The sequence below is a fragment of the Ictidomys tridecemlineatus genome, chromosome 9 (assembly GCF_052094955.1).
Source record: "Ictidomys tridecemlineatus isolate mIctTri1 chromosome 9, mIctTri1.hap1, whole genome shotgun sequence".
Classification (NCBI taxonomy): domain Eukaryota; kingdom Metazoa; phylum Chordata; class Mammalia; order Rodentia; family Sciuridae; genus Ictidomys; species Ictidomys tridecemlineatus.
In genome coordinates, this window is record NC_135485.1 from 147089219 (window position 1) to 147150166 (window position 60948).

At 51.9% G+C, this 60948-nt stretch overlaps 1 protein-coding gene across 5 annotated transcripts; it reads left to right on the forward strand.

Annotated features, from left to right (window-relative positions):
- Window positions 1-28181: 28181 nt before the first annotated feature.
- Ndnf (neuron derived neurotrophic factor) lies at window positions 28182-60419 on the forward strand. 5 transcript variants are annotated; one of them, XM_021734036.2, is made up of 5 exons: window positions 28182-28641; window positions 41971-42039; window positions 51458-51646; window positions 57213-57337; window positions 58406-60419. In XM_021734036.2, exons 3-5 carry the CDS (start codon window positions 51459-51461, stop codon window positions 59797-59799), a joined length of 1707 nt encoding a protein of 568 aa, XP_021589711.2. In that variant the 5' UTR covers window positions 28182-28641; window positions 41971-42039; window position 51458; the 3' UTR covers window positions 59800-60419. The 5 variants fall into 5 exon arrangements, with proteins under 5 accessions (XP_021589711.2, XP_040149286.2, XP_005336564.2 ...); XM_078022173.1 differs by lacking the exon at window positions 28182-28641 and adding an exon at window positions 40892-40908; XM_040293352.2 differs by lacking the exon at window positions 41971-42039 and having other exon boundaries at window positions 51401-51646.
- Window positions 60420-60948: the final 529 nt, after the last annotated feature.

Sequence of the window (60948 nt, forward strand, 5' to 3'; positions counted from 1 at the left end):
TAGCACAGGAACACTCGCTGCCCAGCCGAGGGCCTGCAGAGAGTCCTTCCTGCTCACCATCTGGGCTCCATGACAGCCTCCTTCTCCCCCGTGCAGAGCAGACAGCGGCACCATCAGTGTGACGTCAAGGGGCGGGGGACTCTGAGCTCCCTTTGTGTGCACAGCTAATGAGCACGGTGCTTGTCTTGGTCCTTTGTGTGCACAGCTAATGAGCACGGTGCTGGTCTTGGTCCTTTGTGTGCACAGCTAACGAGCACGGTGCTGGTCTTGGTCCTTTGCATTTTCATGGGCTCACCCAAGACACAACACAGAAGCAGAGCTTGTAACCAGCAGGGGCCACACGGATTCTCTCCCGGTAGACGCACAGCACGAGGGTGCGGCAGATTGCGCCACATTGATCTGGTGAGGCTTTATTTCACCATCTGGCTGCTTTTGCAGGGATCTCCCTGACTGGCCCACCAGGCCTTCTCCACACATCCGTCCATGCAGGACTACAAAGGACGGCCATTGTGCGGCTTTCTGTTTAGCCCCCCACCAGGCTTGTTAGCAGAGGCCTCCTCCTTCACCCAGCCTGGCTGGCTCCCCTTCGCAGTCAGGAGTCCTCATTTAAGTCTCCCTTAATGAGAGGAGCGAGCGCTGACTCCATCGTCCCCACCTTCCTCTCACAGCGCTGAGCTCCTCCCTCCACCACAGCCCCTTCCAAGGGCATTCCTAATCAGGCCCACCGCTCCCTGGACACTCACCAGGGCCTGCGGGGCTGTTCTCAGAACGCACAGTGTCTTTTTCAGAGTCACAGTGCTATGAGAAGCTGGTCCCATCTGATACAGGGGCCTGTCATCGCTGCCTTCCCACGGCAGCTTGCAGATGGAGGTCACACTGGAATGTCCCCGTCCACGGGCTGACAGAGACAGCTCGGCCCTCGCAGGTGTGGCCTGGAAACCCTGCCCACCTGGGCCTGCCCTCCTGGAGCCTGGAGCCCACCCCACTTTGTCAGGTGAGACCCGTTTCCTGGAGGAGTGTGAGGGGGCCAGGGAAGCAGGTGGAGCACAGAGCTGCGTCTGTTTCCAGTTTCCTTGGAGCCTTCTGGAGGTTATATAGCGGCTAACCAGCACAGGGCTGGCTCTTCTGACCGGGAAGGCTGTGTGGGTTCCTGCCTGCGGGGCCACCCCACGAGCTCTGCTTCCTCTTCCCTTGGCCCTGGTTTCCCACTGGCCGTGTTCCTCAAAGGCAGAGAGGTGTGTTCCAGGGTAGGCAGAGAGATTTCAGCCTGATGAAGACGAGCACGCGTCTCATTATCCTGCAGCTGTCCAACAGAAAACCTACGCCAGTCCATATTTTTTCATCCTCCACTTATTGGCGCCGACCCTCAGCCTGGCCTCACATCATGACCAACGCTCTTCCATGGGGGCAAAGTTTCTGAAAAGCCGCTGTATGTTTTTGTCTCCGCCATCTTGGGTGAGCAGTCCGGGCCAACCCGGCAATGTGTCTTGGCAGCAAAGAGGACAGAGTCTAACCAGCAGCTTTGCCTCAAGGCTTGGCGTGTCCACAACCGGGCCTTACCCCTGGACCACGGATGTCCTCGTTGTAAGAAAGGGTGTTATTCACATTGACAAAGTGGGCTCCCAGACCTGCAGCAGCAAGCCAGAAACTTGTTAGAAACGCAGAGTCTTGGGCCTCACCCCAGAATTTGCACCAGACCCTCGAGGTGCGGGCGGCCATCCTGTCTGGAATCCTCCCGAGTGAACAGCTTCCTCGAGGAGGATGGGGTTCTGCCCGAGTCACGGCTGGTGACGCTGCAGCCCTTGATGGAAGGCCTGGGAGCCTCCCACAGCTGTGAGGTGGCCGAGCCACAGTCACCAGGAGACGAGCCTTACACCACCCACAGAGCTCCTGCCTGCCCTTGAGAAATACTGACATTTTAACGTGGGCTCCATCTCACGAAATCCACTTAGCACAGTCAGAGCCTTGTTCAAGACGCAGGGGACAGCGACGGGGCAGGGCGGCCTGGACGGCAGCGTTGATGCCATGGAACAGCCCTCGGGTTGAAGGTTTTAAAAGCCGGAGTCTTCGCGGCTCAGGTTTCCCACTATCCACGACCGTCGCTGAAGCTCCTTTGGAACAGTCCTGTCCAGGGACTCGTCTTCCCTTCACAGACTTGCTTCCCAAGCACAGTTTAAAATCCCGGTGCCACCGGAAATCATGGACGTGATGGGCTGGCAGTTTCTGTCCACCTTTCAGGCTGGCCCCCAAGGACCCACCTGGAGACTCGTGGCCTTCACCGTTTCCCGGGGCTTTGGGCCTCGGAGGCCTTCTTCCCTCATGGGTGGCTCCCACCGAGCCCTGGGTACGTTAGTTTTCTTCAGCCTGTACTTGGGTCCTGGCGTCTGTGTGCTATCTGACAGCATAACCTTGCTTGCAAAAACTCAACCTGAGCCGCTGTCCTCGGGACAGGGGAGGTAAGGACAGTCCACTCCCTGGCGGGGGAGACTTGCAACATGAGCATCGGAGCTCCTGAGCCATCACGCCCAGGGGCAGACACCAACTGGTCAGTGTGGGCCACAGTCAGTGTTGCTCACTGGCCCTGAGCACAGAGGTATCTCCAGCTCTGGTCAGTCCCCTCTGTGCCTATGTCTCCAGTCCCTGGCCACTCCATGCCATCGAGCAAGGTGAGAAAATGGGGCCTCTCTTGGCAGACCCCCGGGGACCACCCAGGTAGCTGGCCTTCCTTCCGCCCAGCAGCCCCCCAGGTGTGGAAGAGTAGGTGAGCCACTCCAGTGTCACACCTGTCCTGGTGCCATGGCTTCTCAACACAGGATTTGGTGCCACTTGACTGGCCCCCGCTACCTGGTGCTCCATCTGCAGCAGGGGCTCTCAAGCACCATCCGCTGGAACATGAGAGAAAGGAAAGGTCCCGACCCCCCTGCAGATGGCGCCTTGGCAAGCAGCGAGCTAGTGGATTTGGCTCTCTGTTCTGCGGGTGACTGGATGCACGCTGGAAAGGCTGGTGAAACTGAGGTTTCACGATGAAACTTGATTCTTTGCTTCACTGGCAAGTGAGTCGGGTGCTTCTCAGGTGAGACTGGAGCTTCTCAGGTGAGATTGAAGCTTCTAAGGTGAGATTGGAGCTTCTCAGGTGAGACTAAAGCTTCTCAGGTGAGGCTAGAGCTTCTCAGGTGAGGTTGGAGCTTCTCAGGTGAGACTGGAGCTTCTCAGGTGAGGCTAGAGCTTCTCAGGTGAGGTTGGAGCTTCTCAGGTGAGACTGGAGCTTCTCAGGTGAAGTTGGAGCTTCTCAGGTGAGACTGGAGCTTCTCAGGTGAGACTGGAGCTTCTCAGGTGAGGCTAGAGCTTCTCAGGTGAGGTTGGAGCTTCTCAAGTGAGACTGGAGCTTCTCAGGTGAGATTGGAGCTTTTCAGGTGAGGCTAGAGCTTCTCAGGTGAGATTGGAGCTTCTCAGGTGAGACTGGAGCTTCTCAGGTGAGGCTAGAGCTTCTCAGGTGAGGTTGGAGCTTCTCAAGTGAGACTGGAGCTTCTCAGGTGAGATTGGAGCTTTTCAAGTGAGGCTAGAGCTTCTCAGGTGAGGTTGGAGCTTCTCAGGTGAGATTGGAGCTTCTCAGGTGAGGTTGGAGCTTCTCAGGTGAGATTGGAGCTTCTCAGGTGAGACTGGAGCTTCTCAGGTGAGATTGGAGCTTCTCAGGTGAGACTAGAGCTTCTCAGGTGAGATTGGAGCTTCTCAGATGAGACTGGAGCTTCTCAGGTGAGATTGGAGCTTCTCAGGTGAGACTAGAGCTTCTCAGGTGAGGTTGGAGCTTCTCAGGTAAGATTGGAGCTTCTCAGGTGAGACTGGAGCTTCTCAGGTGAGGTTGGAGCTTCTCAGGTGAGACTGGAGCTTCTCAGGTGAGGTTGGAGCTTCTCAGGTGAGACTGGAGCTTCTCAGGTGAGACTGGAGCTTCTCAGGTGAGGTTGGAGCTTCTCAAGTGAGACTGGAGCTTCTCAGGTGAAGTTGGAGCTTCTCAGGTGAGACTGGAGCTTCTCAGGTGAGGCTGGAGCTTCTCCACTTCTGCAGGTTGGAGGGGCGCTGTGTTAACTAAGGCACCAGATGGCATCAGTGTCTTTCCTAGCCAAAAAAGAATCAAACTAGAAGCCAATGATAAGAAAATGATACAATTCACAAATACATGCTAAACAATACACTGTTGAGTAACCACTGGATCAAAGAGGAAATCAAAGCCAATTTTAAAATGTTTCATAACCATGAAAACAAAAATACAACATATCAAAGCTCATGAGAATTAGCAAAATTTATTCTACATGGCTACATTAAAAAAAGGAGCAATATCTCCAATAAATAACCAAACTTTGACTGCCAAAAGGTAGAAAAAGAAGAACAGACTGAGCCCAGCATTAGCACACAGAAAGGGAAAGATGGATCCGAGCAGAGATGGACCAAATGGGGTTAGAAAAACAAGGGGAAAGTCGAGGAGACTAAGAGGATATGACCAAATCAACACATCCTCAGCTCCGCCCATTAAGAAGAAAAGAAGTAAAACTCAAGTAAATAAATCAGAAATGACAGAGGAGACAATTCGACAAACATTTCAGGAATAAACAGGACTGTTGGGAAGCTACATAGGACAATTGTGTAGAGAAGCCTCATGTGGGTGGATTCCTGGAAACATAGAACCTATGAGAACCAAACAGGAAAGAACAGAAAGTTCCGGGGGTGTGGCCAGTGGTGGAGCACTTGCCTAGCATGTGTGAGGCCTGGGCTCCATGTCCAGCACTGGGAGGGCAGGGGGGCGAGGAGGAGGAGGAGGAGGAGGGGAAGGAGGGGAGGAGGAGGAGGAGGTGAAGAAGGGGAGGAAGAGAAGGAGGAGGAGGAGGAGGAGGAGGAGGAGGAGGAGGAGGAGGAGGAATTTAAAGCTTGAATATACCACTTTAAAAATAAGGTAATTTAATTAGTCATAAAAAACCTACCGACAGGGCTGGCTTGCAGGTCAGTGGTAGAGCACTTGCCTGGCACCCTGCCAATAAAGAACAGCCCCAAAGCAGACGGCTTCACAGGTGAATTCTATTAAACATTGAAAGAAGAGTTAGCGTCAATCCTTCAATTATTCCAAATGATAGAAAAGAGACTAGCAGCTCATTCATGAGGCTGCCACCACCTCGACACCAGAGCCATCAAAGAAAACTGCAGGCTAACACCCTGGAGGCCATGCGAGCAACGTCCTGGGCAGGTGTGGGTACAAGTGCACACTGCCAGGACCACAGGCCAGGAGGACGGAGGACAGGTTCCCCGGGGGCAGGGTGGTCAAGCCAGGCACTAGACCACACCATGTGCCACATCAACCGAACAGAAGTGAACGGCCATGGGAGCCGCTCAACAGACACAGGACCAGCCTTGGTGAGCTCAGCCTCACTTAGGACTCAGCTCACCCGAGGAGCAGCTGGAACTTGCCTTGGGACAGGAAGAGCCACCTTGCAAAGCCTCGGCAGACGACGTGACTGTGGGGAGCTGGGGTCTCCTGCGTGGCCAGCCCGAGGTGAGGAGTCCCCCGCTGCCCACCGGGTTCAACAAGACTGGACAGCCCGGAGAGCGGTGAGAGGAGGAGAAAGCAGGCATTCAGGAGAAGGGACCAGCAGGCACGTCCTGCTGGCAGCTGGTGGGTGGCCTGCGGGAAGCACTGAGCAGCAGAGGGGCTGCGGGGACAGGGCCGTTAAAGCCACTGCCTCTCTGTAGGCCAACACCAACTGGCTGACAGGCAACCAGGAAAGCAGCCCATCAACAGGAGCAACAGGAGTCTGACTCTGAGGGGACCCCCCAGAGAGTGAAGGCTCACCCCTGGAGTTGCGGAGCCCGGGCAGGGGAAGGACAGAGGAAGCAGACAGAGGGACACGGCCACACCTTGGTGGGTCGGGACGATTGATGCCGTTGGAATCCTCACAGCAGCAGCAACATGGGAGGCTGAGGCAGGAGGACCACAAGTTCAAAGCCAGCCTCGGCAACTTAGCAAGACTCTGTTGCAAAATACAGATAAAAAGGGCTGGGATGTGGCTCAGGGGTTAAGTGCTGCTGGGTCACTCCCCAGTACCCTCCCTCCCACCAAAAAATCCTCACACTACCCAGGTGAGCTCTAGATTCAACATAGCTCCTACCAAAACCCAAGAACATGTTTGACAGACACAAAAATTGTAAGTCCATATGGAACCACAATAGACCACACAATGCAGAAAACCAAACTGGGACAACTGGATATTTACATAAAGAAAAATTCAGCTGGATGCGTCTCTCACAGCATTTACAAAACACAACTCAACAAGTTTTGAGCAGCCAAGTGAAAGACCTGAATCCACAGACTCTGGAAGGAGCCAGGGGACGCTCCTTGACCTTGGCAGCAACCACAGCCTTGGGCAGGACACGGAAAGCAAGGCCTAAAGGCCACACTCGGAGCCGGCAGGCGTCGAGTAAACCCCTGTGCACGGAAAAGGAGACGTTCAGCAGGTGAGGAGCCGCCCACGGAGCCAGCAGGTGACACCGCTCCCCCAGGAGCCACAGGACGGCCCAGCCCCGGCAATTCGGCTGACAAGAGGCCAAGAACCCGCCGGGCATCTCTCAGGAGACCAAGGCCCACAGACCCAGGACCCCACCACTCCTCAGGGAGGGGAAGCCAGAGCTGGGAGGAGCTGCTGGTCCAGAAACAAGCTGCGGGAAAGCCACCCCCTGCCCACGGCAGGCAGCAAAAGGGGCTGTCGGCCCAGCCGCTGGCAGAGCAGTGTGAGGGTGAAAGGCCGCAAGGTCCAGGGTGGGACCCCCCACGATCCAGCACCCCAGCACCTGGAGAGGGGTCTGCCGGCCCTGCTGACCTGGCCAGGGAGCTAGGACTCACCCTAGGTGTCCACCGAGGCCTGGACAGACTAAGAAAACGTGGACTATGGTCCTGCCTAAAACAGAGGGACCCCTGCCCCTCCCAGCAGCTCAGAGGACGTCCAGCCTGGAGAGAGGAAGCTGGCGCACAAGGTATGAGTACCAGACAGTGGCAGATCTGCAAGCTGAGCTCTCCAGAACAGCAGCAGGGTGGCCGCTGTGGTTGTGGGTGGCAGCTGGGGGGCGTGGGGTGTTGGGGGAGAGGTACCGTTTCAGTGTGCGGGGGAGTTCTGGACACCCACGTACGGTGCAGTGACAGGTAACAGTGCCATCCGCACAGAATGGGCTAAAGGTAGTGATCTTTAGCGTTCTCACCCCCAAAAGATCCTCGCCAGGTGAGGTGGCAGACGGGTTGACAGCCTGACGGTGGTCGTCACCATCCGTAGTGTGCATTGTCAAGCCATCATGTTGGTCGAGCCCAGGAGCACACCGGAATCCCAGTGGCTTGGGAGGCGGAGGCAGAAGGATGTCCACTGCAAGGCCAGCCTGGGCAGCTCGGGGAGACCTGTCTCAAAAAGAACACACACTCATGTTGAACACCTGGAAGACATGTGGTCGGTTTGTCAAGTATATCTCACTAAAGCTGGGAGAGAAGGAAGGAAGGAAGGAACGCGTCCAGCACCAAATTTCAACTGTGGCCACTGTGAAAATCACATTCACAAATTTACTTCTGCAAATGGATGGAGGGGTTTCTTGTCCGTCCACGTAAAGTGGTTCCCCAAAGGCTCTTTGAAGCCACGTGAGGGGCCCTGCCCAGGTCTTCTGATATCATGTCGCAATGTTCTCGGACCAAGAGGACACAGTGAGATGGCGTCTCTCGTCATCGGTGGGCCACCGGTCACTGTTTCTGCACCAACGGGAAGGCGATGCGCGGGCTCGAGGGGCTTCTCATCACACAGGTGAGGGAAGTCAGGGAATGAAGTGGACAAGGAGTGAACACTGCCTTTGGAGCCTGACACACATCCTCCTGTGCACGCGCACTCCGTCTGGCCATCTGGGGAGTCGGGTCCCTCCCCCTGTGGCTGCTGTGGGCAGCTCTGCGGTGGACAGTGAGTCCTGCCCTTGAGAGGTGTGATAATATCAGCCCACCGCGAAGCACTGCTTCACCTGCTGAACACCTGAGCACCCACTGAGGGTTGAAAGGGTCTCCCTGGTGCCGCAGCCGAGCCCAGCTTTGGTTTGGGCAGGGGCCTCGTGGGCCCTGTTCTGTGTGAGCTGACCTCCTCTGGCTTCAGCTTCTCCACCCGCTAAATGGTTCAAGGACAGTCCTGCTGCGAACCTTGTTAGGCGAACTGGGCAGCGAGGATGCTGGCCCCGTGCCTGACCCAGGAGCAGGACAGCCCTGGCTGGGTTAGAGGGAGTCCCACGCGGCCACACGCTGCAGCCCTGGGTCTTTACGAGTCCGGCTGCCCTGACACACCGGGGTTCTGTTCTCACGCTTTCCTCCAGGGCCTGTTTCATCCCAACTGCCTGCATGGGCGGAAACACCCTCCCGCCACTCATGAGGTGTGCCTTCAGATCCGCGTTAGAGCGGCTGCGGTGGAGAAAAACGCTAGTATTCAACATCATGCACACCTGCGCCACTTTCTAGGCCACATGAGCGAAAGCACTTAGTGGTCATAAAGATATCTGGTCAGATTCTGTCCATTCTAAAGGACAAGAACGGTTGGATTTTGAAGCCTTAGATAGTGACATTAAGGACCATGTCACTGAAATACTGTTTTACAATGGCAAGGTGACATTTGTCAACCCAAAGTACACCTTGGAGAGACTCAGACTCAGGCAGAAACCCAGGAATATCAAAGAGCAGCCCAGCACTGCCCAGGGCATGCAGAGGTGCAGAGCATCCGCCTGGACTTGGCCTACCCTGGTGGTCAGCTGGTGAGCTCCGGTTTGAGCTAGGCGCCTCCGGGGCATGGGAAGGGCAGAAGACCCGGAAACCTCCTGCCTCGTTCAAACCTGCATCCAGCATCGCATCCCTACAGCTTCGTCCTTCTCACCTTGAGCGGAATAAAGTGAAGATCCAACAACATCGGGGACCGTGGAAATGAGGTAATCCTGAATCTGCTTTTCGGGGCTCACAGGCCTTCCATCTGCTTTCAGAAATAACGCAGTTAGAACTAACAGTCAACAAATTCAATGAAAAAACTAACCACCGTGCAAGTATTCTGGAAACATCTGGATGATTAGTATTTGAATTAAACATCTGAGTTGGTCAGCTATTTTGCTATTGTGCTGAAGCTAGAGACATGATCAGAAATGGAGTTTTTAAAATCACTCCAGTGGTTCACAGTGATTGCTCTCCATATTAATAGGAAGCCCCTTTTGAACTGTGTGAATAAAACAACCTCCATGTCATGACTACAGCCCAGTAAATACTGTTGCCAAAACGAGTAACTGGGTGAAGGATCTCGGTCACTCTGTGCTTGGGGAAGTTTTTGAACCAGATATTTTTTACCAAGTTATGGTTTGCTTCTGGTCACAGTCACTCTGGACACCTGTGCTGTCCAGGGGAGCTCTCTACCCCCATCCATCAGCCATATTCTCTCCAAAGTCCTAGCAGGCTCCTAGGCACGCGGGAGGGTGGCATTTATGCAAATCCTTTCATTCTTTCACCGTTTATTCATTGGCTTTGTTTTGTTCATTGTGAGTTTATTATTTTAAACAAATGATCTTCTCTGTTCCCTTTTTGTCTTTCATGTGGATTTTAGCAGAAGATGAAACTTGGAACATTTGGAATGAAAGCTGGATTCTAAGTAGAATGCCCACTAGATGGAACTCTTGTTTCAGAAGAACGGGAGCAGGGCCTTCGCGCTTCCCAAACTCTCCCTCTGAAAGTCACATCACAAGACCTGGAGATGTTCCTTCTGTTCTTTCCTCATTTTTCCTATTACATAAATGGCACTAGAATTCACAACGCGTGCCATTGGACAGCTTGTATTCTGAAACCATCTTGGCATCTCGGTAAAGACTTGATTTAGTGAAGACGTCTCAATGCTGAGCTCTCTTTTCCCTGAGTGTCCACAGTGCCCATGTGGCAGAGCCGGGCGGTGCACGGTCTCCACTCCCCCTGTGGCTGCACTGTGGACACCAGCTCCTCACTCACTGGAATCTGCTTGGCTTTCCAGTCATCTACAGCTCTTAAGGCCGCGAATTGAGCAACTCTTTGTTTTCTTACTAAGCTTATGACTAACACTTTGAAAGTATTTACTCAACCTCTTATGGCACTTTATGCTTTATAATTAAATATAGATTTAGAATTAATTATTAACATTATCTCTGGGAGGTACAGTTCTGAGGAAGCAGCTTAGGAGGTGACATCAAAGCATTTTAATTGGAGCCATTCTTTCCTCATCAAGTCACAAACTTCCTCTGAGCTTCCACGACACTTGTCTTCCTGAATGTCCTTATTTCCCAACTCATCTCCTAGAAGTGGACTTGGCTGGAGTTCTGTCCTCGGCCGCCTTCTGTTCCAACGCTGCTCACTTGCTCTAAATGGTCATCTATCTTCAGCTTTGGAGGCCATTACCTGAGGTATTTCTCTTATCTGCAGTCCGGATTCCCTTCTGGGATTTATCCCTACCTAGGACAGCCTGCTAGACATTCCTTCCTGGGTGGCCATAGGTACCCAAAGCACAGGACAAAGCTCATCTCATTTCCTCCCTCCACCTGAGCCCTTGCTTATTTTTTGTTCCTCCGTATGTGGAAAGGCAGTGCTGTCCACCGGGTCTCCCAGGTGAGAAGCGCAGGGCCTTCCCTGAGCTGCCCCTCTGCCTCTTCCCTGTGTCAACCAAACGCCGTGGTCTGCAAGCTTCAGACTGGGCCCGCCCTCTTCTCCTTCCCTCTCCCACTGCCCTGGCCGGGACCACCATGGCTTCTCGCCTGGGTTTCAGCCACGCACTTGTGGTCACTCTGCCAGTCGCTCTGTCTCCAGCCCTGCTTCTGGGGATCCATTTTCCACAGTGAAGGTAGAGAGGGAAGAGGGGATGGGAGGGGAGGGGGGATAGCAGGGGATAGGAAAGGTAGCAGAATACAACAGTCACTGATATGGCATTATGTAAAAATGTGGATGTGTGACCCATGTGATTCTGCAATCTGTATCGCAGAACCAAAAGTATGAAAGATGATACGTCATGAGCTTTGTAATGTTTTGAACAACCAATAAAAAAAAGAAAACAAACATGATAAATGCAAACCTGATTATCCCCCGATTACACACATCTGCTGCTCTACTGGCCAGTATGACAAAGTCCAGTGGCCTTGGATGTTTATGAGTGTGCAGGGAACCACTGGACAGGCTGCCCAGGGCTCATGCGGTCGCACCCCTAGAACTCAGCCCCTCTGAGTTCCCGCCACAGGCCACAGTCTGTCTCGCAGCTGGGCCCCTGTGTGTCTTTCCTACTCGCCATTGCTCTTCCTCCACCTCTCAAACCCTCTGCAGCCCAGCTCCTTCTCGTCTGCCAGGCCTCTGAGTTGACACCTGTCCTCCTCCGGGATCACTAACCACTGCGCCTGGGTCCAGCATCCAGCCTGTGCACCCCAGCAGCGTGTTTATGTACCTTGATGCTCACACACTAGTTTACAGGGACTGTGTCTCTCATGCCAGCCGTTGGTTACCACAGTGCCAGCCGTGCCTGCACACGGCAGAAACGTGTCGTACTGAAGATGAGAGCTGCCCGACCATGTCTACCCTACGCGGTGGATTCTGAAATGCCATCAGCCCTACATGCAGTGGTTGATTGCTTACTCTGTTGCCATGCGACTACAACAGCGTGTCATGGTGTGGATGTGAGGGGTCCACTCCCATGTGAGACAATTCGAGAAGGTTCCCAGGAGAGATGATGGGGTTATAAGAGTCTGAACCCAATCGGGGATTCAATCCCCTGAGAGGGAGAACTGATGGTAACTGAAGTGGTGGGGTGTGGTGGAGGGAATCGTGGTGTAGTTTGGGGAATATAGTTGTGTCTCACGAGTAGAGTCTCTCTCTGCTTCCGGATCACCGTGATGTGGGCTGCTTCCCTCTGCCACACTCTCCCGCCATGATGCTCAGCCTCACCGTGAGCCTTGAGGAATGTAGCTGCCTTCTATGAACTGAGGCCTCTGAAGCCGGGAGCCCTCAGATTGGCTTTTCTTCCTTTCAGTTGTTCTGGTCAGATCCTTTAGTCACAGCAGTGAAAAAGCTGACCGAGACCCAGTGGGTCGTTCGAGCTGGTCAGACCTGCAGGACCCACCCACCAAGTTCCATCTCCAGGCCCACAGAGATGCACAAGTCCCCACAGGCTGCCTATCCTGATTGAAGGGCCATCCTCCAGTGGTCAGCACTGATCTTTAAGAGGGTCAGAATAAATGGATTGGCCAGGGAGAGTCTGCATGTTCAGCCCACGCATATTGACACATGGTAACATTTACGTGCAAGTTATTTGTCCAGGATTAGATTGAAGGGCAGCTGTGCTGGATGAGGAGCCATTTACAAATGAAAGTGAGTTTTTCAGTCCAGTTTACAGCTTCACATCAAGTGGAACACTTTTTAACTGTCCAAGACAATTAATCACATGGCATAAATAAATAAATATTTCATAAACAGAGTGTGGTTTGACCTTCGAAAGTGTTCAGCACCTAACTGGCAAGGGCTGGACAGTGAGGTCATCTTTTTTCAATCCACTCATCTTACACATGAGGGAAAGCAGATTCCAAGAGACAGGGCACCAGGATCACTAACTCACTGCGCCTGGTCGCTCTGCCAGTCACATCTTAGGGTCACCGTGCACTTGGTGGCCACTCTCCCATCTTGTCAGAGGGACAGGGAGAAGCCGCCTGTCCTGCCTCCTCCACAGGGCTCTTCTCGTCACACCTGTCATGGTCGCCAAGCAACCCACTTCTCATCCCCCGTGGGGGGCACCCTCAGCCTGGCTCAGGACCTCCCCGTCTCGCCATACCAGGAATGCATTTCAATGATGTGTGTTTTCAAGCTAGAATTATAGATAGAAAAATATCAGATCTTACCAGGAACCACAACACATAAAACAGATGAAACGGATGGATGTTTTCTTTTAGGCAGTTTAAACCTTCATTGGTTGTAGGACCCCCATGCACTTTCAAAGGCCACACATCTCCAGGAGTGGAGTTTGCAGTAGGGAACCCAATTCTCTGCCACTCAACCACCCTTGGGCTCAGAGAGCACTGGCTGATGAACCAAGAGTTACCTGGCCTTCTTCTGTGTCTCGATAGTGTGGAGGGCCTTCTCACAGATAAGAAAAGCGATTTCTGTGTCCATGCTCAGCAGAGACGAAGCAGAGCCCATGGGTCCAGGGTTCCACAGGCACTTTCTTCCTCACCTTACTCATTCAGCAGGATAGTGGGCTTGTTCTTGTGCACCCCCTAGGGGGTGCAGCTTCCAGAGTCTCCACAGCACCCAAAGTACACCCAGTCCAGACCAGGAGAAGCCAACAGACAGACACTGTTTTGAAAATGTGCTTACCTTACAGATCTGGCCACCTTGAAAGCATTCAGACAGGCTGGCTCTGTACTCCAAGCTCTCGGGAGTCCCTCAGTGTCTCTCCTGTACCCTTCTGTCCTGTACCTGGCTCTGATGAAGCCGTGTCTAACTCAGCTAAAGGAGACCAAGATCTCTTTGGAGCCTCAGGGCACTTTCCTCAGCCTCTTTTAAACCACTCAGGTTCAATGGTGTTACATCTTTATGGCACTTGTCTTCCCCCTGTCCCACCACACGCTCCTCCCTGAACCTCTAGCGTGTGTCTCCGTGTTTAGGAAGGTGGCTCTCCCGCTCACCATGGGTCCACCGGAGCATTCTTGTCTTTAATAGGTTATATATTAACTTTCTATAAATTCCAACAATTGCAAATGGACACACCCAAAAAGCAAGTTTCTCCTGTGCCTGTCCCTGCCCCTCAGATCCCCTGCCTGGGGACCACAGATGCCATCAAGTCCTCCCACAGATCTTCTAATTATGAGCAAGTTATTATTTCACTTTTAAAAACCTTTGCAGCTGCCCACGTCCCTCCAGCTCAGGCTCCACTTAACACCTTTGAAGCTGCAGTACCAGGCCAGCACCCACAGCTGCACCCTTACCATGTGCACACAAGAGTCCCACAGTCACGGGGAAGAATTCCATTCCAAGTCTGGAAGAGCCATCACTCCCAGCTCAAGGTCCCCCAGGGATCAAGGGCTTTGTGCTCCAAACCACAGCAACTTCCCAGGCCCTGTTCGCATATATTGTGACTAAAGCTGCAATCCACTGAAAGCCGTCACTTCATTTTTTTTCTCCTACATGCTCTTGCTCAACTTAGTTGCATATAATATAATGCATTTGGATTTTCTTCTGTACTTGCTTGGAAAAGTGTGTACTTTAAACCATCTTAATCTCTGCTGGTTGATGTACATGCTGGTCACTACCTTCTGCATTCTCATGGGAGTGTCCAACAGATCTATCCGTCAGTATTACAGAGCTCATCCTGACTGTCTGTGAAGTTTTATGTTCAATGGGTGATTCTGACGTGAGATTCTTTCCAGCTGAAAGCACCTCAGGCAAGTAGTGCAAGCCTGGAAACATTTCTGACATTGCATTCTTTGGAACCTTCCGTAGATATACCCTGAACTTCTAAGACCACACTGAAATAGATCAAGACTAACTTCATATTACTCCTTCATCATTGTGTTACTTTCTCCTCAGGCCTCCTCCCAGTTTGATTGGGGTATTAATTGCACATATCTGCATGAAGTCTGAAAATGTGTATGCATGGCACAACCCTCAAATGGAACTGAATGATGCACTGCTCACCTCCCACGTGCATGGTTTGTGGTGAGGACTTCAGGCCCAGCCTCCTAGTGGTTCTGCAGTGAACAACACCTCATTGCTTACCATTGTCAACACGAGGGGCCGATGTCCCCCAGAACCCATCCATCCTCTCCTGCTGGGGCTTTGCACCCTTCAACAACTCCTTCAATCCCCTCCTTGCCCCCCGACCCCAGCCCCTGCTGACAGCCAATTTTTTAGATTCCATATACGTGAAGTCCTCAGTACTTCTCGTTCTGTGCCCGACATATCTCACTTAGTACGCCGTTCTCCAGGGTCACCTGGATTCACTTCTTCTGGATGAGCAGTATTTCAGGGTGTGTGTGTGTGTGTGTGTGTGTGTGTGGTGTTCTTCCTCATGCACCTGCTGATGGACACCTAGGTTGATGATCTGGTTCAGCTGCGGTGAACAGTCCTTCAGGCAGCCTGGGACGGCTGCAGTTCTATTTTTATTCTTTCTAGAAACTTCCATATTGTTTTCCACAATAGCTGCATTAACTCATATTCCCTCCAGTATGGTACTGGGTTTTCTGTGCTCCACACCCTGCCAACAGTTGCAATCTTTATTTCCTTCATACTAGCCATTTTAACCACGTAAGGCGAGGTCTCGTTTTGTTTGATTTGCATTTCTCTGATGACTAAGGATGTTGGTCACTTATCTTAGGCCATCTGTAAGTCTTCCTTTGAGAAATGTCTTCGGGTCCTTTACAAATGTTTTCTCTGTCCCCCGTGCTGTCTCTCCCCCGTTGGTTCTCTCTCTGGCTGTGAACTGCCGTTTGATGCAGTTCCACTGTGTACATTTGTACACTTGCTTTTGTTGCCTGTGCTTTTTTTTGGGGGGTGGGGGTGGCTATATAAAAAAAATCACTGGCCATACCTATGTAAAAAAATTTTCCCTATGTGTTTTTCTAGTAGTTTTATGGTTTTAGGACTTACGTTTTAATTTTTGATTCATTTTTAGCTCATTTTTTACACATGGTGTGAAATGGCAGTCTGATCTCATTCTTCCATGGATATTCAGGTTTTCCCAAAACTATGTATCCAAGATGTGATCCTCCCCTATCGTGTAAACTTAGCATTTTTTTGAAGATCAAGTGATCGTAACTGATTACTTGGTTTTAGCCTCTCCACTCTGATTTATCTTTGTATCTTAATGCCATATGATACTATTTTGATTAACATAATTGTGTTGTATATTTTGAAATCAGGTAGTGTGATACCTCCAGCTTTATTCTTTTCACTTAAAATTACTTTAGTTATTTAGGATATTTTGGAATCAGAATTGCTTTTTCTTCTGTAAAAAATGTTATTGAATTTTTAAATAGGGATCACATTGAATCTATAAGTCATTTTGGGTAATATGGGCATTTGATAACAATATGAATTCTTCTAATCCATGAACATGGGCTATATTTCCATTTATCAATTTCTTTCATTGATGTTTTACAATTTTCAGTGTACAGAACTTTAACTATCTTAATTAAATTATTCCTAGGTAGCTTTTGTAAATAAGTTTCTCTCATTTTTGGATACTTTTTACTAGAGTGTAGAAATGCTACTGATTTTTATTGTTAATTTTGTATCTTGAAACTGGAATGAATTTGTTTCTTAGTTCTAACAGATTTTTAGTGATATCTTTGGATGCGTGTATACATCCAAAGATATCACTACATATTCAAGTCATCTATAGACAGAGACAATTAAATATCTTCCTTTTTTATTTAGATGGGATGTATTGATTTTTCCAGTCTAATTGCTCTGGCAAAGACTTTCAGCATTCTATTAAATAGAAGCTGTGAGAATAAGCATCCTTGTATTGTTTCTGTTCCTAGAGAGAAATCTTTCAGCTTTTAAAAATTGCACATAATATTAACTATGGGTTTGTCACATATGACTCTGTCATTCTGAGGTACATTCCTTCTATAATCTACTTGTTGAAAGTTTTTATCATGAAGTGATGCTGCATTTGGTCAAATACTTTTTCAGCATCTATTCAGATGATGTATGACTTTTATATTCCATTGTTAATGTGGTGTATCATATTATTGATATACATACTCTTGCATCCCAGGGACAAGTCTCTCTTGATCATGGTGTATATACCGTTAAGTGTGCAGTTGAATTTGCTTTGCTGGTGTCTGTTGACGCTTTCTACCTCTGTGTCCATCAGGAATGTTAGCCTGTGGTTTTCTTTTATTGTGGTAGCCTTGTCTGGCTCTGGTAACAGGGTAATGTTGGTAAAATGACTTTGAAAGTGTCCTCCCTCTTCCTGTTATATTGAGATAATAAAGTTGGTTGAAAGACTTTGAGGAGGTTTGGCATTAATTCTCCTTTAAATGTTTGGTAGAATCTTTCTTTGCTCTATTAACAAAATGTCTTCAATCAGAAAGAAGCCAATCTAAAAAACTTGAATTTATTTCTTATAGGAAATAATAGATATCAGAGTTCAATCAAGAACAGAAGCCTTATCTGTTATCTAGACGGAGAATTTAATGTAGCCAGGTGTCCAAGCACTTCAGAGCCACAGGGAACAGCAAGCAGGGACTGCAGGGCAGGGCGGGGCGGGGGTCAAGGGGAGAGTGCACCAGTGTGGTGGCCATGGTGGCACTGGACTCAGGAGCGGGAGGGCTCTGCAGGGTTAGATGCCTGGTTCCAAGGGTGAGGCTCCACTAGGGAGTGTTGCTGTCAGAAACTGCGTCAGAGACCCCACTGCTGAGGGCAGGGCACCCCAAGTTGTGCTGCTGTGGCCAGGGGTTGTTCTAAGGAGTCAATTGCCACTTGTGCAAACATGGCCACTGTAGTGAGCAACTACAGCCACAGGGAGGCAGCCGGGCACAGGAGGCACATCTGGAGCTGGGCTCTAAGGAAGGGCCCAGGAAGGATCCTGCCCTGGGCCCGGCCTCCTCCTCCAGCGCCATGCTAGCCCTCGGGAGCAGCTGGCAAAGCAGCCACAGACCACAGGGAGAGCGGGTTCAAGAGGAGTGAATTAGCTCAACGCTGGGCCACAGTGGAATTGAAATTCACAGCAGAATCTCATACGTGCTGAGAATTTGAACAAACAAACAAAATACCCCAAACCCTCCTGTGGAGGTAAAGGTGAGAGCCCCTCAGGGTTTCAGGACCTGACTTTCCACTGCTGTTTACATATCTGCCAATGGAGTGTGCACAAGCATCTCTTCCACTCTTTGGAGGTAGCCATAGCACACTAGAGTGCTCCATGCCACACTATGGGATCCCACCTGTTGTTGGGAATCAGCAAGGTGGGTGTAAGCCCTTCTTCCACCTCCACTCTGAAGGGGAGTTACTCCTCTATGTGAAATGAAAGTTCCTCTGCTGAGATGCTTCAATTAGCTGTTAGCCCATGGAGAGACCCTGTACAAAAACAAGACTGTGTTTCCCTTAGGTTAAAATAAATCAAGCTGGCTTTCATTTGGTTCTTCCAATTAATACTGTAAGAGTGTCCTTCTGGTTACGTGAACAGGTAAGGGAAGAGATGGGCTGTGGACTGGCTACGTGGATTCACGGGAGTGTGCGTGCATACTGCAGGCTCCCAGAGACAACTGGCACCAAGACAGAAAGGAGAGCTGGAGGCATCGTGCGCAGCACCGCCCTTTCCTTCCTCCGTGGCCGAGCACTTGCCCAGCATGGACAAGGCCCTGGGCCCAATCCCCAGCAGGGTGAAAAACCAGAGGCCGTGAGATTGCTAGTCCAAATCATGCCGATGACGGTGGTCACTAAGCATGTGCTCACGCCAGCTGTGGTAGATCAGAGATGACCAGAGAAACTCCCATCCTCCCTGCTCTTATCCCACAGAAGTGACAGGTTCACCTCCCACAGGCTGCTCCCTCCTGGTCCTGCCCCTCCCAGGTCCTGTCACACACTGGCCATGGCTCCACCGCCTGCAGGGCCTAGGGACGTCCCTCCGGGTAGAAGATCAGGCTGTGTCCTGAGCCACTGCTCTGCCGTGCCCTCTCCCTGCACAGACACTGGCCTCCTGGTGTCTGCACCTTCCTCAGCTCTGTGCCCTGCTCTGTCCCCCAGTGGCACTTCCTGCATTGCAGGCCCCTTCCTGACACCACCCCTGTGGGGGTGGGGGTGGGGGGCAAGGTCCAGCTTTCCTCCTGGCTCTGGATCCCACGAAGCTTCTGCTCTGCCCTGTCCTCTGCCTCCCTCAGCCCTTACCCAACCTGGTCCTGCTCTCCAGGACTGTCCTTGGCCTAACCATCCCCCTGCCTGGCTCACCTGCTCTCTCCCCTTTAATCACCTGTTGCCTTTCCTTCCTTTCCCTGCCTCTTCCCTGCAGGAGGTCCTGAAGTGGGGGGGGCAACGGGAGGGCCGCCAGGTCCTGGGGCCCAGGCGGATGGCGAGGAGTAACCCACCTCCGAGTGGAGCTGGAGGAAGGGCTACCCCCACTGCCGATTCCCAAGCACAGGTGGGATCTGACAGTGGGGTTCCACCCGGCATCTGCACGGAGCTCTGCTGGATTTGAAGAACCTTCCTACTCACCATGAATGACAAGACCTCTGCTCTACAGCCGACTGGTGCCAGATCACCTCAAGTTCCGTGTTCCTCACAGTCGGAGTGGGACTTACTGTGCACATGAAGTCTTCAAAAACTATTCTCAAAATCAAAATTGCTTTCCTGGGTTTGGGCAGATTTCAAATGAGTTTGAGTTTAGTGTTTCAAATGTCCTTACTATAAAACCTGTTTGACTTATCATTATATTATCTCTTCTTCTAATTGATACAAAAAAAAAAAAAAAAGCCAACCTCTAAATTTGCAGTTTCTTCAAAACAGGAATTCCCTCAGATTTTGACTAATTCATATTTGGAGATTTTAAGTGACAGACTGCCAAGATTATTACATTAATAGAGATGTATTGCTTGAGAAATGTAGAGAGCGATTGATAGATAAATTATATTTATATTTGGTTACATGTTTGGAGAGAAAATTACATAAAATAATTAAGCTGGAAGGATGAAGAAGAGTTAGACTTGATAAATCTAAGCTTACCTTACAGAAAACCAAAATTTCCTTTGTAAGAGCAAAGTTTCAGAATCACATAAGACGTGGTATGGAAACTGTCTTCCCCAAATTATCAAATGATTTAATTATAATTTATCTTTCAGGAAAAAAATGGCCCTGTTCTTTTAACTGACCTGAAATAAGGTGATTTTTTTTTCAAAAGAGCATAATGAGAATTGGGAAGTTACACTCTGAAAATGAGAACAAACCCCTGTTTCTCGTTATGTTCCACATGCAGATTTTGAGTTTTACGGGGTAGCAATTCATATTTTATCTAATAATAGAATCTGACTTGGCACAATGAATTAAATATTAACACATTTCTTTCCTAGATATTTGAAAGCAGGAATGTGACAAAATCCAATGTTAATTGGTTTAATCCAATAAGGAATTTGATATATTTGAGTCTGACAACACACACTGGAAAGCTGAACATAATTTTAAAATAATGCTATCCTATTAAAGAAAAGTCTGATTTTCTTAAAAAGAAAGTTTTTATATGCCAACCTACCAGGAAGGAGTTAAAAATGAGTGTGGAGATGAGTAGCCTAGGCTTATCATTTATTTAGTTTATTCGCCATTTTCATGAGAAACTACTTTGAACGCCTCCAGACGAGGAAGGGAGGGCACTGCCCTGGTAAGAAGAAGGACCTGTCAGGGCCCCAGCTCTGGAGGGGGATCCTGGCTCTCAGGGGCTGTGGGCAGCCACAGCAGCTGGCTGGTAGGGGTCACTCAGTAACAAGAGTGATAAGAAACCACCAAGTCACCTGGACACACCTTCTGAAGTCCCCAGCTCTGAGGCTAAGGAGGCTTGGTGGGTTCAAGGTGTGTGCACAGAATCACGTGCCCCACATTCTTAATCTATGAAATGCAGATAGCCAGGTCTGTCTTTTGCAGGATATTTAATGAATAAATTAGACCAAACTTTACAAGGAATATTATTAGATTGGGTGCATTTAGTCAAAATGACATCAATCAATCAGTCATACGGGCCATATAAGGAGCAGATCTGGATGACTCTGTTTGCTTTATTTTTTCTTTGCAATCGGTCTTCTGGTTAGGTAAAGGCAGATGTCTTGCGCATTTTGGGGAAAAATGAATCCAGGAATAAGAAGTGGCAATTATTTCATGCTTATTATATATCAGGTGCTATACATGCTCAAGAGAGTTTGATCCTGACAATAACCCTGCCAGGGAAACTTTGTAACCCCCATATTTACAGAGGAGGAAGAAGATCTAAGAGAATAAATAACTTCCCAAGTTCACACAGCCCAGAGTTATGAAGTGGCTGTGTGGGAAACCATGCCCAACACTTCTGGCTAGGAAGCCTCTCTTCCCCCCACATCTGAGTCTGTTCAGATTCAACACTTAAGAAATAACCAGGCTTTGTGTCAGTGTGGCCATGGGCAGCATGATGTCACTGGCACCCAACTACAGGAACTTGGGTCACACTGCTCGCGTGAAAGCGCTGTCTTCTTTAGCTATGCACGCAGCCTGGGATGTAGGGAACAAGGCAGTCACCCAACAGTTGCATGTTTGTGTTTGTCACAGGCTCTGCCACCCCCAGCCATCTCTAGGGACACAGCTCCGTCCGTTTCTTTCAGCCCTCTTTATACTCTAGACTGTCTCAGGATCGTTCTCATCTCAATTTTATGTGCACGCAGCACCAGTGTCCTCCACTGTGGCTGGCTCAGGCCTGTGCAGTCCGTCACTGTGGCATGATGGACAGAGTGCCAGCAGGAACAGAGGACCATGGTGGGCTACCACAGATTCAGCGTCATCAGTGGGCTCCAGGACAAAGGAGGCTCTCAGGAAATGCACTCTGGATTAACGTTCAAGACATTGGGTTTTTTTCACCACATGATTGATAAAGCATAATGCACCAATTAATAAAACTGCCTGGGAAAAGGGATGAGTGGGCAGATAGCATCTTTGAGGTGAAACAAACAGGGATTTTCTGTTAGAGGAATCGTTAACCATAATCAAAAGAATGCTTCCTTCACTATCCACCTGTGTCCTTCCCAGTGTGGTCAGGGCGTTTGCTGCTCGTCTGCTGAGGTTTGCTCATTTCCAAAGGGCGCCTCTGACCTGGCCAGCCTACACACCCAGGACCTTCCTCTGTGAATGCCCCTGCACAGCGCACCCCGGCCACTCACTCACCCACGGCCTCCTAAGCACACCCGGGTTCCCCTCTGTGCATCCTCCTGAGGACATTCTGTGGCTTGGATGGCCTCCTGCTTCCCCACCCATTCTCACCTCTCGCCTCTCCGGTGGTCAATGAGTCACTGTCTGCAGTCCTCAGCGCTCCCAGGGCCACCAGCATCTGGTGTCTGTGCGTGAGTCCAGGGCAGGAGCCATCGAGCCTGCCACTGCCGGGCTGTATGCTCCCCCGGGGCAAATTATGGTTGAGGGTTTTAACAAGTGTCTCAATCTTTTCTTTTTAATGTATTGATTCTTTCATAAGATAGAGGCAATTCTGATTTAAAGGTGTTGAAATATACTACAATGGTTTTAAAACCATTCTACCCCTCAAACAAACTAAAATTGAGGGAAATATGTTGATCCAGCTACGCTGACGACCAGGCGGGTTTCCGCAGCAGTGCTTGATTCTCCAGGACTGAGATGTCGGGTGCACGGACTCCTCCCTCCAACACCCACCTCTCCTTCTTCCCGGCCTTGAACCCAAGACGGCAGACCTGCCTTCCCATCGCTACTCACCTGTTACTTTAGTTTTCACTTATTTGCTTTTCAGTGCAGGGATGGAACCCAGGGCCTCGTGCGTGTTAGGCAAGTGCTTTTCCACCAAGCTGTGCCTGGGTCTCAAGGTCACTGTCTTCACCTGCCCTCCCTGATGCACTGCTCCCTCAGTTCTTCCCATCTCCCCTGTATGACATGGTAACTGCCTCACCCTCCGCTGGACAGCAGGCCCCTCAAAGCAGGGTCTCAGTAATTCTTTTATCCTCAGCAGTTAGCACCGTGCCTGGCACGTAACAGGTGCTCAGCAAGCACTGGTTAAGCGACAGGTGCCCTTGGGAGAGTGGACGTTACCAAGACCACACTTCATCGTTACGTGGCTATGTGAGCAAGAGTCATCCAGTATAAGACAGTCCTTCATTTCAAAGGGACCTTAGAGAAGCACCTGGGGACTTGGGTGACAGCCCTTCCATGCAGAGAGTGGTGAGGGGAGAGATGGAGGCTGAATGGATGGAAGGGTGCCCTGTGCCAGCGGGGGCAAGACCGAGTCTCATCAGAGTCCCAGGGTATGCAGCGTGGGTTCCAGTCCTGGAGATCTGTCCACTCTAACACCCTACAGATTTGGGTTCAAGGGCAGAAGGGCCTACTTGTGCTTGGGTGAAACGAGAAGAGTACAACACGGTATGACCGAGGTGAGCGTGGTGTCCGTGGGAAGACCAGCCTGGGTGTCTCTCAGTCTGGGTCCAGGGCTGTCCCACTGCATAGCAGAGTGGTGTTCAGGGCCACTTAGAGGGTCGTGAAACATTGAGGGATTCCAAGGAGTTTTTGTCTGTGTAGATTACTTCTATCAAATTCAATCTATTTTTAATTACAATAGAAATCTTTAAAATATTTATCAATCATTCCTAAGCAACTCCACTAACCAACTACATGTTAACAGAAATAACATCATCCTCTAAAAAATAAATTCTACAAAGAAATCAGTTCAGGGAGAAAAGTGGCCTGTTTTTCATTTCTGGAACCCTCCTCCATGTCTGGCTTCACAGACTGAAGCTGCTCTCCTGCCATTTCTGTATTCAATCCGCTGCTCTCTGTTGTTTTGTTTGAAGTAAACGAGGAAATCCTGGTTTTGAACAGATATACAGTTGAAAAATGAAGAGGCATTTTAGCAACTTTTCCAAACAATTCTGGATATTACTCTTCAGTGTTACACCAAAACTCAACAAGTGGCCGTTTCTCAAACCTTGTGACGGCAACGGGGCATATGAAACCTCCTCGTCAGCTTTTCTTACTGTGCTACGCTGAGATCTGTTGGTCTATTTTGCCCTTTGAATGGATTTTTGACTGACGCAGAGCTTTATAACGCCATGTATTACTAATCATTTGAAAATGCTGTTTTGCCACGTCATGCAAATCTTTTAAATGGTAATACTTTTTACTGTACAATGTCTAAAACCACATTAAGTGGAATGATCAGACTTTAGGAGAGAAGACTGTATTGGGAAGCTTGGTGGCAGATACAAGTTCTCTAAATTCTGCTTACAATTGTTTTTACTGAAAATATATATTGCAGGTGGTTTGCCTTGAAAACACAGGCTAATTCCATCCATTTAGAAAAAAGAAAAAAGAAAATCTGCCCATGTAGAGCCTGAAGAAGCACAGTAGTCGGCTGTGTCTCGAGTAACGGGCAAAGCATGTTCATGAGGCCAGCAGCCAGCCCAGCCCCCACCTAGGCTGCCCCAGGACTGGGTTCAGGACTACGCTGCGCACCCTGGCACATAAGGACAGCTCTGTATGCCCACATTTTGCCACAGAGAACATTAAAAATTCACAGGCGAGGGCTGAAATTTTTTTTTTTAAAAGAGAGAGTGAGAGAGGAGAGAGAGAGAGAGAATTTTTAATATTTATTTTTTTAGTTCTCGGCGGACACAACATCTTTGTTGGTATGTGGTGCTGGGGATCGAACCCGGGCCACACGCATGCCAGGCGAGCGCGCTACCGCTTGAGCCACATCCCCAGCCAAGGGGCTGAAATTTAATTAAATAATTTTTATTGCTTCATCAAAGACATTCCTAAGTGGACCTGACATTTGTGGCAGTAAAAAATGAGACAACAATGAGGATAGCCTGGTGCCACTGCTTGATCTAGCCAAGGTGCCGGCTGCTTTCCCACCAGCGTTTTTGTACCATTAGTGCAAATGTCAACACAGTATTTTTTTTTTTAAAAGGCAAAAGCTAATGTCTCAGAATTCAGTCAAAAAGGCCCTGGCCTTGCAGACCTCCCAGGAAAGCCAGCTCTGGGGAGCCCCAGGGGTCTGTGGACCACACGGGCGGCCTGCCGGCTGCAGGCTGGCACTGGAAGGCTCCTGAACAGCCAAGATTGCATTCTTAACCTTTTAATCAGTGTGGACTGGATTTTCCTACTGAGTGAATATCTGTGCCTCTCCTAGTTTAAAAAGCAAGTTCCCATATAAGTAAAACGTGCCCCGCACTTGCATAGTTCTGTTATCCAATGCTACAAAATCTGTAAGTCAGTTATAGTTGGTTCCATTTTTATTTTAAAAACCCCGATGCTCAGAGAAGTTTTGTCCTATGGCAAATAATTGTCAGACTCTAGGATTATAAGTCTGTCTGGCTAAATATCCAAGTGCTGTCTGATGCCCCTTTAAATACCCCGAGGACACATGTTTTAAATAGTCAATGCCACTGGTTCACCAGTGGCCCATGTTTTGAAAAAAAAAAAAAAAAACCAGGGTACATTGATACATGCAAATCCTGATTTGAAATCACGGACATTTGTTTTGTTTTGTTTTAGGAATTCTCGTGGATGTCCCCTTTACGGAGCTCTTCCAAGACCTGTCCATAGACGTAGGTCTGTGGTTCATGAGCTGAGTTAAGGACAGTGATTCAGGGCCATAGGCTGCAGCTTCTTCCTGGTGGCAATCCACTGTCACTGGTTTATTTGAACTCTACCAACACTGTGACCCTCACGGGTGGACTGAAGCCCTGCTGTCCTGAGGAGAGAACTGACCTCTGAGAACTGGACCCACTCTGCTTTGGCCTTTGGGCCTCCCTCTCCACTGCTCCTCCCTAGGCACCAGGTCACCCAGACCAGGTGACTCAAGAGAAGCCAGTAGGAGGTGCGCTGCAGTGCTACCATGCTCTCCTTGCACGCCTCTCCCCCCAGGGCCAGACTGCGAGGTCCGTGAGCTCCCAGCCTCTGTCCCCAGGACCCCAGGCCTCTGTCCTACCATCTGCTCCTTCACACCCCGCCCACAGGAACTAGGGCCACCAGGCCAGGCTCCCGGGGACACTGACCTGCCCGCCGCGTTAGCACTGCCCACTCTGGCCTTCACCTCTGGCCTTCACAGCCCTCTTCCCCTTCAGGTGCCCAGCGTCTGTGCCCATCCCCTGGTCCTCCCTCGGCCTGCCTTCCTCCTCTCCCTGACTGTGCGAGCACCTGGTGCTGAGGCCTCCTGAGGTCCCTTCCCTCTTGGGCCCTCTCTCCAGGAACGCCCCTCTGGCTGCCAACCCCAGGGCCACCTGCAGACATCACAGGGGCACCCAGAGCTGCCCACTCTGCTCCCAGGTCTGCCTTCTGTGGGGCCTGCCTCCTGCCCAGCCAGAAAAGGGAGTTGCCTGGAGGCCTCCTCCCTGCACCCCCTCTAGGGCCGTGAGCAGCAGCCTGGGCACTTCCACTTCCTCAACATCCCTGGGACGTCCCAGCTCCCAGGTGGCACTTGGGCTTCCTTCAGACCTTTTTCCTCTGAGAATGACCTCCTCTCCCATCTGTCTTCCACCGGGGTATCAGAGTAACTGTCCTAAAACATATCAATATAAACATAACGACAAACACAAAACGAGTATCAATATAAACAATATGAAGACGACACTTTAAGACCTGAAGATCTGTCTGGCCGAAACCTGGCCCAAACACCCAATGCCTAGAGAAGTGCTGGCTCTCAGGGCCACCAAGCCTGCGTGCTCTGGCCTCTCCCCCTCACCTGCAGTGCACTCCACCTAGCTTCTCTCAGTTCCCAGGACACACCTAGCACTCTGACCCTCCCCACCCTCTGACTTGTTTCTCCGTGGAATGCTCCACCCCTCCCCATCTTCTTTTGCTTGGAATTCTTCTCCGGCTGCTCCTCCGGAGCTCTCTGCCAAAACCCTACCACCTCTACCAGAGCACCCGAAGCAGGGAATTGCCTGCTTCCTCTTTCAGACCCTGAACAAAGATGTATCACGGTGCTAATCACACTTTTATTTATGCCTGTCTCCCCACTTTGGTGTGAGTTCCTTAAAGGTGGACACCATGTCTTACCTTTAAATCTCAGCACTTGAGACCTACTTGGTACACAGAGAAATTTAATGTTTGTTAATGAAGGAATGGATGACTTGTTCTGGGTCATGTCTCAAGAGGTCACTTCTACAGATGTGAAGGGAGATCCAGGGCTGCTTTTACCCACCTCATGTGCAAAAGATAAGCTTGCTGTGATCTCAAATGTCCCTTTTAGTCTTTAAAACTATTTTGTGGCACTTATACAGTTGCATAAATCTACATACTGCAGTATTCTCATGTAGTAGCCATGAAACTTTAGCAGCTGAATTGGACTGTGACCAGGTATTTAAAGGTACTTAACAAAAAGATCATAGTTAATAAGTAGTGTGATCTCAGAGAGGTTGATTTCCATCTTATTTATCTTCATTTTACTAACAAAATGAGAAGAGGGAAGGTGTTTTTCATGCTTTCAATATAGACACTATATTTTAATAAACAGTATATTCTTAGAACTTAACACGCCCCAAACTGCAGTTTAAAAAAATACATATCAGGTCTGCTAGAAACTAGACTCACAACTGCCAAAATGAGTCCACTGAATCACTGGGTACACACACCCCCCGCCCCCCACGTTTTTCCAAGGCTCTGGCCAGGTTGCTAATTAGGTAACTTCTAATCCTAATTACCTAGTCAGCCTTAATGGCTTCACACACTGCTCGCTGGTCCTGTAGGGCCGCTTTTCAATTGTTAAAACAGCTGCTGCATTTCCACCGGAGGAGGCTGGTCTGCGCCAAGGGGGAAGCGGTCCCGAGCGCGCTGCGGTCGGCAGCCTTTCGGTGGAAAGTGGGCCACGAATGCACAGTCTGCACGCTCGCGTTCCGCCTCCGTGCAACCTCCGACCTTCTGGATTCAACCCGCTTCCCCATCCCGCCCCTAAGCCAACCCCAGAGCTCCCCTCTATTGTGCACCCGGTCTCCCGGACTGGGAGGGTCCCGCGCGCACGTCCTACTGGATTCCGCAGCTTCGCTAGGGTCTGGGAGGCCTCCCTCTACTCCCCCGGGTGGAGAGGAGGCAAGGACAGCAAAGTGTCCCCCATGCCGCCCGCGAGCCTCCAGTGAGAGCGCTGGGTCGCTGGGCGGGGTGTGTGGGAGAGAGAGGGAAAGAGACAGCAGAGAGAGAGAGAGAGAGAGAGAGAGAGAGAGAGAGAGAGAGAGAGAGAGAGAGAGAGAGAGAGAGAGAGAGAGCTCGTGTGTGTGTGTGCGCGTGTGTGTGTGCGCGCGCGCGTGCGTGTGTGTGTGTGTGCGTGTGTGTGTGTGTGCGTGTGTGTGTGTGTGCGCGCGCACCCTGGCGCGCAGCGGGAGGGAGGGAGAGGGGGACGGAGGGGGGCGGCGGGCAGAGCAGGGAGGGGCGGGCGGGCAGCCGGGCGGGAGGCGGGGAGGCTCTGGCTTGAGCAGTGACACTCCGGAGTGCACACACAATCCCCGCTCGAGCCCCAGAGAGCGGAGCGCGGAGTCGGGCACCGGCCGAGTTCTTCCCCTCGCGGGGCGCCCAGGGCCAGCGGCCGCCCGCAGACCCGCCCGCGCCGCGGCACCCTCCCGCACCCGGCCCGCACGCTCCGCGCCCTTGGGCCGCTTCCCGGCTCTGCCGGGTCCCCGGCCCGCGCCGCTCCCGCTCCACTTCGCGGCAACTTCGGCGGCGCACGCCGCTTGCTTTTCGCCCGCGTTTGAAGTTAGCGGCGCTGGCCGCAAAGTTGGGACACTGCGGCTGGCTGATTTTCCTCTCATCGGCTTCCGCCCTGCCCTCCCGTCCCCTCGGTTCCTGGGTACGGCGCTGGGCATCTTGGCCGGAGCCGCACCTCAGGGTGGGACCTTTTCTCTTCCCCACTGGAAAAGCAAACCGACTTCTTTCAGGTAAGTGCGGGAGGAGAGCCACCCCGACTCCGCACGCCTTAGCCCGCCACCCCAGTACGGGCACAAGGGCGTTCACACCCGGGGCTCAGCGGGGTCCGAGGAGGAGGCGCGCGCCCCAAGCTAGGAAGGACCAGCGAGGTCCCGGGACGCCTGACCCAGAAGGGTAGCGGGCACGAGGGGCGTGCGGCAGGTCGTACTCGGTTCTTGTGGTTTCGTGGCGGGGCGGCTCCGTGGGGTCCGGAGGTGGAGGGAGAGCGCCCGGGCCGGGAGCTCTGGGAGCCGCAGAGCCTCCATCCCGGCTCGGCCTGGACGCTCTGCCCTCCTGCGGGGCAGGCTGTCGCCTCCCTCGCAGGACTCACGTCAGTTGTCTGCCGCCAGAGAAAGTCAGCAGGACCCGGCTCGGGGGGCGCCCGCGCGGGGGGCGAGGAGCGCAGGGTCCCGCAGCGCCAGGCGTCCCGCTCGGCCTTCCCAGGGACCCCGCTCGGCTCGGCGTTGGTCCTCTGCGTGGCTGGCGAGCGGGGCGGCCGGGGTTGGCTGTCCTGTGACTCAGAGCAGAGCGCCACTGCGGGACGCCCGCCCGCCGGGCCACCGGCGTCGCCCCTCGCCCCGTCTGTGCGCGAGTGGGGTTCGCCCCGGCCTGCGCCTGCTTTTCTCGGTGCTGAGCTTCGCCGCGGACTCAGCCGGAATGCGTGGCTTCGGATTCCCGCTGCTTTGCGGCTACTTCGCAACTGCTGGATTTGGGGTGCGGGTTGTCTGCACGCTGCCCAGACCCAGGCGAGAGCCCCTCGGGGTCCCGCGGCGGCTGCGCCCGGCCGCCGAGCCCAGGGAGTCCTCGGGCACCTCCGAGGGGCGCTGGGCTGGCGCGCGCCCGGGTCGCGTTCCCCTCCGGCCCCCTTCGGGGCGCTGTCCATCTCCTGCTCCGGGATGTCCGGCTCCCAGGAAGCTAGACCTGGAGCGGGAAATGAACCTGAGCAAAAGTCTGGTTTTGTTTCTTGGAGTTCTGTTGAGCAACTTGGGTTGGTAACGCTGTTTACGCCTCATCTTTCGGCCCCACTGGATCACAATGGAGAATGCATTTTTTCATTTGTCTGGCTGCTCTCACCAAACACTGCCCACTCTCCCCGCCCTCCTCCTGGCCTCGCTTCCTGAACCCTTTTTCTTTGGGGAGGAGGGAATCTCCCACCTCCTCCTCCCTCCTCCTCCTCCCTGGTCGGGGCGCCCGTGAGAACCAGGGGAGTCGTCAATGGAAGTAAATAAGACCCGCTCTTCTCCGCCCCCTTCAAACAAGTCCTCCCTGGCTCCTAGAGGTAGAGATGAAACATCTCTCCGAGGGAGGGAGGGAGCGGAGGACCTGGTGGGTGGAATTGTTTTATTATCCTGAAACAAGTGATGGATGGATGGGAGGGGCGCGATCGTGCGGAGCAGGGTGCTGAGGGCGACCGGCATTTATTATTATTAATTATGTTTATTAAGAGCGATAATAAGGCCGTCACCCCAGCTCAGGACTGTGTTTACACTTGGTTTGATTTTATGTCAGTCTCTTATTACCGTGGTTTCAGAAAGTGAAAACACCAAACGGAATTAATTCCTCACACTCACTCTGCATATGGGATTCATCAAACCCCCCAAAGATACTGTCATTTACCAAAGTTTCAATCCGTGAACTTTTAGAAGGTTGCAGTCTTATGAAATGTCATTTACCTTCCTCTGCCTTCTTAAAGTTTAAAAAAAATTCTCAACATAATTAATTATGGTCCCAATTCCCATTTTCAATCTAAACCTATATTCAGGATTACATTAAAATATCCCATCATTGTTCTCTAAAAGTGATGCTTATGAGTTTGAATTCCTAGTTGGGGGAGGGGGACAACTGGGAATGAGGGGCCCAGAAGTTAGAGATTAGTACTATTTCAAATTTCTCTCAAAAACCTCTTGCTTCTTCCTTTAAAGAAAGACATTCCGGGCTCCTTCTCTGCACAGTGCCGAGCTCCGTGAACGTCCTTAATCTTTTCCACACACTGAAGCATAACAGCTTGCAGCCTTGTCCCGTTATTGTTTTCATGTTTGTGTCAGGATGTTTTATTCATTAAACCTGTATGTCAAAGGCTGAGGCTCAGCGTGGCACAACGCTCTGTTTTAATTAGTAACTATCATAAAAAAGAAGCTACAGCTCTGTAATGGGCCTAAATTGCTATGAATTATGTGTGGTTTAAATTACGCATTCGTTTCAGCAGAAATGAAACCACGAATATAAAACATCTTTTAATCACTTGCAGATTACAGCTTTTATCTCTGAAGACGTAACAAAATATATAATTGAAAAATACCCTCCGATGAAGGAGGGAAGCCCCCACCCTTGGTTGTTTGCCCTGGGTCTTATTAGCACTCTGTGGTGAAGCATGAATGTTAAAGAGGAAAGACCACATCACCAGCTTGCCCAGACCCTGCCAGGGTCTGCATCAGAACCCGAGCTGTGGGTCAGTCTTCAGATGACCGTGGAGAGACGTCGTCAGCGGCATCCTGAGCCTGGCAGTTCAGACCTAAGTTTTCTCACTTGAATTCTTCCACCAGACCCTGCACAGGAAGGCAAAATGTGTTTTAGAACTTTAACTAATTGTTTGAGGTGAAGGAGAGAGACAGAACTGGAGTGAACACAGAGTGGCCTTATTGCTGTCGCGGTTGGTGCTATTCAGCCTACTCAGAGAGCAGAATTAAAAAAAAAAAAAAGCACAATAGTCTTGTTGCCACCCTTATTAGAACAAAGGTCTTTTCCATCTGGGTGTGCTGGGTGGTCGCTGGGGATGGGGTAGTGTGCCTGGACCACAGCACAGGAGCCGATGGAGGGGGGTCAGTCTCCCAGATGGGGCCGTTGATTCCAGTGACCAAGCCCTGTGTCCCCAACCTTCCTGCTCCCTGTCTCCCTGTCTGTCTTGCCTGGGAGAGCCCTGCGCCAGCAGGGACAGCTGGTTGAGTAAGGAACCTGGCCACCCGCTAGGCACCAGGAAGAAGATGCGTGGCTGGACCTTCTGTGTCAAGCCGCAGTCAGGCAGAGCATGCAGCCCGCTCAGCTTGCTCATTTGACCTTGAAATAATTTCTAAAACCTTGAAGTGTTTATTTTGGAATGATTGTTGTGAGGAACATAACTTATCCTTACCCTGTTGGTCCCCAACCATGTAGTAGAAACCACAGCACCTTTGAATAGTTACAGAGGAAACCGTAACAAATTGTTGCTTTGAAAACTGATTTCAAAATCCAACTCCTCCAGTATTTAAATACTCCCTCCAAGAATATGCTGTATTTGTGCAGCAAAGCAGGGCACATTCCGCTTTATTTTTGCTCTATATTACAAATGGAAAATGAAACCACGCGAGGGTGTGTGCAGCAGTCGTACTTGGATGTCGCTCTCCACCAAGGAAGAAGAGAGGAGACTTCACTGCTGTTGTTAAACAGATGATCACATAGTGGGACCTGAAACACAAGACTGCTGAGATCCTGTGGTGTCACGTAGTTGACCATCAATCCCATTATATTTTTTGGGGAAAATCACCCCATTTCAGTGTGCTCTGTGTGTGTTCAAATGTGTACAGACTCATGAGTCCTGGAATTTGCTGTTCCAGAGCCCACAGGGCCGGAGCCAGTGCCGAAAGCAGGTATATTCTTGGGTACTCACTTCCTGAACACAAAACCCAAAGATGCATACCTTCCCTCTTCCTTTTGTGTTTTACTAAAAACTGAAAACCAAAAATCCATGAATTTTAGTTCTTTGAAGTACTTAGAAAATAGGAAATGTATGTAGTAATATAAATTCTATGAAGATTTTTCTAAAAGTTATTTTGCATTTAAAAAATTAAGGGTGAAGAATGTGAATAAAAGTAAACTAGCAATACAGCAAGACATTTCCTTAGATTTTCCCTGTGGGCTGAAGAGACCTGACCACAAACAGCTGGGTGCTGGGTCCTGATGTGGTGCCAGGTGTTTAAAGAACTCACTAAGCTCGATTTGATCTAAACTTCTCTCTGAATTCTACAAGCCTCCCGTTCATGGGAAAGCTATGGGAACTGTCCCTAGTTCACATGTCACTGTCCTTAAGTAACTTCCTGATCCTTCGGAAACAGATTTATTTTAGTAAGCTGGTAACTAGCTCTTGGCTTTTGTTTATCAATATTTTCATGTAGAAACTTTGAACATGATGCTGATTTAATGTTTCAAATCTATTTCTCTGAAGTATTCTGGCCTCACTTGTGAAAACTCTAGATTGAATCTTTTCTTTAAAAAACAAATCTGTGGCTAAAGTAGCATAATTGGATAAATGTCAAATGTGTCTTGTAATTCTTCCTCTGAAATAACTTGCTGCCTTTTTAGAGTTATGAGAAAATGATTCATTTTATAAAACAAGGTTCTATTAAGTTTGGAAGGAACTCTATAAGAATATATTATGCACTGTTAGAAATAAACTAATTTGAGTGGAACTATGGGGCACCGCCCTGCAGTGTAGAGGCATTTAAACATAATAACCAGGTTACAGAAACTGAGTTAGAAGCATGCACATTTCTGACTGGGAGGATTTCAGTTCACACCACATGCTGGTGACGGCTGAAGTGCATGGAGACGGTACACATTTGTGGGTTTCTTCTAAGAGGAAGTCATTACAACAACACTCTCTCGCAGCTGTGTGCTGGGAGAATACACACTCCGCGGCCTAAAGACGCAGCCCAGACAGGGACTCCAATCAGTGTGAGTTCTAGCAACAGTTAAAAGCCACGTTCCTGTCTAGTGTCCTCCGAGGCAACACCCTTGCATACACAGATGTAGGTAAAGTGGTACTGAAGTAGATAGATCTGACCTCAGAAAGACCTGTGCAATGGTTTTTAAGTCACGGTGACTTTTAGAATCGTAACACAGGAACCATGAGCAAGTCTGTTTTATGCCCAGACTGGGGACACCGTGTTCCGACAGTTAGCACACACCAGGGACAGCACAGGGCCTGACTTGGGAGCACTGTGTTTAAGAAGGACCCGTTTTCTTTCAGGAGCAGCCCTTCTGCTTGGCTGCTGCCGGTGTGAGATGGCCTTGGCATGCCCATGATTGTACGTCACGCACACCACTGTGACACCAGCCCCACCACATGCACGCTTTGGGGATGGCCTCTGTGCCTCCTGAGGTCAAGGCATGTGCAAAATAAACACTCAGATTGCCGTGGGGGACGGTGTGCATTTTACCCCAGCAATGAATGACATGACTTCTAATCAGACTGTCAGTCATGCCCCCAAAATATGTCACTCCAACATAAATGTCCCTGGCCCATTCACATAATCTTATTTAAAATACATTTAAAGACACAGTGAAGACATGTTTATGGGTAGGGATACACTCATGTGTGTACACGTGTTTGGCAAGGAGACCTGAGTGTGTCTGCGTGTCGGCGCCACAACTTCCTGTTAAATCACAGCACTCACTCAAACTTCAGTATCATCAAAAGCTTCAGATTCACATCATTCAGAACTGGATCCCATAACTGAAGAGGCATGTGTGGCCACAGTGGCGACAGACACACATGGGGACAGCAGTGTTGGTGCAGTGCCCGTCCCACTGGGTAAGGCCCACGATGGTCATCTCTGCCTGCCTGGGTCTCTGACATGCAAGTTCCACTGGTAATGTTTGAAAGTTTGAAAAAATAAGTTGCTTTATCGTGGACAAATAAACCACCTCTTAAATGGGAGATAAAAATGTAATCTGTGACAATCGCAATGGCAGGATGCTTCATATTAGGTGACAGGTGTGTCACCTACAGGAAAGCCACCTGTCCCAGGTGTTCTCAAGCCTTCTCAGGAGACTAAAACACAATCTCTTAGTTATTAATGTAATTTAATTTTCAGAGTCTCCTGTAACCAGAAAATACCTTTCAGTGGGGAACCGTAAGCTGACCTAGTTAACCTCTTACAAAGGTGTTTAGCAGCTGGATAAAACTGATGGAAACGAGGCTACCTGAAGACAAATTTTAGGGAGAAATAATATTTGATTGAGCGTCTTCGGCCTTTCCTCTTCTGAACAGCCTACCTCTTCCATTTCTGTTTGGAATCTCTGTCTCGTATTTCAGTACTAGTTACCCCAGGGCCTGCTTCACTGGTCACACTTAGAATTGCACTCGGTTGCATTTGCTGCTGTGGCCATCTTGAGAATCTTACTTTGGAGCAGGGAGTTTTGCCCTGGGCCCCACAGATTCTGTAAACTGTCCTCATTATGCCTTGGTGTGAATTCAGGCATAGAATTTCGATGTCCAGGAATTAGGCCATTGGAAATTATCTCGGCTAGTGTAGGCTCGGAGAATACTTGCATTTAAAAACTCGACGTTCGAGTAAAATGAAAGATGCTGGACATGTCTTCAGACGATGTGCGGCTTCCCACGGCGTGAATCCCGCCCATCTCACAGCTTCCGAAGATGTCACCAGAGGCCCTGAGAGGCTGCCTTCCACAGGACTGAGGTGCACGGTGGGTGCCACCTGAGGTGCTCCTGTTCAGGTCACTCCTTTAGCGTTCACCTCTGTGGATGAAGATGTGAGCTGTGAATCTTAGCTAGTGGACAGATTAACCACACATCAGAGGGTCAGTGGCCCACAGAACCTGGCAGAGGTGACCGTCCCTACAAAGTGAAAAGGCCAGGCAAAGCCGTGACATCATAACCAGCCCTGACATCATCACGCCACCCCTGGAGGTTACTAGGGAAAGATGTGAAGGGCGCCTCCCGTGCCCCACGGTGGACCAGGACTCTCAAGTCAGTCCAGAGCACTGAGTTGTGCATGAAGGTGTCTTTCCACTGTTACAGTGCTCAGAGGTTTGGAGACCACACAGTGCAGACACCCTCTACAGAATGAGAGGTCTTGGAAAGGGGGGAACAGGAAGCTGAGAAAGCCCCCAAGTGAATGACCAAATTATACTGCCTATTGTGTGCATGTTTGAATATGCAACAATGAACTCACTGCTGTTTACAGTCAATGCACCAAGAGCAGCTTTTAAAAAGGAAAAAAAAAGATGTAGGATAAATTTTAAAGGAAGAATTAAGATAAATAAAATAAAATATGTAAGATTTTTAAAAATATTTAAATGTCCCTAAATAAACCAGTTACTCTCAAGCATTTCATAGTTCTGTCATCAGTAGATGTCGAACCCATTATGTTCTGAAATTCTGAAAATGTCAGTATTCTGAAAGTTTTGAATAATGCTCTCCCAACTTTTTTCATGTATATTATTACATTTTGAAAATGTTCTTTGAAATGTCACTGTTTTTTCAGTAACACCAGTCATTTGCTGAAGCTGAGGTTGTTTCTTGTGCTTGATTTCATGGTGTGGATGACAGTGCGCGTTGCCACAGCACCCTGGTCCTGTAGCTCAGGGTTCTCTCTAATGTGTTTCCACATCTGTCACTTTAGCAGCCTGTGACGTGACGTCACATGCTCCTGCTCATGAAAAATCTGAGACCCAGTCTCAGTGAAGAGACAACCTGAACACACAGAAACTTTAAACAAAGTGGTAACTCTCTGGCTTCAGAAGCAAAATTGACAGAAATGTCTACCAATTTCAGGGTGAGATGAAGGGTCACATTAATTTGCATGGACATGATTTGCTTTCTCACAACTTAATGATTCAAAAATGCCTTTTATGTAGCCTAAGTCCACAAGCTCATCCCTGTGGTATGCCATGCACTCAATGTTGGCTTGTTTGCTTGGGGTAGTAATTTATTAGTAAGTGTTTTAAGGAAGCTGATTAAACTCTTTCACTTTTAAATTATGATTTAAGGTAGAATATGGACACATTTCAGAATAAAAACCCCTCTGGTTCTGAAGGACAGTCGGGACTGGCCTTGATAAATAGTAGTAATGCTCCACATCTGTCCTTCTGGAAAGGCTTACTTGACGGTGACGTCACTGATGGCGAAGTGGGTGTCAGCCCCTGATCACAGCAGGCTCCCAGGTAGACCTCCCTAGCCCCCGACCTCGCCACTGCCATCACACAAGTTATGCAGCATCGTGAAAGGCAAAGGACGTTACCCGTTTTCTGCATTAAGTCTACTTATCGCCATGAAATGACCTCTCCAGGCAGATCCCCTGCCCTTCTTGAGCCTTCGATGGGTGTGACCACCAGCCATCACGTCAGGGTGTTAAGTGCTCTGAGACACCTGGGAGACAAGTTATCAGGAGAAGGAAACAAAAAACACATTTTCTTTAGTAAGCAGAGCATAATAAGAAAATTTGGATTAGAGAAATGGGCTATAAATTTACCTGAGACTCACAATCCACGATACGGAAACGGTGCTTTTGTGCCAGGTGGCAGCAGTCACCACGCTGCGGGATCCCCTCTGACATGGGTGGAGCTTGCTGGCGGGTCACGGTGGCTGCAGCAGGGCTTACTGGTGGTTCACTAGCTTTCCGCTATCCCACTGGCTGGGTGGCAGTCCCCTGTAAGGGGTAAGAGCTGAAGTCAGGTTCAGTTTTAGGACTTCTTAAATAGATGATTTCAACAGTATTGAATGGGATAGTACCTTTCAATGAACTGATGAGAGCCATTGCAGACGGATGGAAGGATGCTACAGATGTTCTGTAAAGGCCTTTATAACAGGAAAGAAGACGCTCCGGCTCCGGAGGTGTTTATACGCACCCATGTGAACCCGGCAGCCCTGAACTCCGGTCGTCCTCCCGGGAAGATCTCCACATTTAAAGTGTGTCCACACTTTCAAGGCAGGGGCAACGGCGGGCAGCCTGATGACCCCCTTTCCTCCGGCCCTGCGATCTGCCTGCTGCAGCCTTCTCCTGATGTGTCCCAAAGCAATGGTTTGTCGTCTCCCTGGTGGTTGAAGGCTTGTATTCCTGTATCACTTCATCCTACTTTGATATAATGTCTTCCTTAAAAATGACTGTGGGGTCTGTTTGCATCGTCTGCCCTCTGAAAGTGTCCTTTAAAAACATCATCTCTTAATCCAGAAATAATAATGCAGACCATTCCGGGAACCGGTCCTGATCCACAGCTCTCTAATCCAAACACGTGCCTCTCAAATCCTCTCGTGCGTCCAGGCCTGGGAAGCCGCAGCACGTCCACTCTGAGCCGTGTTAATCCAGCTTTGTTCACTAAGCTGTGGATGTCCTCAGATGCACAAACCCCTTCTCCTCGCTCTGTTTGAAGAAAGCAGCTAGAAGGTGACCTGCTGTTGGGAAGGACTTTGCACTAGTTTGAGAGACTGGCCACACTCTCTGTAGGTGAACAGAAGACATCTTTGAAAAGCACATTCACGGCCTCTGTTTCATTTAGTCTCCTAAATGTTCAGTCCGAGAACGGTTGTCCCCGCTTTGCCGACAAGGGAACAGTGAGAGAGGAGGGACTCCAGCTGCAAAAGCCAACCTGGCCCAGACGACCGACCGTGGGCCTGTCCACGCGAGCCCTCTTACCCCGAGTCAGGGATATTTTCTTCTTTTGCTTTGGCAGCTTTTAAACTCCTCGAACTTGGATAAATGAAAGTAGCAATCGCATGATAGTGAAGGACAGAATCGTGTAAAAGAAAAGAAAACAAGAACGAAATAAAATTCAGATGTTGGTTAAAAAAAAAATCAGTCCTGAATTGATGGGAAACCAAGATGTGGGGGGACTTCACCTCAGATACTTGAGCTAGGAGAGAGCGAGGGGGAGAAGGAAGAAGGTCCCAGCTGGTGTGGTGGCCCTGGGTAATCCGGCTCGGGGAGGCTGAGGCAGGAGGCCTGAGCAGCTTATCCTCATGGAGAAAATGAAGCTCTAGGAAGGGTCCGCGGAGCTCAGTGGGCAGCACTCGCCCAGCACCACATGGCTCAGGGAGCTCACCTTAGCTGGGTACTGGGTCCTCCTGGGCCGTCAGAACCAGGGTCTCCTCTTTCCAGAGCCGCAGCTGCCTTTGTTTCCAGGGTGAGGGGCTGGGGAGGAGGGCCCTGAACAATCACATGTAAAGACAGTGGCTCTTCATTCCTTGTTTTTCCCACAAAAAAAGACAATTGCGTGCGGTATCCGCCCCCCCTTTTAATTCTAGAACTAAGGATTTAGGGTTTGGCCGTGATAACTACTCGGGTTCTTCTCACTTTTCATTATGGATTATATCTTAATCTTGGTGATAGTTACCTTAAGTTGCTGTAATAGGCTGTTGATATTTTGGGAGTTCAAAAATAAAATGTGTCCTCACGGGACCAGGAAAGACGTCTACAACTGGGCTGCTCAAAGTATGAGCTTTGCCTTGGCAGAACCTGTCCCAGAACCCACCCAGACCCCCTGAGCCAAGGTCTGCTTCCTATGGGAAATCTGGGCGCGTGTGGGCACTGGAAGGACTGGGAAGCACTGGTCTAGGCCATTCCTCTGCTTAGGCAGAATGTGTGGTGGCCACACCAGAAGGTCCCCTCCAGGGGGAAGCCCTGGCCGCAGGTCTGCGCCGCTGCAGCCAGACGTGGGGGTGTCTTAGGCAGGAGAGGCAGCCCCTCCTGCGCGTGCTCCATCCTCCCAGGGCGGCTATGCCCATGCCTGCCCCTGAGCTCCACCCACGACGGTAGGACATGGTTCCACACTAGGACCTTATCATAAGCTCAGCAGTTCTAAAATTGTCCCAAACATCTACACCTGGCTTTGTACTCACCTCGGTGGTCACTTGGTGAGCTGGCTCCCTGAGGGTGGTGGGGGTCAGTGGGTGTTTTCAGTTTCCCCCGATGGGAGCCTCCCTCGTGGCTCTAGGGCTGGTGTCAGCCCTGCGACTGCCCAGGCACGGTGGCACCCACTTCACCTTGGGGACGTCACATGCTCAGTTAGAAGATGGTCTGTGGACGGCGTGCAGCTGTCCGTGCAGACTCGGGTCTCGCAGGCAGGAGCTGCCAGCATGGAAGGGCCTGGCTGGGAGCAGGAAGCAGAGTGTGAGGATGCGGGGACACCCGGTGGCAGAGTGGGTGGGGGGACCCCGCCTGCCTGCCCTGGACTCCCCCTGAGGGGGTGGGAGGCCACTGACCTACTTTGAGCAGCAGAGTGAAACGGGTGGTGGTGACTCAGGCCGCAGGGTCAGTAATACAGACCAAGGACGGAGGGAGAGGCTGGAGTGACCGGGGGCAGCTAGGCGAGCTGCCGCAGCTAGGATGACTTGAGTGTTGGCACTGGGCTGGAGGAGAGCAGAGGATCGGCAGGATTGATAGGATGTCACAGCACAAGGAGACGGAAACCGGGTTAGCCCGAGACCCTGGTCTAGTCATGGAGGGCTGCACCCCAGCAGGGGGCGTCGGGGCACTGGTTTTCTTTCTTTCTTTCTTTCTTTTGGTCCCAGAGATTGAACCCAAGGGCACTTTACTGCTGAGCCACATCCCCAGCCTGTTTTATTTGTTTGATTGATTTATTTTTTTGAGACAGAGTCATGCTAAGTTGCTGAGGCTTTGAACTCGAGATCCTCCATCCTCAGCCTCCTGAGAGGCTGGGATTACAGGTGTGCGCCACCAAGCCAAGCTCACGTGCTGATTTCCACTCGGGTCGGACTCCAGCTGCCCTGTGGGGAACTTCTGCCACATTTCAGCCTCAGTGCGGTCCCTGCGCCACCCACAGTCCTGCCCTAAAGGTCTTCTGTTGGAGGAAAGAAGGGGGGTGCTTGTTCCTCTAGGCACACAACCACCCTGAGCCAGCCCCCAGCCAGATGGACTTTTCCCCACAGGGACGAGAAGGAATATAAAGTACGAATAGATCAGGTGAGATGGGACCGGCCCAAGAGCAACGAAGTCTGGCTTCCTAGAGGAGGGATTTGCCTCCTTGGCCTCTGGGCTCCTGGGGGATCTCAATAGGCACTTGATAAACAGGCGCTGACCTCCTGACAGTGCACACGGCCCAGAGAAGAGACCACCTAAGTCAACACCACGCTGCGCCATCCTAGGAGACTCTCCCGCGGTTAGGTTCCTAGCTGTTTCGCAGTCTCCTGCGGAGAGTCTGGCAGTCCCTTGCTCTGCGGGAACCCTGCCCTCCCTTCAGGGTGGCATCTTGTCAGATTAGCCCTTAAGCCACCATCTCCACTCTCCTTCGCACTAATGCCCTGCTGGCCTCTGGGACGAGCTAAAGGGCCAGTGGCCTCTAATCGTCTTTCATCTGATCATGGGCCTGAGAGCAGCTGGTGTCCTCCTGGGCTTGGCTGTGGCCACTTGTTCCTCTCCTGATGAGATGCCCGAGCCGCAGTGAGCCAGGGCTGTCCTCTGGCCCCGGGGCCCCCTGGGTGGCTGATGGGTGCAGCAGATTCCCAGGTGCGAGGCCTGGGTGGCCGAGGTCTGTCCTCCCTGCCTCCCTCTGTGTCCTCGCTGGTTGGAAGTCCCTTCTCATCTGTGCTGAGCCCAGAGGGGCCTCCTCCCCCACTTCCTGCACTCACCTCTGCCTCTCTGGCTGCGGGGATCTCCTCCTGTGGCTTCCTGGGGTTGCTGGCCTGCCCACCATCTCTACCCACTGGTGCGGGCTGCAGGAGGCCCAGGACCCGGCCCAGGGCACCCGGGTGGGGAGCCCTGCAGGCCACCCGATGCCCTTGGAAAGGCCCTGCTGAGGACCTTCAGTGTACTATGTCACAGATCATAAAAGGTTTATTTGGTCAAACCTCATGGAAGATACGGCCATGTGTTCAGCAGACGAGGGGCAGAGCCCCAGACCAGGCTGGCACGAAGCTGGGGTGCCGTGAACAGGAAGGAGCCGGCACCGTGCGCGGGTGGTGGCCAGGGGAAGGGGACGCCTTTCCTCTCTCAAGGGTCTCCTGAGACAGATGGAGACCGGAGCCAGGTGCACTGTGATGGGCGGTGGAGAGCTGGGTCCTCTTAGAGCTGTCCCGCCACCGTGCCTGAGCCGCCTCCAGATCTGACCTTGCTGCCACGGACCCTCAGCCCATGGCGTCAGCACTGTCCTGCGGCCATCGGCCACCATCTGCGTGAACACTAGCTCTGTCATCACCACGCAGGGAGAGGTCACTGGCTATCCCCATGTCCTAGAGCCGTGTCCACCCCCGGGGCCTGCCAATCACTTGTCACACCTGCAGGGAGACAGCGGTGGACCTGTCTGCCCTCTTGTCCTCTGAGCCCCTGCCTTTCTCCCTCTGCCTCTCAGTCACCTCCTGTGGCCCGTGGCTGTCCCTCTGCTGGGGCCTGAACGGTGTCCAGTGGCCTTGGTCACAGGGCACGTGACAGATGTGGCTGGTGGGTTTTCTTAGCCATCTGTTTGGATGTACTTTAAAGAGATCCAGCCACACGTTCCAAATCATTTGACTTTCTCATCAAATTTCCCTCCATGACTTCTGTGTCTGCCTTCCTCCTGCTCGGTCCCCGCAGACCACCACTTTCCAGAGCTGGAGCACACTCGAGACCCGGCCTCAGACAGGACGCCCACCTTCACTTGGGGTAAGAGTCAAAGAAGCAACTGTGTGTGCATGTGTGTGTGTGTGTATGAGAGAGAGAGAATGTGTGTTGTGTGTATGTGTGTAAGAGAATGTGTGTGTACATGTGTGTATGTGATTGTGCATGTGTGTGCATGTGAGAATGTATGTGAGTATGTGAGTGTGCACATGTGTATATATGACTGTGTGTGAGGGTGTGTGTATGTGAGAATGTGTGTTGTGTGTGTACGTATGTGAGAATGTGTGTGTGCACGTGTGTGTATCTGAGATTGTGTGAGTGCACATGTGTGTGTGCACGTGTGCGTGTGTAAGGAGGTTCCTCAGTACTGAGCATGACACTGACATCAGTGAGGACAGGTGTGTCTCTGGGAAGCCGTCCCCATGTCTGTGCAGACAGGTGTGGGGATACCTAGGTGGAGACGTGCAGATGTGGTGCACTCTCCTGTGTGTGCCGGACTGAGGACTGGGGATGAGCTGTGGCCCAGCCCTCTTTGGTTTGGGTTTTGAGGCAGGGTCTCTCTGGCCTGGCTGCCCCCTGCCCTGGCTGCCCTCTGCCCCGGCCTCTGAGTGGCTGGATGGCCGCGGTGCTCGGGCTTCTACCCACCTGCCTCGCTCCTTCACCCCCGCCCTTCTCCTCTGCTCCTCCCGCTCTGTGCCGACACCTCTCTTGATAAAGGGTGGGTTGGACAGGCAGCTGCCCACACGTCACCTGGTGCCACTTCTGCCAGGTGAGGTCCCTCTCCCTCTGCTTTGACCCCTCTGTTCTCGCTCGTGCTTGGTCCTTTAAACATGTGCGGGTGCCCGTGGCTGTCGCGGTGTCACATCCGACTCTGTCACTCTCCACTCCTCTGTGGAGGCTGGTGGCCTCCCTCTGCCGTGGGTGACTGCGGTCCCTTTGTCCCATGGCTCTGCTTCCAGGAAGATGAGGTATCTTCCCTCTGTGAGTCCATTTCCTACCGGACAGACAGACAGCGTGGACGAGCTCAAGGTCCTCCCCCGCTCCAGGGGCTTCATACAGAGAACGGTCCCACTCTGGCCACCTGCTGTCCAGGAGGCTCCTCCCACTGATGATGGCTTCACTTCCTCATTTTGGTCTCAGCATAAGTGTCATCTCCTCCACCAAACCTGGAAGTGTTCCCTCTGAAGTCACTGTTTCAGGCTGGCACAGTGGGGGGCAGGCGGTCCTCTTCCCACTATGGTGCTGTCTGTGTGTTGGCTGTGACTCTCCCGAACACACACTTCACGCTGTGCCCTGGGGAGGCCTGGCGTGCAGCAAGGGGACAGTACACAGACGTCAACTAACAACTCGCGACGTGCTGACGTCCTGGCTGGACCATTCGTCCCTGGGACAGTTCTTCTGGGCTCAGTTTGCAGTGTCCGCCTGGCGGCTGACAAGTTGGTGTTGGCGACTTCCTTGTTCTCTGGACTTTAGCTCTTTGTCATTCTACAGAATCCACAGAGTATCTTACTTCACTTCTTGACTGAAATAGCTATTTTTTTAGAATTTTAGGGTGCTATATATCACGGGGACTGAGCCTTTGACGGCCAAGAGGGTTGTAGATGCTCCCGGCAGCTCCGCATCCCTCTTGGTTCGGTGGAGAACAAGGTGTGCAGGTTGTGAGCCACTGTGGGGAGCGCGGGTCACCAGGAAACAGGGGTCGCCAAGCAAAAGCAAGAACAGAGCCCCACAGGGCCCCTCCCTCGGGGCCAGTGCTCCTGGGGGTGGCTCCTGCAGGGTCTCCCGCTCCCCCGCCTCACCCTGGTGCGCTGAGGCCTTTGGCAGGAGGAGGCCGAGCAGGATGCTCACTCTGGCTCTGGGAGTTCCTCTCCAGGCGCGTGTCCCGCCTATCCTGGCCTTTTCCCTGGTTCGCAGCTCTTCCTGGCAGCAGTGCTGGTGGGAACCCAGGTCACTTACTTTAAAGTAGGATCCTCTTTCAAAGAGCTCTGTTTTAAAGTCAGAGTGCCTGAGCTGGCCCCTCGGTGGGCGGGCACCACAGGACACCGTGCGTGACAGGGTGGGGACTCTGCACCCTTGGCAGGTTTTGATGGTACGTTGCTTCTCTGTATTAATTTAATATCCTTTTGGAATGAGAGTCAGCAGTCGTTCAGGGGAGAGCTTGAGAAGGCTGGAGGTGCCGCAGTGGACCTGTGTGTGCCGGTCACTCACCCAGAGATCACAGGGGGAGGAGCTCTGGAGCTCTTCCTGCGAGCTGCCAGCCTGTGGACGGCTTCACAGCACAGGACCCTGGTGCTGGGAGTTGGGGGCCCACTTGGTGGGTGCCAGAGCCCGCGCCTGGGCCATCCAGGAACCTCCTGTCCCCTGCTGGAGTCCTCTCCCCAAGTGTGGAGACGTCAGGTCTCAGTCTGCTTCCCTCCCTCACAGTTCAGCCATCGCAAAGGATATTTTTAGATTTTTTTCCACCAACCAGCTAACTGCAGTCATCGTTCTCATTGTTTGCAAAGACAACAAAACGTAACAGCCTCTGGGACGCCACTGCTGCCGTAAGGGGCACCCACACCCAGGCTGGCAAAGGGCAGCCGTCTCTGCCGCAGGGCGAGGACCCTGCTCCCGGGTCTCTGCAGCTGGGGTCTTCCTCTGACCAAGGCTGCATGGGTTCTTTACAGCGAGATGAAATGCTCCAGATTCATTATCCGAAGAGGCCTGCTCGATTCAACCAAAAACAAATACCCTCTAGTTTAAAAATAGAAGTGGAAAAGACTAAACATTTGCATTTGAAGAGGAAAAGAAAATGACAGAAATCTCTGTGGCAGACCACTCCTTGAAATTATCCTAAGTTATAATCATGCACTTTCCACTGTCTGTAATTGAACATTAGATTTCATTTATTCCAGATGCATTTGCTGCAAGTAATCCAGAATGCCCCCCCTTCTTTTTGGCCATGTACATTTATTTCCAGTCTGTGGCCGGGGTGCCATCGGGAGCCCTGGTAGTCTTAAGGGAATCTCCGTGTGTTGTGTTTTCTCATCGTCTACTTGGTGGACCACGATTATACTCACGAATTTGTCCTTTCTAACATGCAGTGTCAGTGCACCCTCGAGAACATCCTTAACAGGTCTGCTTGTGTCCTGCAAGGGACTGGCAGGGCCTTGAGGTCAGTATTAGAGAGGGGAGGGAACTGCTTTTACCCGCTCCCACGTGTGGGGAGACTTGGCTGCTGCTCTGCGGAGCCCGCGGCTTTGAGAAAAGCCTGGCCTTCCTCTCCGTTCACAGAGCCTTGGAGCAGTTTACTTACCATATTCGCCAGTCCCTTGCACTGGTCAGGTGGTATCACTAAACAGCAGAATATAAATGTTAAGCAAGTGTTTTAGTGGTTTGAAATTCCCTTACTTTAAGATTTTCAATGAACTTTTGTGTTTAGGTCCATTGAATATGTTTTTAAAGTACGAGGAATTATCCAGCCACTTATACTTATTCACTGTTTACAAGTTCAGTTTCATGTAATAAGTTTTTGGTGTTCACTAAGGAAATCAGAGGTTTAGTCAAGATTGGCAGATTGACTACTTGACCTGTGTAATGACAGATGAATTCTGCAGCTACACACCCTGGAGCAAGTTTCTTGCTTTTAAGTACATAGTGTTTTTGTGGCAGTAGAGGGAGTCGTCCTGGATGCTTAGTTGATACAGCGGTGAGTTACTCTGGTGCCTGTAAGTTTTCCTTCTGTTTACACGTGACTCTTTGACAGTTCACAAGCATTTCCGCAGGTTGGTGGGAAAGGGGTGTGCCAGGTCAGTTTGGCCACTTATTTTAGCTGCGTGAAGGTTCCATGGATGGAGAAGTTCACATTGAAGCCCAAGCTCTCTGGGTTGTTTGTAAGTTTCATTAACCACTGTTTGCCCCACCCCTGTGCCCTGCAGACCCAACATCCATCCATTGGCATTTTCTCTAAGGTCCTCCAGGTCCTCCCTACAGTCAGACTCTGAGGAGTCCAGCAGAGAAGGCAAAGAAGGGGGAGGAGAAATCCCCTCACCTGCTCCTTAAGCTTCAAAAAGAAAGCCCTTCTGCAGATGCCTTGGGCCTCACCTCTTGCTGCTCCCCAAGAGCGCACCACACCCCTTCTCAGCCTCCAAAGGTCCCCAGGACCACTGCTCCTTGTCTTCACTCCCACATCAGCTGGTCACACTCATGATGTCTCTGGATAGTCTGACCTGAACGATGTGTGTATGTGTGCGTGTATTGCGTGTGTGTGTGTGTGTGTGTGTGTGTGTGCGTGCACATGAACCTTACTACTAAATCTGCTGGAAGACATTCACTTTGCCGCACACAAACCCTCTCCCCCTCCCTCTCTCGTAGAATGCATGGCTAATTGGGGGATACCTTATTTCAGAAACAATTTCTCCTTTTAACTGGGGACATGGTGGCATTCCAAAGAGGAGTCAGCTCACATCATTTATTTCCCAAAGGTGGAGGTACATCAGATCATTAGGATGCGTCTTTTCTCTCTTCAGCTTTGGTAGCACCTGAGGTGGGTGGCAGGTGTGAAGAGCTTTGACAGCATAGACAGCGTCAGAATTCTAGGTGGCCTCTGTAGCACGGTCCACAGAACCTTCCAGGCTGGCGCGAAGCCGGTCTTCTCAGCCTTGGCTGACGGCACGGGTGTTCTGGGCTGAGTGACCTGCAGCCGAGCTGAATCAGTGTCCGGCGCCACCCTCCCTCTGCTTCTGTCTGAGCTGCAGCCTGGACAGTGGACAGACAGAAGGTTTCCTGCTGTAGGGAGACGTTTCCTGCATTATCCACCAGATGGCCTTGGAAAAAGAATCACGCTGAAAGTGAAATTCCGGTTAATGTTATTTAATTTAAACTTGCAATCTAGCTGAGCTCCGGATACCTACCAGTAATAAAAAGAAACCAGAGGCCAAGGTATGCCATTAGAGGGCACCTGTGTCATCTTAGTCTGTACACATGGACTGCTAAGCCAGGCTGGTTCTTAGGAAGGATAAGTTGTTTATGTCAAGTGACCGATTCCTAAACTGAATGTCTGAGAGAGAACATTTTATTGGCAGGGAACAAAAATCTATAAAATCTTAAAACCACCAATTAAACGATCTCTGAGTAAAGCTTCCCTTTTGTACAGTGAATACAAGTTACAAAAATATACACAGTGTGTCTGCAAAGTAATTTTTGGTTAGTTGTGTTTGGAGCTTATTTTAAACGCATTTTGTTTAAAAAAAATCCTGCCTGTAGACTGGTGGAGTTGAACAAATGGTTGAAGTTCCCTAATGGTTGAATTTGTTTTCCTCAACCGTTGAATGTTATTAGATGACATTTTGAAAACTGCAGTGTGGTGAAATTGAATTCTTGTGTTTCAAGGTCCTGCTTAATCATGAACACTTTCCAGAAAAATATCTATTTTGCCCATATTGTCCTGTTAATTAAGATGGTTTCAGAAACAAAAAATGTGACCTGATGGAATTTTAGTTTAGAGAATATGATTTTTTTTGTTTAATTGGAACCTTATAGTCATGCACAGTTGCTGGGTTCATCCCGGCAAACTCAAGCATGTGTGGAATTGATTTCCGCTCACATCTCCCCTTCCCCATCTCCCTCCCTCATCCCCTCCCTCCCTCCCTCATCCCCTCCCTCCCCTATCTCCTCTCTTCCCCACCTCCTCCCACCCCATCTCCTCCCTCTTCACCTCCCCCTCCCCCATCTTCTCCCCTCCTCTGTCTCCCCCTCCCCCTCCCCCATCTCCTCCCTCCACTCTGCTAGACTTCCTGATGCTCTTCTATTTATGTTTGACTGGTTCTTTTTACTTATGCATAAAGGTGAGATTCCCTGTGGTATATCTATGTATCCATGCCACATGGTTTTTGAGGAGTTAGTTCTGCCTTGCCTCCTTACCCTCCCTCCCTCTGCCACTCACCTCATTCTTCTGCGTTACTGGTCTTCCCTCTGTAGGGCCCTCTCCTTCCTCCTGTCCTTTATTTTGCTCTAGCTTCTGCAGGTGGGAGAAACACTTGACCTCTGCGTTTCACTTAGCGTGAGATTCTCCATTGCCATGCCGTAATTCCGTTCTTTCCCTGTTACGCGTCTGCACCACAATTTCTTCTTAATCCGCCCATCTACCCATGGCACCTGGCTGGTTCCACAGTCTGGCTGCTGTGGACATGGCTGTGTTGCTGTGGAATGCTGACTGGTTTCCTTGGATAAATACCAAGAGTGGGACCGCTGGGTCCTGTGGTGGTTCCACCCCTCGTTTCTAGAGGAATGAGGGTGTGCTTTTGGTGGGGGAGGCTGGACCCAGGCACCAGAACCCGGAACTTTCACGGTGGCTTGCAGCCACGCCCACCCTTAGATCTGACAGCTTTGACCACTCTGCTAAGGTTCCCTGAAGATCTGAGGTTGAAAGGCCCCAATGCAAACCTTCTGCGCACCAGTGAGCCACAGTGGAAAGTTCCACACTGTGAAACTTCATCTCACTCACAAAATCATTTAAAATATTGTGTAATATCACCTTCAGACCACACACATAAGGTGTATAAGAAGCATGAATCTCGTGTTTAGGATAGGGTCCATACCCAAGAGACATCATTTTGTATGTGCAAATATCCAAACTCCAAAATAAAAATAAACCCCAAATCTAAAACATGCCTAGTTCTAAGCATTTCAATAAAGAGGAGTTGACCTTACAAACAGCTTTGAGAAGTGCCTGGGATGCACAGGAGCAGAGCCTCATGGGGGGTGGGGCTGGGGGCCCTGCTCTGCATGTCCCCTCATCCAGCATTGCTCAGTAGCATTCAGTGCTAAGCAGCTGCGTGGAGATGTGCAGATTGGATCCGGTTTACTGTGCTTTCAAAGTCATTTACGATGAGAAGTTCATATTTCCACCTCTAGTGTTCACTACGGGCCCCTACCTGCCTATGCTGCTTTCCCGTGTTTAAAATAAGAAAAATGGCCGTGCCCACCTCAGAGGGTCTTGGAGGCATTGGGTGCACACCACGGGAGCAGTCAGAAGGGTGCCTGGCGGGCGGTGTGTGCACGTGACATTCACTAATGCATCGTCTCACAGTTCATCCCCGGCAACTGGCTGATGTAATGAGAGGAAGTTCCCCAAGGGCCACTGAGGAACTGGGGCCTCTGTGGCTGGCGTTCCTTGGGTTCCAGACCAAGTGAGTTCCTGGGGCACTGGTCCCCTTAGCTGGCCAGTCCTGCAGTGGACAGCCATGTGGACAGAGTGGAGCCCCTTGAGGACGGCTGACCTGGAGTGGCCAGGGCAGGGGTTGCCCTGACCCATCCACTCCACAGTCCCGGGAGCACAGAAGGCTACCACTCCTGACCGTTTCCAAAGAGACTTTTTTTAATTGTCCTCCTCTGCAGTCAGGAGGCGGCGTTGTGGGCATGGTGCGTGCGACACAGAGAAGTGATTTTATTGTGCTAACACAGGTATTTTTATGAACATGTGATTAAGGGTACAGACGGGAGCTGAGGGGCCAGAGAGGTGGTGAGCAGAGACCCACCCAGCTCAGCCCATCACATCCTCTGCTTAGAGTGCTCAGCTGGGCGTGGCCACCTCTTGTGGACAGACCCTTGCTGATGGCTGTAGACACCAGGAGCTCCCACTTACACCTGCCCTGAGTATCCAAGGGAGAGGCCATTTCTGGGGGGCCCGGCAGGAAGGGTCGTGCTCAGTCTCAGCAGCTCCGTCCCTCTGTGGAGTTCGTGGATCTCTTGCCCACCACTGAGCCCCGGCCCCGGCCCTTTGCAATTTTCTATTTTGAGACAGGGTCTTGCTACGTTGCTGAGGCTGGCCTCAAACTTGTGATCCTCCTGCCTCATCCTCTCAAGAAACTGGAATCACAAGTGTGCACCACTGTGCCCAACTTTTCACATTTTCATCTTAAAGACAAATGCATCCTTTCAAAAATATTTAAAGTTGTCTGAATCTATTTTTGATAGCATTCAAAGAAAGGCAAAATTAGAGTCAAATGATGTGTTAAGTAGAGGTTAATTAGTTGTATCTAAAATAGTGTCTATTTAAAATAAGACTGGCATTCACCTCATCTTAAATTGCTGCAAATATTTATTTGCATTAGAATTTTCACTATTTAAATTACTAAAGTATAGAAATACCGCATTTCTCTAATGATTGAATTCCCTGATGTGCTCTCTCTGAGAGCAAACGTGCCAGCTCCTCAGAGGCGCAAAGCCTGGTTGGGGCTCCTGACAGCCCCCCAGCCCGGGGTGAGGTGGGAGACAGTGGGCTTGCAGCTCCCCTGCGCAGCAGTAGAGTGGCCTGCAGTGCTGGAGACCTTGGTGGGGGTCGGTGAACTGCTGAGGGTAACTCGGTGAAAGTCCTCAGGACGTGGGACCTCCAAGGCCCGGCTGCTCTGCGAGTGGAAGCCACGCTGACTTCTGACACGGTGGGGCTTGACATGTGCCTGTGGCGGGGGGGAGTCTGGTGGCCTATACGCGGAGGCATCAGTGATAACTTGCCTTGTGGTTTTGCACAGATTACCTGCGAGGGAGTTGGATGTCATAATCTCTAATCATAAAATCATAACAGATTTTCATAAATCTGATATGAAAATCCAGTCACGGAACCAGCAGAAGACTCTTCAGAATCCTCAGTCAAGGTTTTGTACAGGGGTTGAGTCCAGGGTGCTTTACCACTTTTCCACATGCCCAATGTTTTTGTTTGTTTTTTTTTTTTGGTCTTGAGACAGGGTCTGCCTAACTTGCTGAGGTCCTTCTGCCTCAGCTTCCCAAGTAACTGGGTGTGTGGGGAGTACCAGGGGCACTTAACCACTGAACCATATCCCCAGCCTGTTTTGAATTTTTATTTAGAGAGAAGGTCTCATTGAGTTGCTTAGGGCCTTGCTAAGTTGCTGAGGCTGGCTTTGAATTTGAAATCCTCCTGTCTCAGCCTCCTGAGTTGATGGGATTACAGGTATACGCCCCCACATCCAGCTTCAAATTTTAAGGAAGAATAAAATAATCTGTGTAGTAATTTTCTGGCTTTGGACAGGTCTCTGTGACTTATGTTGAAAATAATAGTTCAACCACATCAACAGGTTATAACTTGACTGCTGAGGTGAAGTCCAACTCACCTCTGGTAGCCTTGTGTCAGCTACAAGGGCTGACCCTGAATGACCGCCCTAGTTGAAGCGTTACACGTAGACCGAAGCCACCTGTAGTGATCACCGTGGCTTCTGCCATAATTGAAGTGGGAAGTTAATGCGTCAAATGTCTAAAAATCCTTTGAGCATCTGAAATTTTGGTGAATTCATTCTCAACATCATGAAATAGTTGGGGAAAAGCAGAGGGCAGATGCTTCCAGAGCGTGTGTGCCTGTCGGGGATCTGAGACACCCACGTGTGGCTCAGGGCCACCTCTGTGCTTGCTGCAGGAGGACGTCGGGGACGGCTGCCTGCAGAACTAACACCGCCGCCTCTCTGTTGCCCAGGATGGTGCTGCTCGGCTGGAGTGTGCTGTGGCTGCTGCTGCCTCTTGGCTCCAGGGCCCAGAAGCTGCCCACTCGAGATGAGGAGCTTTTCCAGATGCAGATCCGAGACAAGGCGTTTTTCCACGATTCGTCAGTGATTCCAGATGGAGCCGAGATCAGCAGCTATCTCTTCAGAGACACACCTAAAAGGTACCCTCCCTCCCTGCAGCAGCAGCTCTCTGTGAGCTCCTGGGGCCTTCTCCCTAGGGAAGTGCCTTGCAGATCCAGCCCGGATGGTTGCTCCCATGAGAAAGAAGGGTGGCCAGGGTGGGCTGAGGGAGGCCGCTGATCTTTGCTGACCAGGGCCTCCTTTGGGTGGAAGAGGAACCTTGGCACTATTTCACGCTCCAGGAGGATTATTTTCTCATTTGCAGGACTGTAAAATGCAGTTCTTTGAATATATATGTTGCTTCAAGGGTTTGCATTGAGGTTTACAAGGATTATGTTTATTTACCAAATATGATCCAATTTTGAGAGAATGAAATCAAACAGTGATTAAAAATTAATACTGTTCATTTCCTTTAGTCCAACATCATCAATAAATTGGGCTCACATGATAGTCTTAAATATTTCCACCCTAAGAATTTACAGATGTGTGTGCACACATCACATAAATATTAGGTAATAGACCAATTGTTAGGGGACTGCCCCAGAACCACTGAAACACACCAAGGCTCAGCAGAAACAGTTCGTGGTCAGGAAACCTGACAGTGTTCTCTCTGCGCAGAGAGAACGGCAGCAGACCTCCTCCGAGCTGCAGGTTTATAGGTCAGAGTCTGGGTTATGCATCCGGTGGGCTCAGGTGGAGAGCAAGCTTCGGAACCTCAAGGACACCCAGGCGAGGGGCAGGGGAGCCAGTGCATGGCCACCGGCTCCTGGGGCTGGCGGCCCCTGTACTTGGAAAGGGAGCTCTGTGGTCGGGGTGCAGGAGGTGTGGTCCGCCTCTGGGTGAGTGGGCTCTTGCAGGAGGGGGCGGGGTGTGGGAGCAGGGCACAGTGTCTGGGCAGAAGTGGGGTCAGCTTGACTCAGCTTCTCAGTGAACCCTGGTCATGATGACAGGGAACACGGACTTGATCTATAGTTGCTCACTTTGCCATTCTCCAGCCCCTTCATAGTTCACCTTGGGGTAATTACATTTCAAAACCAGTTTCTCCTTTGACGCTGTGACACCTCGCCTGGCATTCCAAGAGACAACACTGTCTGGTTCCACCATGATCCCTTTCCAGAGATCACGGAGGACGAGGCGCAGCGGCGGTCCTTTTAGTTTGGAGGCAGCCCCTCTGCTGAGAGCCCTGTCCTGTGGTGGTCACTGGGAGGGAGAGCAGGGGAGCGGGTTCCCTGTGGTGACGAGAGGGGGCAGGAGGGCGGAAGGTGGGGGTGAATTTGTCCCATGTACTCTGCTCTGGCACCAGTGCTCCATGGTAAATGGAGTCCACACACAGCAGGAAGGTTTGGGTACTTCTCCTTGCATAATGCCAGAAAAATCACTTGGTTGTATCTGCTTCTTTGTAAAATAGAAAGACGCAGCTGCGTGTATGTAGTTGGTGCCCTCGGTGCAGCCTGGGCAGAGGATCAAAAGTCTGCTCTGCAAAAAGTAGGCTGAGCTTAAAATCAAGACTGCTGACCCTTCCCTTCAGAGAGGGGAGTGGTCCATGAAACTCCCGGCATGTCAGCAGGCCAATCATCTGGCGGTTCTCTCTGGCTGGTTGTCGGCTGTTTTTCAACTAGCTGTTTTGCTTTTCTAGGGTCCTCAGTTTGTTTGTTTTCCCTTTGCCCACCCCACCCTCTAGCTCCAAACTCCTCTCTGGACAGTGAGGGGAAAATTTCACTTTCACTCAATTCTGTATCTCAGAGAGAAGGGATTCCAGGGGTGCACGTCCTCAAGCTGGACTACTGAGGTGCAGACGGTGCTAGGGCTCTCCAGCCAGGTCACTCTTCAGTGATCCCCTCCCTGGGAAATGCCCTTCCAGGCCTGAGCCCGCAGAGGTCTGCTAAGTGCTGGGAAGTCTCAGTGGGCCTCTGGGAGAGGGTATCGTCACAAACTGCAGCAGGTGCCCCGAGAACCAAGTGCAGACCCCTGGGGTCCGTGGGGAACCTGACCCTGTGTGGGTGGAAGACAGAACAGCCAAGGAAGAGGTGGTCTCCAGGAGACATGGGTAAGGCCTCGCGGCAGAGTGGGGAGGGGTCTGCAGGTGAGGCCAGCCCTGGGAGGAAGAGCCTCACCATGGAGGAGGTCCCCCACAGAGGCCCAAGGCAGGAATCTGCATGTCCAAGGACAGCGAGGGGCTGTGGCTGTGGCAGAGCGTGGAGGGTCTCGGGAGACCTTGCGGCTGCAGGCTCAGGCAAGGGGCGCTGGGACCTGGCCTGTGACCACAGGGTGGATCAGGCGTCAGATTCTGGGTCTGTTTGAGAAGTGGAGGCTGAAGTGTCTGCTGATCCATCCTGCCTGGAGGGAGGAAGAGGGTCCGAGGGACCATCCTCTGTCCTGACAGGCAGGTGGTCGGACTCCTCCTTTACTGCAAGGGGGACTGCAGGGGAGCTGACCTGGGAGAGAACCGGGGCCTGGAGTGGGTGCCTGGGTCTGGAGTGGGTGTCTGAGGCCTGGTGGGCGCCTGAGGCCTGGTTGGGTGCCTGAGGCCTGGTGGGCGTCTGAGGCCTGGTGGGTGCCTGAGGCCTGGAGTGGGTGCCTGAGGCCTGGTTGGGTGCCTGAGGCCTGGAGTGGGTGCCTGAGGCCTGGAGTGGTGTCTGAGGCCTGGAGTGGGTGCCTGAGGCCTGGTGGGTGCCTGAGGCCTGGAGTGGGTACCTGAGGTCTGGAGTGGGTGTCTGAGGTGTGGAGTGGGTGTCTGAGGCCTGGTGGGCGCCTGAGGCCTGGTGGGCGCCTGAGGCCTGGTTGGGTGCCTGAGGCCTGGAGTGGGTGCCTGAGGCCTGCTTGGGTGCCTGAGGCCTGGAGTGGGCGCTTGAGGCCTGGTTGGGTGCCTGAGGCCTGGAGTGGTGCCTGAGGCCTGGAGTGGGTGCCTGAGGCCTGGTGGGTGCCTGAGGCCTGGAGTGGGCGCCTGAGGCCTGGTTGGGTGCCTGAGGCCTGGAGTGGTGCCTGAGGCCTGGAGTGGGTGCCTGAGGCCTGGTGGGTGCCTGAGGCCTGGAGTGGGTGCCTGAGGCCTGGTTGGGTGCCTGAGGCCTGGAGTGGGTGCCTGAGGCCTGGTGGGTGCCTGAGGCCTGGAGCGGGTGCCTGAGGCCTGGTTGGGTGCCTGAGGTCTGGAGTGGGTGCCTGAGGCCTGGTTGGGTGCCTGAGGTCTGGAGTGGGTGCCTGAGGCCTGGTGGGTGCCTGAGGCCTGGAGTGGGTGCCTGAGGCCTGGTGGGTGCCTGAGGCCTGGAGTGGGTGCCTGAGGCCTGGTTGGGTGCCTGAGGTCTGGAGTGGGCGTCTGAGGTGTGGAGTGGGCGTCTGAGGCGTGGAGTGGGTGCCTGAGGCCTGGTTGGGTGCCTGAGGCCTGGAGTGGGTGCCTGAGGCCTGGAGTGGTGTCTGAGGCCTGGAGTGGGTGCCTGAGGCCTGGTGGGTGCCTGAGGCCTGGAGTGGGTGCCTGAGGTCTGGAGTGGGTGTCTGAGGTGTGGAGTGGGTGTCTGAGGCCTGGTGGGCGCCTGAGGCCTGGTGGGCGCCTGAGGCCTGGTTGGGTGCCTGAGGCCTGGAGTGGGTGCCTGAGGCCTGCTTGGGTGCCTGAGGCCTGGAGTGGGCGCTTGAGGCCTGGTTGGGTGCCTGAGGCCTGGAGTGGTGCCTGAGGCCTGGAGTGGGTGCCTGAGGCCTGGTGGGTGCCTGAGGCCTGGAGTGGGCGCCTGAGGCCTGGTTGGGTGCCTGAGGCCTGGAGTGGTGCCTGAGGCCTGGAGTGGGTGCCTGAGGCCTGGTGGGTGCCTGAGGCCTGGAGTGGGTGCCTGAGGCCTGGTTGGGTGCCTGAGGCCTGGAGTGGGTGCCTGAGGCTTGGTGGGTGCCTGAGGCCTGGAGCGGGTGCCTGAGGCCTGGTTGGGTGCCTGAGGTCTGGAGTGGGTGCCTGAGGCCTGGTTGGGTGCCTGAGGCCTGGAGTGGGTGCCTGAGGCCTGGTGGGTGCCTGAGGCCTGGAGTGGGTGCCTGAGGCCTGGTGGGTGCCTGAGGCCTGGAGTGGGTGCCTGAGGCCTGGTTGGGTGCCTGAGGTCTGGAGTGGGCGTCTGAGGTGTGGAGTGGGCGTCTGAGGCGTGGAGTGGGTGTCTGAGGCCTAGAGTGGGCGTCTGAGGCCTGGTTGGGTGCCTGAGGCCTGGAGTGGGTGCCTGAGGCCTGGTGGGTGCCTGAGGCCTGGAGTGGGTGCCTGAGGCCTGGTGGGTGCCTGAGGCCTGGAGTGGGTGCCTGAGGTCTGGAGTGGGTGTCTGAGGTGTGGAGTGGGTGCCTGAGGTCTGGAGTGGGTGTCTGAGGCCTAGAGTGGGCGTCTGAGGCCTGGTTGGGTGCCTGAGGCCTGGAGTGGGTGCCTGAGGCCTGGTGGGTGCCTGAGGCCTGGAGTGGGTGCCTGAGGTCTGGAGTGGGTGTCTGAGGTGTGGAGTGGGCGTCTGAGGCCTAGAGTGGGCGTCTGAGGCCTGGTGGGTGCCTGAGGCCTGGAGTGGGTGCCTGAGGCCTGGTTGGGTGCCTGAGGCCTGCTTGGGTGCCTGAGGCCTGGAGTGGTGTCTGAGGCCTGGAGTGGGTGCCTGAGGCCTGGTGGGTGCCTGAGGCCTGGAGTGGGTGCCTGAGGTCTGGAGTGGGTGTCTGAGGTGTGGAGTGGGCGTCTGAGGCCTAGAGTGGGCGTCTGAGGCCTGGTTGGGTGCCTGAGGCCTGGAGTGGGTGCCTGAGGCCTGGTTGGGTGCCTGAGGCCTGGAGTGGGTGCCTGAGGCCTGGAGTGGGCGCCTGAGGCCTGGTTGGGTGCCCGAGGCCTGGAACTCCCTGGAAGTCTTAGAGAGCACTGTAAGAGGTAGCTGTACCTTGGGTTCAGGTTCAGGTTGGCAGGTCACATCTGTTAGCACACAGGAGGGAAGCCGGTTTGGTGAGGTCACATGGGCATGGCAGACAGAAGGGGTGTGCAGACAGAGCCCGGCTCGGTGCAGAGGTGAGGGTCCAGTGGGCAGGGGAGCCAGTGGGCAGGGGCTGAGGTGTTGGACATCAGGTGGGTGTGCGTACAGAGAGCAGGGAGGTGAGAGGCCCTCAGCACCGCCGCCGTGCACAGGAGGGAAACCCCACTTTCCTTTGCCGTGGACCCAGCGAGCAGCTCCTTAGGGTCACTGCAGCAGGACACGCAGCATTTACAGCTGGGCAACATTGTGATCTTTATTCCCCGTTAAAAACCTGCCAACAGCCCTCAGGGGAAGACTTTTCCGCGTGTCTTTAAAATCCTGTTTAAATCATCAGTGTGTTAATTGAACAGGAAATTTTCGTGATCAAGGAAAGATAGAGGTGCGTCCTCCCACTGTCAGACAGGGACCTTCGTTTTCAAAACTGTCTCTGAAATGTGATCCCTTGTCCACAGGGGTTGGACAGTAGAGCCAGGAGCGAGCGTCTCAGGAGGGCAGGTCTGCCACACTGGGGCTTGGTGTCACCCCCTTGTTGGTGGCCACCCAGCTAAGCCCCTGCGACGCAGTCGAGGGTGACGGGAACGGAGGCTCCTCTGGCTCGCTGTCTTGGCGTTAGGTCTCCTGTACTTGCTGACGGTGCGTCTGGTCTGCCCTTCCCCAGGTACTTCTTTGTGGTGGAAGAGGACAATACTCCACTCTCGGTCACGGTGACGCCCTGCGATGCGCCCCTGGAGTGGAGGCTGGGACTGCAGGAGCTGCCCGAGGACGGCAGCGGGGAGCGCTCCGGTGAGCAGCAGCCCTGGTGAGGGCTGGGGAGACGGTGCAGCCAGGCAGCAGGGCAGCCTGGGTCCCGAGAAGCTGCAGCTGGAGAGGGAGAGGAGGGAGAGGAGGAAGGAGCCAGGAGAAGCTGCCGGCATGCTCTGCTGGCCCCGGTGGCTACTGCAGTCTGCCTGGACGGTAGGCCCCCCGGGGCTTTGAAAGCTACCCCGGCTTGGTTTCTCCCTCAGATGCCATGACTTAGCTGCCCTGGGCGGGTCCTTCGCAGAGTGGGGGAACGTGAAATCTCACACGTCTGGCTTTCGGTCTGCGGTGAGATGGACAAGGTTCCTTCCTGAGCTGGTGGTCAGGCCTTCATCAGGCCCTGGCACAGGCCAGCAGTGTCAAAGGATGGCCAAGTCAGGTGGCTTTGGTACTCCCGACACATCTGGACACTGAGCCTCGGCTGCTCGGACAGGTACTTGATTTTCTGGCTTAATGGGGTTGTCCACTCCTGCTGATGGCAGTGAGACCAGCGAGCTGAGCCCACACCCATGGCACACTCACTGTCCTGTGGGCAAGCTGACTGATGGTCAGGATTAACTGTCTCTAACAAGTTTGAAGCTCTGGACCTAACAATTATAGGTAACCTAAAAAATTATAGGTGATCTATACCTAACTAGATTTTCTGCTGAAGAAATAAATCCATACAAGCCACATACTTGATAAGGTGGTATTCATCATGGCCACACATCAAGCAACCATATTATTTTTTGTGACATCATATTGAAGGAGGAAAACAGGATGCAAAAACTAGTGGTTCGTCTAGATCCATTTGTGCATGAGAAGCAATTTACTAACCTCTGGAGAAAATAGGAGACAGTGACCCCCACTGCACTCGGGCACTGGGAGAAGGACGCATGGAGTAGACCACGGTGGTGCAGAGGCGGCCTCCCTGTGTCCCCTTGTGTACCGGCTCAGTGCTCTGTGAGGAGTGTGTGCTCTCTCTGTCGTGGAGAGCAAGGTGAGAACCCTGTGCACAGTCCAGGGCCGACAGACCACGTGACCTGTAGCCCCTGCTTTGCTCCTGTCTTGCAGGTGACTCCGAGCCCCTCGAGCAGCAGAGGCAGCAGATGACACACGAGGAAGGCACAGAGCTGTTCTCCTACAAGGGCAACGCCGTGGAGTCCTTCGCCTCCTCCAGTTCCCCCGCGGGTCTATACCAGTTGGAGCTCCTCTCCACGGAGAAAGACACGCACTTCAAAGTGTATGCCACCACAACTCCAGAGTCGGACCAGCCCTACCCAGAGCTGCCTTACGACCCCCGGGTGGACGTGACCTCCCTGGGGCGCACCACCGTCACGCTGGCCTGGAAGCCGAGCCCCACGGCCTCCTTGCTGAATCAGCCCATCCAGTACTGCGTGGTCATCAACAAAGAGCACAATTTCAAGAGTCTCTGTGCAGCAGAAGCCAAGCTGGGGGCGGACGATGCCTTCATGATGGTCCCCAAACCTGGTCTCGACTTTAGCCCCTTCGACTTTGCCCATTTTGGGTTTCCTCCCGACCACCTGGGCAAAGAACGCAGCTTCCTGGCAAAGGCTTCTCCCAAACTGGGCCGTCCCGTGCACCCCAGACCCAAGGCGGACATTCAGAAAGTCTGCATAGGCAGCAAGAATATCTTCACCGTCTCCGACCTGAAGCCGGACATGCAGCACTACTTCGATGTCTTTGTGGTCAACACCAACACCAACATGAGCACCGCCTACGTGGGCACCTTTGCCAGGACCAAGGGGGAGGCCAAGCAGAAGACCCTGGAGCTCAAGGACGGCAAGGTGATGGACGTGTTTGTCAAGAGGAAGGGGGCCAAGTTTCTCCGCTTTGCGCCTGTCTCTTCCCACCAGAAAGTGACCTTCTTCATCCACTCTTGCCTGGATGCTGTCCAGGTCCAGGTGAGAAGAGACGGGAAGCTGCTGCTGTCCCAGAATGTGGAGGGCATCCGGCAGTTCCAGCTGAGAGGAAAACCTAAAGCCAAGTACCTGGTCCGCCTGAAGGGAAACAAGAAAGGGGCTTCCGTGCTGAAGATCCTGGCGACCACAAGGCCCGGCAAGCAGTACTTCCCCTCTCTGCCCGAAGACACGCGGATCAAAGCCTTTGACAGGCTCCGCACCTGCTCCTCGGCCACAGTGGCCTGGCTGGGCACGCAGGAGAGGAACAAGTTCTGCATCTACAGGAAAGAGGTGGACGACAGCTACAGCGAAGACCAGAAGAAGAGAGAGCAGAACCAGTGCCTGGGACCGGACACCAGGCCCAGGTCCGAGAAGGTCCTCTGCAAGTACTTCCACAGTCAGAACCTGCAGAAGGCGGTGACCACAGAGACCGTTGGAGGTCTGCAGCCCGGCAAGTCCTACCTGCTGGACGTCTACGTCATCGGACACGGTGGGCACTCCGTGAAGTACCAGAGTAAAGTCGTTAAGACCAGGAGGCTCTGCTAGGTCCCGCGGGAGGGACCCCAAGTCACGTTACCTGTTGACTGACAGCTCCCACAGCCGAGAGAAGTCGTCACCTGTGCTTGTGCCACCGAAGGCAGGAGAGCCAGGGATGCTGATGTTTACAGAGCAGCAGAGAGACCTGCTCCAGCGCCCCAGGTCACCTCGTGTGCGTCCAACATGGCTGGACATCCAAGACACAGCCCGCCAGGGAGAAACTGCCGCCCCTCGCTCTGTCCACTGCATGAACTGCTTCTAAATTATTTTATTACCTAAAAGTCTAAAGTACGCCATTCATTGCACACATCCACAAAGGCAAACCATCCCTCTCTATAGACGCTAGGAGATTTATATATATATATATATATATATATATATACACATAAATTATTTTATAAAGTCTTGTTTTAAATGTCAGTGTTTCTATGATGTAAACTATTAAATTCTTTTGCTGTTAAAGGACAGATCTAATCTAAGTATTCTTAAGTGGACAGCCCTCTAGTAATTTACATATTAATATTGTAAATTCTTATTTGTTGAGTAAGAGGTTTAAATTCTGTATGTATCTCATGTACAAAGTCTACACACATTATATTCGTGTACATAAAATTAAAGATATTAGATTACGTACTGTCCATTTTTCCCGAGCAGTGACTCTGACGTATCCAATTTCTAATCTGACTCTAAAACTGAGCCTTTCTGTAGTTTGGCACCAAAATCGCCCCCTTTTCAACGATTAGAAGGGGACGCTGTGTCTCTAGGGTTACACTGGCCCTGGAAGAGCTATGAACGTGTGTGTTTCCACATTGAATGGCAGTCAGCAGTTGTGCATGGTCAGAGCCACGAGCACTGAGTTACCCTGTCACCCGCGAGCAGTAGCAGACATTCCCGCGACCCAGAGCACATCGCACCTCAAAGTGCAGGACCAGGATGTCCCTAGCACCTTCCATCTGCCCGAGTCTTAGCAAAACAATCATTTTGACCTTTAGCTGATGCGACTTAGCAAACAGCAACCAGGACTTAGAGCAGAGCACGTGTGCGTGCGAAGCTGCTGTTTTATAACAAGGACAGTTTGCTGCCCTTATCTCTGGTTTTTGTGGCTTTTCAAAAAGCAACTGGGTGTCAGATGCAATCTAGGCAACTAATAGCGGAAAC

Coding starts and splice junctions, on each gene's coding strand:
- Ndnf (XM_021734036.2), top strand. CDS start 51,459: ATGGTGCTGCTCGGCTGGAGTGTGCTGTGGCTGCTGCTGCCTCTTGGC. Junction 51,647..57,212: donor TTCAGAGACACACCTAAAAG/GTACCCTCCCTC, acceptor GCCCTTCCCCAG/GTACTTCTTTGTGGTGGAAG. Junction 57,338..58,405: donor CGGCAGCGGGGAGCGCTCCG/GTGAGCAGCAGC, acceptor CCTGTCTTGCAG/GTGACTCCGAGCCCCTCGAG.